Source organism: Mytilus californianus, unplaced genomic scaffold (assembly GCF_021869535.1).
Source record: "Mytilus californianus isolate M0D057914Y unplaced genomic scaffold, xbMytCali1.0.p SCAF_7, whole genome shotgun sequence".
Lineage (NCBI taxonomy): Eukaryota > Metazoa > Mollusca > Bivalvia > Mytilida > Mytilidae > Mytilus > Mytilus californianus.
In genome coordinates this window covers 95,489,730-95,561,818 of record NW_026262723.1, presented here as the reverse complement: position 1 = coordinate 95,561,818, position 72,089 = coordinate 95,489,730, and the positions used below count along the sequence as shown (strand labels likewise).

The window sequence follows — 72,089 nt, the reverse complement described above, 5'->3', positions numbered from 1 at the left end:
TCCCCATCTTATGGTGTTTATATATCCCAACTTGTTCGATTCGCTCGTGTATGTAACAATGTATTTGATTTTAACGAAAGAAATCTCTGTATTACTGAAAAAATATTACACAAGGGTTTTCGATATCACAATCTAGTCAAAACATTTACTAAATTTTATCATCGGTACAAGGACATAATTCGTAAATATAAATCAACATGCAGACATCTTATACGTTCAGGTATTTCACATCCAATCTTTTATGGTAATATACTATACAAAGCACAAAAATGTAGTCATTCAACTCAAAAGCTAACCAAACCTTTAAATAGACTTAATCAGAAGGGATACTAGTTACGATACTGTTGTCATGTCTTTGAAGATGGCATATTATGGAATTAATATTGATATCGTCTTTGCATCGGAAATAAACACATTAATTTTAAAACCAGTTGTTGGCATGATACGGTTTATGTTCTTCTCATATATTTTATGATGTATGATATTAAACCCCTAACGGGAGGTATTGTGCTTGATTTTCATATGATGAAGACATAATCTTTCAATCAGTTTAATTGAGGTCTGGAGCAGGCATGTCAGTAACTGCTAGTAGTCCTTTGTTAATTTATGTATCATTGTCATTTTGCTAAGTTTCTTCTGTTACCTATTCTGACATCGGACTCGGACCTCTTTTAAATTGAGTTTTACTGTGCGTATTTCTGTATGTTTGTTTATTCTACATTGGCTAGAGATATAGGGGGAGGGTTGAGATCTCACAAAACATGTTTAACCCCGCCGCATTTTTGCGCCTGTCCCAAGTTAGGAGCCTCTGGCCTTTGTTAGTCTTGTATATGTTTTTTTAATTTTAGTTCAGTTATGTGTTTCGGAGTTTAGTGTGACGTCCATTTTCACTGAACTAGTACACATTTTTGTTTAGGGGCCAGCTGAAGCCCGCCTCCGGGTGCGGGATTTTTCGCTGTGTTGAAGACCCATTGGTGGCCTTCGGCTGTTTTATGCTCTTTGGTCGGGTTGTTGTCTCCTTGACACATAACCCATTTCCATTCTCAATTTTATTTTATAAAAAACTACAAAAAAGTTCACAAAGCACTACATGAAAAACGAAAGACTGAACGACACGAGCCCCACCAAAAACTGAGGGTGATCTCAGATGTTCCGGTAGGGTAAAAAAATTCTGCTCCACTAGTGGCGCCAGTCATGTTTCTCGTGGTAAGTACCAATTCGGTGATGAGTCCCATTCGGTGATGTAACAATCGAGGAAAAGAGAGTGAGATTGTGGTTACAACAATTGGAACATATCCTGACTGTTATGTCAAAGTGAGACTACTATAACATGTGTTGTGCATGTGGTAACCGTTTAATACTTGACAAATTAACTTCGTCATTATCAATTATTATATAGAGTTAAGCCATATTAAAATTATTTATTGCTCACAAGATCTACCGTACAAGATTTACCTTACACGATCTACCGTATAAGATTTACCTTACACGATCTACCGTATAAGATTTACCTTACACGATCTACCGTATAAGATTTACCTTACACGATCTACCGTATAAGATTTACCTCACAAGATCTACCGTATAAGATTTACCTCACAAGATCTACCGTAGAAGATTTATCTTAGAGTATTTGTGTTCTTCTATGTACCCTTTGTTGCGAAACCGATTGAAATGAAACCGGGAGGGTCAAGTGTTCGGGAAAAGTTTGCGTGTTGATGTGTTTATCATAAAGAACAGCCTTGTCAGTGGTGGTTGTTCGTTGTATTTTGGCGGTTTTGTCTTTAAAGAATTTGATGTCGATGACGGCTTTTTTACCATCAGCGGTACTCACCCAGTGGTCATGAAAAAACCGTATGATACCGATTCATGACATATATAATTAACTTCATCAAATAAGCTCGGAGACCAAAATTTTCAACATTCAAACATATAAAACGTTTGAAGGCATAAAACCCAAAAGGGCCTAAACAGAACAGCCAAATCCATAGAAGGCTAACTTTAACTTTGTCTGAAGAAGATATATAAACAACCTTATTCATAGTACAACTACATGATACAAGAGCTGGAAATTACACAACAAATATGTAACATTTCAATCATTCGATACTGAAGTACATTCTACTGGTTGGTTGGCTTCTACAAGAACTGCTCCAAGTCTAACCAAAAAGCGATACCAGCCTAGTGGTAGCAAACAACGTATAGTGAACACCTACCTGAAAATGAAAATGAAACTAGCAAGTTTGGAGTTAATTTTATAAATTTTGTTATATTTAGAAAGAAAATGACTTTGATAGACGCAGATTGCGACTTGACAGAAAAAAGTGTTTTAAAGTTAAAAGTTCATATTATCATTGTTTCATCACTTAGAAAATGAAATTGAAAGAAATGAATTATTGCTGACCAGAAAAAAGTGTTGTGATAATTTTATTTAATAATTTTTGTTCATTTATAAAATGAAAATAAAATTAAAAAAATATAGCTTATTTATTTGCCCAAAGTTAAGCTTGAATTTGTACTTTTAAGTTTAATTTCAAATATGAAAGAACTTTGTCAAAGTACAGTGATGATTTTGTATAGATCTTGTAAGTACAAGCAAATTAGTTCTATTCAAATTATCATTAGCGGATCTCGTGTGCTCGAAATGTCGTGTTTAATTACTATAACATGGTTTTCATCTTAAGCAATGACAACTTAAAAAAAAACTTCAATTTCTATAATGTATGAACAATTACAAATTATTGCGTGTTTTGTTTGAAATTACTAATTTTTCTGTAAATAACGTAATGAAAGTTGTAAACAATAACATAAGTTCTGCGCAACAACTCTTGGATACAAATTTTAAAAGCCTCATTAAAGCTTTTTGAATGATTAAGAACGAATTGTTGCTGGGTTTCATCAATTTCTGTCGTTTTAGCTGGTCCTCATGAATTCTGAATAGACCAATGTTCGGTTGGTTTAATAGTTAAATGCATTTGAATGCGAGTAATTCTAATGCAGACCATGCTTTAGCAAGTACATTAAACCTTGAAAACATAAATGCAGATACCTCCTGCATGTTTTTATTAAGGCAATGAGTTCATGTTCTCCTATTCTATTTACCTGATCTATTAACGTCATATGTTTTGTATCTGTTTTGTTCAACAGTTTAGAAACTTTTCAACCTATAAGGAACTATGTTACTACTAAATTAAAACTTTCAATGCATATCAGTCCTGTCACATCTTTGTTTTCAACAGAAGAAATCTTTATACAATTATTGCCTAAAGTGCTGTGAATTTAGCAATAGAGAAGAACAAATTAAAAGACGATTCTACCTAATTGGAAAATTATTGATGATTTGACAAGTAGCATTGGTGGAAATCAACACGAGAAACAATTCAGTTATATTAAATAGAAATGTAAGAATGACATTCATTCTATAATCAATAAACAAACAGACTCAGATTTGTATTGGAATGAGGAAGACTAAAGTTTTCAGTCAGTGGCTGTCTTTGGCCGCTACTGTCCAAGGTAAGAAAAACTTTATTAATCTTAAAACTTATTCAAATTACCGTTTTTTTAAAACTTTGTCGTTCTTTAAATTTTACAGTTTACCTAAATTTTCTTTGTCCTGTCTGTAGTGGAGAAATGTAAATAATTTTGTTTGTTTTTATTTTTTTCCACACAGTGGTTAATTTTTTGTCTGTTTAATATTTAAGATACAATGCGATGCTATATTTGTGAGTACTTTAAGTTACAGTTTGACTAGCAGTGTGGCTATTCTTCTTAGGGCTATCGTGATAAAAAATTAGAACTGTTCGTGTTGGAGTGTCTTGCATGATAGAATATCTTTATTAACTATAATAAAGACAATCTATGTCGATTTTATTTGTGCTTCACGTTTGAAAGGAATCTAATATCGTTCTCGTATCGAATAGATGTTATTTGTTGCATTGTTGCGCATTTTCAAGCTTTTGGGTATTGTACCAATTGTTAAACCACTACTAGCAATGTACTCTCTGTATTCAACGTTGGCATACATTCAGAAATGTAAAAGTATTAGTTTTAGGCAAACATCTCAAGCACGGCAAGATCTACAAATAAACCAACGTGGCAGATACCGCCCGTCTACTCCTTAAAGGAATTTCTTTTTTAAATGTCGATTTTTAATCTTTTTTTCTTTTTTGCTATAATCTTGAAAAGAGGGACGAAAGATACCAGAGGGACAGTAAAACTCATAGATCGAAAACAAACTGACTACGCCATGGCCAAAAATAAAAAGACAAACAGACAAATAATAGTACAGATGACACAACATAGAAAACTAAAGACTAAGCAACACGAACCCCACTAAAAACTGCGGGTGATCTCAGGTGCTCCGGAAGGGTAAGCAGATCCTGCTCCACATGTGGCACCCGTCGTGTTGCTTATGTTATTACAAATCCGGTAAATAGTCTAATTCGGTAGGTCACATTCGTGAAAAGGGAAGGGCATTGTAGTTACGACATAAGGAACATATCCGATATCATCTGTGAAACGGTTATTCCATAACGGTCAACCAACTCGTGATGGCGTCCGTAAAATTTACGAAGGGATGATTTCAACTTCACTTTTTGGAACTCTTGGTTTAATAGCTTCCTTGTGAGCAGCAATCCCCTATCAAGGAAATCATGATAGGAAATACAAGCCCGGAAATATCGTATCAATTGGGAGATATATACTCCGTATGCAGGCGCTGCTGGAATGTTGCTACATAGAAATGGAAAGTCCACAATTGGGAAGCTGAAATCATCTCTTTTGTCGTAAAGTTTTGTTTTCAACCGACCATCATTGTCAATTTCTAGATGTAAGTCAAGATATAAGGCAGAATTAACTGTATCTGTAGTATTCTTTATCTCTAGTTCGATGGGATAGATTCGTTCAACATAGTCACCAAATTTTGTATTATTTAGTGAGAGAACATCATCTATATAGCGGAATGTGACTTGGTACAAACATGTTGGGTAATACATAGTTTTTAGCTCACCTGGCCCAAAGGGCCAAGTGAGCTTTCCACATCACTTGGCGTCCGTCGTCCGTCGTCGTCCGTCGTCCGTCGTCCGTTAACTTTTACAAAAATCTTCTCCTCTGAAACTACTTGGCCAAATTTAACCAAACTTGGCCACAATCATCATTGGGGTATCTAGTTTAAAATAATGTGTCCGGTGACCCGGCCAACCAACGAAGATGGCCGCCATGGCTAAAAATAGAACATAGGGGTAAAATGTAGATTTTGGCTTATATCTCTGAAATCAAAGCATTTAGAGCAAATCTGACATGGGATAAAATTGTTTATCAGGTCAAGATCTATCTGCCCTGAAATTTTCAGATGAATCGGACAATCCGTTGTTGGGTTGCTGCCCCTGAATTGGTAATTTTAAGGAAATTTTGCCGTTTTTGGTTATTATCTTGAATATTATTATAGATAGAGATAAACTGTAAACAGCAATAATGTTCAGCAAAGTAAGATCTACAAATAAGTCAACTTGACCAAAATAGTCAGTTGACCCCTTAAGGAGTTATTGCCCTTTATAGTAATTTTTTAACCATTTTTCGTAAATTTTTGTAATGTTTTACAAAAATCTTCTCCTCTGAAACTACCAAGACAAATTTAACCAAACTTGTCCACAATCATCATTAGGGTATCTGGTTTTAAAAATGTGTCCGATGACCCCGCCCGCGAACCAAGATGGCCGACATGGCTAAAAAATAGTACATAGGGTGAAATGCAGTTTTTGGCTCATATCTCTGAAATCAAAGCATTTAGAGCAAATCTGACGACAATAAAATTGTTCATTAGGTCAAGATCTATCTGCCCTGAAATTTTCAGACCAATCAGGCAACACGTTGTTGGGTTGCTGCCCCTGAATTGGTAATTTTAAGAAAATTTTGCAGCTTTTGGTTATTATCTTGAATATTATTATAGATAGAGATAAACTGTAAACAGCAATAATGTACAGCAAAGTAAGATCTACAAATAAGTCAACATGACCAAAATTGTCAATTGACCCCTTAAGGAGTTATTGCCCTTTATAGTCATTTTTTTACAATTTTCATAAATTTTGTAAATTTTTGTAAATTTTTACAAAATATTTTCCACTGTAACTACTGGGCCAAGTTCATTATAGATAGAGATAATTGTAAGCAGCAAGAATGTTCAGTAAAGTAAGATCTACAAACACATCACCATCACCAAAACACAATTTTGTCATGAATCCATCTGTGTCCTTTGTTTAATATGCACATAGACCAAGGTGAGCGACACAGGCTCTTTAGAGCCTCTAGTTTTAGCTAGCTAAACTTCCAACTTGTATGACATTTGTTTATATTTACGTTATATTGACAAAATTGGGCGAGCAACCATAACAGGCATAATAGGTTAACGCGACAATAATTGGGATCCAGCAGCTAAAACTGTTTATACGTACATCACAGACATACAACACAACTGACCAAAAATTCCAACAGACATACTTATAAATTAACAAAGACGCCATCAAAAAAGTTGTTGTAGTTGATAGTAAATTGGAAAAAGACGACAACAGAAAAGTTTTTGTAGTTGATAGTAAATTGACAAAGACGCCGATAAAAAGTTTTAGTTGTTGATAGTACATACCGTACATAGTTTACACTTTATCGACAAAGTACAAAATGGAAATAACACTGAATTTTTAACCGCAACTCTTTAATTTGTCTGTATGACATTTTTTTATGAATCATTTACGTTTTAATATCTGACATACTATATACCCTTTCTTTCAAAATAATAGAATATAAATGGTTTTTTTTAACTTGAAATTGCTTATCAGTTGAAGAAGTATTCTTATTAAATAAACTTTATGGTGTTTATCTTGCTGAAAATATCAAAAATCATAGGTAATTTCACTTCATGTATATGATATCAAAAGGGAGGATCAATCACTACTGTATTTGGTTCCCTCACAGGGTCAAATTATTAAGGTACTCAAATCCTAAGGTACTTAAGGTACACAATTCCTAAGGTACTTGAGGTACACACATCTGCTATTTTTGTATTTCTGTATTTAAAACAGAAAATTGGTTTTGGCTTACGATGTTCTTCTGAAGGTGGCTCGGGTGTCTTCCTCCATCTTGGATTCTGAAGTAGCAGATAACGTTGGTCTAGATCTTTGATTAAATGTGCAAATTTTGAGAGTAGTATGCAATTTATGTGTAAGAATTTTGATATAATTGTAGAAAATTGTATGTTTTATCATAATTATTGCTGTAATTTCTCAAAAGCACCTTATTTTTGTTTGATTAATTTTTATTCAACTTTGCCAAATAAGGGGAGATAACTCCGATAAAGTCATTTTTATAATAGAAAGTGTTGTGAATTTACCTATTTTAATCTGTAGCAAGAAAACAAGTTCGGTGACCCCATTTTTTCTTTTTCTTATCTGAAAGCATGTTACAAGAGCTATCTTCTCACATTATATCTTATAATTCTATCAGGTAGTTTTCTTTTTATCACACAAAATTTGATTTTCCATGCATTATCCATACAAAATCTGACAATTTTGCACTACCTGTAGCATGAAAAAAAGTCCGGTGACCCATACTTTTTATTATATTTTTGAAAAAAGCATGATAAATACTTCATTTTGACAAATTATTAAAAAATTCTATCAATTTTAATTAAGACGCCCTAGCCACCTTTTTAAATATTTTTGGGGATAAGTAATTAAAATTTTCGAAATCTGTCAAAATTGCGGTTTTCTGTTATCTTCTGGTGTTTATGTGTAGGTTATCTGTTTAGAAATAAGCCATGATATTGATAAAATCTTACGGAACACAAATTTAGCTGTGAAACTGTGAATTTAAGGAAATATTGAAAGGTTTTTTTTAAAATGACCCTGGTGTGAAATAAATTCAGGGACAATTTGCTCTTCCTGTTTTTTTTTAATATAAATAGTGTTCACATCCTGCTGAAGGAACTGCAAGTATATTGACATGACCATGAAACCTTGTAAAACATGTCTTGTGTCCCAGAAAACGACACATTCAACAGTTGCATCAAATAAACTTATGATCAACAAGCAACATCTTTCATGTCCCAGTTTTCATTGCTTAATAAGCCTAAATAATCAATTTTGAAATTCTATAAAGATAAGTAACATAAAATTCCACGTAACAAATTAAATAATTCCTTCACCTAAAATGTTCTGAAATTAAATTAGGGTCCAATTTTTTTTCTACAAATAATTGTAAATATGATTATGGAATAAATTCAGTAAAGCTATCCATAATTTGGCTTATTCAAAGAAAGAAACGAATTGCTGATCTTTCTCTGATTTACTTTATATAAGTCCTAGTTTATAATACACTAATCATATGCTCAAACAAGCAAGGTCTGATTTGGGTATAAATACAGAACAAAAAGTGGAAGAAATACAATAGCAATAATAATAAAGAGCTGTGCCATGAGCGCGTGATACGACCGTCGCTTTTTCAACTAATAAAGGTCCATAACTCCTCAATGTCATATCAGAAATTTATAAAAAAAACTAAGCTTATTTTAAAAGATATAAACTAGTCACCAAAGTTTTGTGAAAACTGATCAAAAAGATATAAGAAGATGTGGTAAGAGTGCCAATGAGACAACTCTCCATCCAAGTCAAAATTTGTAATAATAAATCAATAAGCATCTTTGAGTTATTGTCAGAAAACTGGAAAATCCTTCCTTTTTATGAATAAAGTCCCAATACTCGGAAACGTAAAATTTGAAATTTAATAAAATCGAAAGGGAGCTTATGTCAATAGATATATACAATTCACCAAAGTTTCATGAAAATTGATTAAAGCGTTTTTGAGTTATTGTCTGACATGTTGACAACGGACGGACGGACGGACAGTGGTATACTATGATACGTCCCGTAAAGGGCATATAAAAAGTCAATTAAGACTGCCTTATAATTCTACTTTCACTTCTAAAACTATCCAATGATTTGACATTAAACGGAATTCAGTATACATTGTAATGTAAAAAAAATCAGCATGCGCTTTTAATTTGTGATTTTGTTAACTAACTGTTGGTACACGTTTTATAGCACGCAACATAAGCTACAGAATAAAGAGAGATATATAAACATGATAGTTTTTAATTTTGATAGAATGCTATAAACTCCAAGTTTACCGAAATGAGAAACCTACCAGTTCTGGTTCTCGTTAAGATCATGCCGAGATCCAGGGTTTTCAATCATATTTTGAATTATAAATTGCCCAAAATTGCACTATTATTTACGAACTTGTACTGGTTTTACATAATGTGTTATGATATTAAATTGTGTAAAACGTAACTATATTTACGTCGATTTCGTGAAGGATTAAGCGTTTTGTTTTACCGATAATGTTATCATGCACGAATACAAATTGAAAATGACAACCCTCACAAGTTAGTTTTTCAATTTTTAATGCGACTTCAGTAATACAAGATATTAAAATGACAAAGAGAAGACATTTCAAACTTATTCTGTTGTCATTTTAATAGCTATTTTCGTAAACTATATACAAATTATTAAACTGATAAAAAATGGTTTTCAGTTTAAACCCACTCTATTGTTTTTAAATTATTTTTTTTATATACTAAATCAAGACATACGGCAAAACTGTAATAATGAGTCAAGAAAATGATTCTTTCAAAAAAAAAATCAAAACTCTTATGTAAATGATCTTTAATTAATCGACTGTAGAACATAAATGTTACACCGATGCACATTTTGCTTGTCGAAATACCAATATTATGCCTGTATAATTATGCAAGTGTAATGTTATATCATTAGATAAGACATTTTTTAAAAGATGTTTCGTTTCTTGATAAAAGACTAAAACGTGTTTTCTTGACGACGCCATGATTTGTGTCAATAATCCAAATCGTAGTTCATACCAAAATTTTCTGACGAATGGGAAGATTCTTCTTTCTTATCGTCAACTTTCCTTTCCTCGATAATGAAATTCCGTTGAATCCTTTTAGTGGAGTGCATTTTATGGTGATTCGATATGATAGTGTTTGCAGAAATGTCTCAGATTTACATATAAGTAAAAATTTCATTATTAAAAAAAATTTCAACAGGGATACTGTATAGCCTGTAAGATATAATAAATTGGTCAAACATTTTACTAAGTTTTGTCACGAATACAGGGACTTTCTTTGGAAAGTACCACTCCGATTGCATGAATTTTAATAAAAAAAGTGGTAATTCACACCAAACTTTTTACAGTCATATCATTCATATAACCAACAAGTAAAGGAATTGTCCTTACAATTATATTTCTTTTCGGTTTAATAGACTTATTGATGAAGGTTATAATTACACAATTGTTGATCAAGCTGGTAATTTTTTGGATTAACATGCATTCGCGTATCAATAGATTTAAACAAGACAAAACATTTCCTTATTTGTGTGTGATCGTGTGTTTCTGTACTGTTTGTGATGTTACTGTATGGAATCTATTCGGAAGTACAACTGCCAATATCACAGTGTAAAATGGCATGATTATATGTCAACAGTGTAAGTACTGTAATTGAGATTGCATTCCGTAACTGCGATAATTCTGTAATGGAGTAACTTTTTTTACATTATTGTTTTACTTTGAGTGTTTTATTGTCTATTATTCCAGTAATGTAGAGTTGCATGCATTTTCTATGTACCTTTCTTTATTCTACTGATCGAGATTAAAAGGGGAAGGTTCTAGATCTGAACAAAAAATGCGGCTTCCCCGGCCACATGTTCAAGTTTTCTATCGTATTATCTTTAAAATTTGTTGAGTCTGTTAGATTTATTCACAACTTGAGACGATTTAAAAGATTGCCACATTGTGGAGACATTTGTCTATTGTTGAACGCCATATGTTGAATTCAGATGTCTTTTGGTTAGTAGTGTCGTTGGGTTGCTGTGACCCGGTGTATCGCTAATATAATAACATATTATTTTGTAGAAGGCACACATCTTTGTACACTACTTCCTGATATTCTTATACTTTTACCATATTCAAATTGCAGCTTTTCAAACAACTATAGAAATTAAGAAAGGCAAATTAGACATTTTGCTTTGATTCTGCGTTTCAAACAACTATTCCCCGCACGACACATACACATAATCAGTTTAGTTTTTCTTTCATGAAAAGTAATGGCCAACATAAATAAAAACATCTCTTGTTTTAGTAAAGTTGTTAAAACCACTCAGACTGATTTTAACAAAACGTTTTAAGTCATCAAAAGTGTTTGATTTTTTCGTGTCAACATAATTGCTCTTTTTGTTGATTTCAGTAGTCTTCTTAGGGGAAACCCATTTGTGCCATACCTAGATTTATGAGATTTGAACATCGGTAATTTATTGCTGCCTTTATTCATACCTAAATTTACACATACATTAACGACTAAAAGCAATGACTTCACTTTTCCTATAATGAACATTCCTATTGTGAAGCAACATTCCTCGTTTCTTATTTTTTTTTAAATGTGTATGGACTCTAAATCTCTAAGCTGATACTCTATTAAAGAGATCATTTCCCTTCTGTATTTCCGTGATAGAATGTTGCTGTGTTCAATAAATAAGGAAGTAATGAACCAAGTGTTTTAATGGCAGAATCTCTTCTAAAGTTGAACGGACGCCATCATGACTTGGTTAACCTTCACGTAATATTTGTTTCAGAGACGAAGGGGTCTCGGTGGTCTAATTAGTTTAATTACTCTATCCTTAGTTGGAACCCTGCACGTGGAAGACGCGTTCAACTTCAATCTTAATAGACTAGGATTGTCAGTTTTCTTGCCGAAGGTCGGTGGTTCTCTAAGGGCACTCTGGCTTCCTCCACGCATAATAATTGGCAGCCACGAATACCATTGTGTTGAAAATGGAGTTAAACACCAAAAATCAATCAAACTTAGATACCTTTTATTTTTTGCCGTCTTTATGTGTAACCTACTTAGTCATTGTTAACTTTTTTATTCAGTCACAATAGCGAACTTCGATAAATGAATGAAAAATAAGATAACTGTTGATTATTTTAAATACATGCATAACTGGTCGAGAAATGATTTATCGACTATGAAATAGAGAAATGAAAAAGTACAAAAGTACTAGTATTCAAACTTCCTGTATAATAAGACATTACAAATTGTACATGTACATGTATCATTGGAGTTTCACCATCATGCCCCCCCCCCCCCCCCCCCCCCCGATAAGTGCAAGATTAAAAAGATACGAATGTCCAGAAGTGAAGATTATGCAAAATAACATCCTCGTATACAATATTTGTGTATTTTGTGTTGAAACTACATATGATAATCAAACGTAGCTTTCTTTCGATAAAGATGTATAAGGCACATTATTCTATATAAATATGAAATATTGCTATGTTTCAATCAAGAAAAAAGAGCCTTTCAATTAATATCATATATCCATATTTTATGAACAGTTTATTATTGGAAATACTAGTAAAGATTCCGTTGATGTTGACAGCTTGAATTAAAAAGGGAATCAATTATCCACTTAATGAAAACTAACACTTAAGCAACCTGGTAAGAATTACTGTACAGAAGGTGTAAAAATTACTAGATATAATATACTAGTATTCATAGGAGCATATAAAGGCATCAACAAGAGAAAATATCAGACAATTTGTTTTTTGTCAGGACTTTATCCGGATTAGATGAATTTTCCAAATTTACTGGGGTCCATTGTAATACATAATTGCATTTCAAATAAATACTTATACCCAAACCCCAAGACTATATTTTTTTTCAAATTCCCTGTGTACATTTTCTTAGACGACATAATGCCACTTACAGTTTCTATACCCATTGCAAAGATGCATTTCATAGTTTGACTTGGTGAGTCCGTCATAGTTACATGAAAGCTAGGTCTTTCTGTTCTGTCCTATGAGATTGAACTTCCATATCATTTCAATTGATATGGTTATCTTAATTCTACATATGTATTAATATAAATCAAGACTTCTATGCGAACCTAATTTTTACATTACACAGGACGTAATTTTGCACAATCTTTACTTTATACATTCGTATCTTAATAAATTTGCACTTGTTTTTTGGTGAAAAGCCTGATAACGAGATTTCAATATATTGCATGTATGTATACTTTCTACTGTCTTATTCATTCCAGAAATTTGATATTTTATTTCCATTTTCTTATTATATTCTTGATGCTTAAACCAGATATTGTCTTAATGGCATTTAAAAGTTCATCCACTCCTACACAAAGAATCAAATGAAAAATGTACTGTACACGAGACATCGATAAACATAAAAGCAAACTAGTTTCCTGTCATGAAATAACATTGTTCCAGTGAACAATCCAGCAATTTTCAAATTCAAATTCAAATTCAAAAAGACGAAATAGAAAGAGATAGCCTTCAAGTTACTAATGACAGACTTTGAAATGCAATTGGTATTTTGTACTGCTTGCAAGCCAGTGAATTGTCTTTGGCAAAGCTTAATTTAGAAGGAAAACAGCAATTCTAAAAACATAATTGAAAAATGAAAATGATAGAAATTGTCAGTTTTCATTTTTATCAATATTTTCTATGGCTATAGTGATAATGTCAATAAGAACGTTATTATATTTGCTATGACCTTTACCATTATGGCATTCAGTATTTCCAATGACCTTTACCCTTATCGCATACAGTAAAGCGGAAAAACGATGCTGAGAAAGTTTCATTTCACAAAAAAGACAGGAAATTAAGTAAATGAAACTAATTGGATAGAAACAACGATGTAAATAGGGAAACATGAAATCCTGAACATTAAATGTTGCCATGAACGAATTATTGTGGTATGTTGATCTGTGGTTAATTCTAATTAAGAATTTTTAATTCCTCCCTGGTATTCTACTGATAACGACGAATAGTCGGGAACAGTGTTGTCAGATGGATGTTTCTGTCCAAATGCGATTTTGCACCACAGGATTAAACCTAGTGCAATGATTAGGTGAAAAACACCGTGTATATAAAATAAGAAAATTCAAAGTTAATTGATACTTTAAAAACGACCCTTTCGCATTTGAATAAAAATCATCGAATTGTCGGTACCTTACTTCAAAACACAACCCAGCAGATAAACTGTGTTAGACTATCTTGTTTAAGGAATTTTTGTCATCAAATGAATAATCTCTACTGATACGGAACCCTAAGTAACAATGAATTTGTTTTACAGATGTTTTGTTGGTGCAATCTACTAATTTAAAGCCCCAAACAACATCGTTTTTGTGTGTAAATATCATTACATAAACTGCTTGATAAATGAATTAGGTATTGACAATTCACTTGGAAACTCAACATATACCCGCACGACACTTACCAAAGAGGAAATCCTAGATAATCATAGGTCTGTTCTATGTTCCTACGGAATTTCAACCAAAGACGAAGTACTAGATCTTCCATCACTGTATTGGATACCTAAACTACATAAGTGTCCTTACAAACAACGGTATATTGCTGGGTCTTCCAAGTGTTCCACGAAACCTCTTTCTAAATTATTAACATCTATTTTATCAGCAATCAAAGCCGGACTCCAAAGTTATTGTGAAACTGCCTATTCTAGAGGTGGCGTGAATCAGATGTGGATACTAAAAAATTCCAAAGATCTTTTAGAGTACATACAATCTAAGACTCTCTCATCTTGCAATAGTATTAAAACATTTGACTTTTCTACACTTTACACAAGTATTCCCCATTCCAAACTAAAAGACATATTGAAAGAGTTGGTATTACTTTGTTTCATTAAAAAGAATGGCGAACGTAGATACAAGTATCTTGTCTTGGGGAGGGATAAATCCTACTTTGTAAAGAATCACTCTGATTCAAACAAAAAATTCTCTGAAACTGACATAATCAAGATGCTTGATTTCTTGATTGACAACATATTTGTTACGTTTGGAGGACGTGTTTTTCAACAGACTGTCGGAATTCCAATGGGAACCAATTGTGCCCCTCTTCTTGCCGACTTGTTTCTTTATTATTATGAGGTTGACTTCATACAGGAGCTTCTTAGGAAGAGAGATAAGAAGTTAGCAATATCCTTTAACTCTACGTTCCGCTATATAGATGATGTTCTCTCACTAAATAATACAAAATTTGGTGACTATGTTGAACGAATCTATCCCATCGAACTAGAGATAAAGGATACTACAGATACAGTTAAGTCTGCCTCATATCTTGACTTACATCTAGAAATTGACAATGAGGGTCGGTTGAAAACAAAACTTTACGACAAAAGAGATGATTTCAGCTTCCCAATTGTGAACTTTCCATTTCTATGTAGCAACATTCCAGCAGCGCCTGCATACGGAGTATATATCTCCCAATTGATACGATATTCCCGGGCTTGTGTTTCCTATCATGATTTCCTTGATATAGGATTGCTGCTCACAAGGAAGCTATTAAACCAAGAGTTCCAAATGGTGAAGTTGAAGTCATCCCTTCGTAAATTTTACGGACGCCATCACGAGTTGGTTGACCGTTATGGAATAACCGTTTCACAGATGATATCGGATATGTTCCTTATGTCGTAACTACAATACCCTTCCCTTTTCACGAATGTGACTTAACGAATTAGACTATTTACCGGATTTGTAATAACATAAGCAACACGACGGGTGTCACATGTGGAGCAGGATCTGCTTACCCTTCCGGAGCACCTGAGATCACCCCCAGTTTTTGGTGGGGTTCGTGTTGCTTAGTCTTTAGTTTTCTATGTTGTGTCATCTGTACTATTATTTGTCTGTTTGTCTTTTTATTTTTGGCCATGACGTTGTCAGTTTGTTTTCGATCTATGAGTTTGACTGTTCCTCTGGTATCTTTCGTCCCTCTTTTAAGAGCTTGACATATTGTACAGCTACCGGTCTATTGTTGAAGGCCGTATTGATCTCTAAGCACCGGATCTCTATTTGTCACATGTTTTTGTTTGTGCGATACTTATCAAAGTTCGTTTGTTGAAATCAATATGTTTCTTCTGAATTTTATTGTTGGGTTGTTGTCTAATTGAAGCATATTTCACATTTATTGTAATTTACTTACATTTAGTTTGATATACATAAAAAATATAATGAAAATGTTGCAACATACATTTGTCACTGAATTGAAAAAATAAGTACCATCCGCATAGTAGCAAGTGATTCGGTTTAGGAACTACTTAACATGAAAATAATACATTTGGTAAATTTCCAGTTCATAAAAGAGGGACGAAAGATACCAGAGGGACAGTCAAACTCATAGATCGAAAACAAACTGACAACGCCATGGCCAAAAATAAAAAGACAAACAGACAAATAATAGTACAGATGACACAACATAGAAAACTAAAGACTAAGCAACACGAACCCAACTAAAAACTGGGGGTTATCTCAGGTGCTCCGGAAGGGTAAACAGATCCTGCTCCACATGTGGCACCCGTCGTGTTGCTTATGCTATTACAAATCCGGTAAATAGTCTAATTCGGTAGGTCACATTCGTGAAAAGGGAAGGGTATTGTATTTACGATACAAGGAACATATCCGATATCATCTGTGAAACGGTTATTCCATAACGGTCAACAACTTGTGATGGCGTCCGTAAAATTTACGAAGGGATGACTTCAACTTCACCATTTGGAACTCTTGGTTTAATAGCTTCCTTGTGAGCAGCAATCCTATATCAAGGAAATCATGATAGGAAACACAAGCCCGGGAATATCGTATCAATTGGGAGATATATACTCCGTATGCAGGCGCTGCTGGAATGTTGCTACATAGAAATGGAAAGTTCACAATTGGGAAGCTGAAATCATCTCTTTTGTCGTAAAGTTTTGTTTTCAACCGACCCTCATTGTCAGTTTCTAGATGTAAGTCAAGATATGAGGCAGACTTAACTATATCTATAGTATCCTTTATCTCTAGTTCGATGGGATAGATTCGTTCAACATAGTCACCAAATTTTGTATTATTTAGTGAGAGAACATCATCTATATAGCGGAACGTAAAGTTAAAGGATATTGCTAACTTCTTATCTTTCTTCCTAATAGGTAAACAAAATTACGTATCTTTCATAAAAGTAAGATTGCATAGCAACTCCATGAGGCAAAGAATGCGTTTTTTTCTGTTTAACATTTTTAATTTTAAGCTTTCAATCGTTTAATATTTTCTGCCTTTCCAAAGAGTATCTGTTTAAGGTTATTCCTAGACCCGTGTAATGTGGACGGAAAGCATATCATATATATTTTTCTATTATAGTTCGATATGAAATATACGTGTTTTCGCACGAACTTTTATTGTCATTAAAATCATATGATACTTCAAATCTAAAAAAAAGGTCAAAACAAGTGTACATGGACTTTATTGTCAAAGAAAATCATTTATCTTATCAAAATTTAAAGAAAAGTGTAGCTATTGATTATTATCTTCCCGTAATTCGCCGATAGCGTTTCCGTATGAAATGATCTTAACCATGAGACCTTTCGTTAGAACTTCGGCAACCGCACGGCGCAAGCGCGAGGGAAAACCGTGATGAAAGAATAGGTAAACAAACGTGCACTGGAAGGTAGATAGTGTTAATTGATTCCGAAAGGAATTTATTAATACGCCAAATTATTTAACAGCTGTTATGACTAAGTTAAAACAACAAATGTTAACGCATAGAATGAAATGACCATCGCTCTATCAATTCACTTCATGTGCTCCATGATTCTGTGTTGATGGTTTATCAAGTACACGATCGGTAAACTTCGGCAACCAAACCCGAAAGTTTATTAGCTGCTAAAGTTTTCGATCAAAAATTATCACTGATTGAAATATGTCTTGTCGATCAATACGTTATGGATTCTCCATAAATGTAAAATAAAAAAACATGACTTAGTTTAATTATATGCATGTATTGGTTCAATAATTTCCTTAACATTATAATAACAAGAAACTCGTTCCATATGACTTTAATGTGTAAAGAGAATAAATATCCATGCACAGGATGACCTTAATTAATCAGTTCAAAGATCAGTTTTAGGTAGTTACAGGTAAAATAGTATGTCCATACTTATAATTAAGACATGCTATCATGGTTGTATAAACGATTTCGTACAGCACATTTTTCGGTGAGATGCTTTGACCATCGGATACTGAAACATTTTATTTATTATCATACTAGATTTATTTTGATGTATTTTCATCAACAACTGGAAATGCTAAACATTTAGTTGACAATCTAATCGAAAAGATATGTCGAAATCCCAACAGTACTATGACAACTAAACATAAGTGATATCAAGTTTAGGCTCGACATCTGTCAACAATAAACGGACAAAATTCAATTGAACTTATAATCATCGTTTGTTACAATGGAAACAAATCAAGAAGGATTAATGATTAATTTTATATTACAAACCAGTTGACAAAAATGGAAAGGAAATTATTTGTGTTTTTAATGGTCGTTATGTTTAACTATAAATTCATAAAATGCAAATCTGCGATACCTTACATAAACCGTGTTCAAAAGACTTAACACATGTTTATGAGAAAAAGTAATAATTTCTTGTCAAAAACTTAGGAGCAAAATAACAGCATGGCTCAAACTTGCATTCTTGAAATTATAGTAATTCAATTGAATAACTATCATATGCTATCACTTTCATTATTTTTCTTTATGTTCAGACCTCATTGGTTGACTTGGGTAATCTCGAGATAGACCTCTTCCATCCAGAAATAAAACTTTTGCTCAAGAAGGGCGTCTGTTTGGCTGTGCGGGACGTCCGGTCAGACATTGAATCCAATGCTCTATGTATGGCGAGTGTCACGTTTTCTGTACAGAGAACCCTTGCAACAATAACTCTCTGGTCTGCAAAATGTTTGCCCCTATTCAACATACCCTCATTTTCCAGTGGTAGCCATAACTTTCGTCCCTTCATCCGGTTCGATCTGTCTTGCATGACGTTTGTATGGTATAAATTGTTAATTTGCCTAAGTTCTGAATATGCACGAAATAATTGGCACTTCGCTTTTAAGCAAATAACAATCAGTTAATCTTAATGTTCATATAATACGGGCAAATACGTGTACATAGAACAATCCTTGTAGATTGTTATAGAAGAAAGAATATGTTCAAAGAAATCATAAACATTGCGCGTTAAATTCATTATATTTCATCAAGTGAAAAAAAGATGTATTCCTAAGGATTTGTACGTCTTACAGTAATTATTCATCAGATTAAATCAACACAATTGGTGACTTGGTTAAACAAATATATTCCCTCCAGTCCGAAACTAAAAAACACTTGTTATAATCGGGCGTCATGTTTGCTTCGCGGAATGTATAAATACGCAGCCACGTTCGGTCGGAATGTGGACGTTGAGTCCGATGTCTCGTGTAGGATGGATGGCACGCTCTATGTTTGTTAAAGAACAACTCAATGAAGGGTCCGTTGGTTACCTGCTTCACGATAAAATTTCTGCCATTATCCAACATACTCCAATTTTAAAATGACAGAAGCTTTTGATCGCCAATAGACGAAAGAGTCTGAAGAGCGACAATGGTAGCGTCATGAACTTTGTGTCTTGAATTGCTTCCATTAAAATCCTATGGGAGAAAATTTGTGATAGGATTCATTACAGTTACAATGTAATTGAGATCAACACCTTCCCAACACTTGAGTAAGGTTTTATAGATTCCAAACAGGTGTCCTCTTGGTTCAGAAGTCGGTCTATTATTCATCTAGATCTAAATGTTTCAAAATTCATAATTGAAATTTTAATATCGATATTTTTATGTAATGGCATTTATTGGTTTTTGTATAAAGTTAACCATTAGTTTACTATAACATGCATTTGGAAAGAACCAAAATTACTGCGCTTTGACTGAAGAATATATATATATTTCGATGCTGTTATTCGTTCATTATCAGTCTGTAATTATTGTAAATGTCGATTTCGCTCTACATTCGTGAACATCTTTCACTCAATACGTCATCAATCTTGTGACGACAATCTCCAACAGACAGATTTTAATTGGACCATAACCCACTGTGAATGTAAATTAGAAGAGTTATTTATTGACACGGTAACACAAATAAGATTGAAACATGAACATTGTGGATAGTATCGGAAACAAACCAATTATTACCTGACGATTTCTTGTTTTGTTTTGTGTCCGAGGTTTAAAATTCACTGTAATTATTACGATATTGCATATATGGCAAGTAAGATTTCTAATATCTGAAATTTTTAATATTGAAAATGGAGAGTTTTATTATAACTCGCGGACAATGTTTCTCTTAGGATTTATCTGACCTTTTAAACCAGCCAATTCCTGCTAATGGCTAGTGCGTGAAGTACAGATGTATATTGAATCTAGCTAGGATACGTACCGTGCATCTTCTTATTTTGACAATTTCTTCACCGAGTTTATTTATACCTCCATATTTTTCATAAACTATGTGTGTTTCTTGTTCTCAGATTCGAGTAGATTGAAATTCGATTGTATTATCAAATTTCTTTACTGTTCTCCGAATTTGAAAAATAATAAAGGTAAAAAGAGACGATCTTACCATATTGTGACTTAAAAAAATAATTGCATCTCCAGAAAAATAAATCGATACAATTTCAAAAGAAACTAACTAGATAAACAGCTTCTGCCATCATAATGGATAGGACATTTATCTTCTCGCGATAGTTTAAATAACAAATAATACCAGGATGAAGATATTATACGTTCCATCACCTGCTTCCAAATCTTATTGCTTTCCACAATATATAATCACCTTACTAGGTACCCAAATTACATAAGTGATCTTTACAAACAACGTTATATAAAGTTGGATCTGCCAAAAGGCCTAACGAAACTTCCTTTTCTAATTTCTAACATATATTCTATCAGCTGTAAAAAATCGAGCTTCAGAGTTACTGTAAACCTCCTACTCTAGTTATATCGCAACATCAATCTAAACCTCTCTTCTTGTGCAATAGTTTTGCCTCATTTCTATTAAGGTAATACGATACAAATACATTGTTTTATGAAGGAACAAGGCATACAGTTTGTTCATATGTTGTACTGTTACACCATTGTCCAGGTTAGGGGAGGGTTGATCGCTTACAAACATGTGTAATACCGTCACATTCTATATGTGTCTGTCCCAAGTCAGTAGCCTGTTTGTCGTTGGTTACTGTCTGATATGTTTGTTTTTCGTTATAGTTTAGAAATTGACAGTGAATAAACTGAACTTTTTAAACGACAAAAGAGATTACTTCAATTTTCTTTATGTCACATTTCTGTTCTTATGTAGCATAATTTCAGCTGCACCTGCAAATGAAGTATATTTTCCCAGTTGTTACGATTTTCCAGACTTGTGTTTCCTTCCATTATGTTATTGATAACGGTTTGCTGTTTACAATGAAGCTACTTAACCATAGGTTCTTATGGTAAAGTTGGAGTCATCTCTTTGAAAATTTTTAAAGACACCATCATGAATTGGTTAGCCGTTATCTTAAACTGTGTAATTTTTTCGTAGCCAGTTTTTCATCTATGACATCATTGAATACATGCTGCTCATTTGTATTTGCCATGTTCCACTAGTGGCACGAGAACTACTTACCCTTCTGGAGCACCTGGTGTCATCACTGGTTTTTGTAAGCGTCCATAATTCTAAATGTTTAGTTTCCTGTGTGGAGTTTTGTGAACATGTTCTTTTTCTTTTCGTCTTTTTTGTTTAGAAAATCATTTTTATTCGGACAATCTTTTTTATTTGAACAATTTGTCTTTCTTTTTTCGACTTACGGATTTTAATACTAGTAATGAGGGGTATCAGAAGTCCATTACTAGTAATGGACTTCTGGGGGTATAGATTAATTAGACATCAACCCACATAATGTAATGCATTTTAATATGGTAATTTGAAAATTTTGTATGGCATAAATGTCAATATGTAGTGACATGACACATATATTTACTATAAACGTTTTATTGAACTGGCATCAAGTATAAGTTAAGAATGTATTGTTCAAGCCATTGAAATTTCTTTTCGAGGTCCTCTCTCGTATCAAACCAATTACGCGTCAATTCCACTTTACATTGACAGAATTGACAGTGTTTGTAGCCAATCTTCAGCAACGGCCTAGTGTCTGCCCAAAGATTGACACTTCAAATATCACGCCTTGATTCAAGGCAGAAACTATTTTTAGAAGATTTGGGTATTAAGGCGAAACACAACCTGTTATTCCTATCTGGTTGGCGTATATCTAATAATCAATCTTTTAGTTTTGACGGGAAAATGATATTCTTTTGAGTTATTATATATTTTTGGGCTAAACTTGTCTATAACTACCAGTAAGAAATTGTTTTAAAAAGACTACAAGGCAATATACAATGCTCTGATGAAGAGGAGGACAATCATTTATGGAAGTAAGAATGAATCTGGAACGTGCAAGACCAAGTAAGGTTTAGGAAGACAAATATATAAAACTCTTGTAAACATCAACCCAACAAAATAACTAAAACTTTTTAAAAGTCAAATTTTGCCTGAAAGATTTGACGTTGCTCACTTTGTTTGTTTCTTTGATTTGTCTCTTAACCTATTTACCATATTGAACAGCGGTAAACTACTGTCGCCTTAATTAATCGAAGTGTTACACATTGATTGTTGACATTCTGTCAATTTTGCTAAGGAGCAACAATTGGTTCCAAGAGAAAATCTTATTGTCTCATGGTTTTTTTTCCGTCACAACAAATCTGTCTTGCGTCTGTCAATTATATTGACTTAGATAAGTGACATGTACAAGGCTCTTATAGAAAGAATTTCTTAATTTAATTAGTCTTCTGTCCGGAAATAAATACATATCAACATAAAAAAAAAGAAGATAAAGAAAGTGACGTTCATATTTACGACTGACTTCGTACGGTGGCCTATAATTGCTTACATCCACTTCATTTGAAATCTGGTGGAGAATTGTCTCACTAGCAATCATATCACATCTCCTTTTTTTTTATATTGATCTCAGTTATATTTAATATTGATATGAATGATCTCATTGATTATCGTCAGTGCTCTAAATGTGGTATTGGAGTATTAATAAAATTGTATTTTTTTATAAGTTGCACCTACATCGTTCATGAAAGGGGAGATTCTTAAAAACTACAAATCCGTTTTTTTCTCCTTCGTTAATAAGATAAAAAATAATGTAAAAAATTGAAAAAAAAACTGTTTATATTTGATTAATCAGAATTCCAATAGACTGATATATAAGTTAGCTATATTGATGAGCTCACTATCATTTTGTCCCAATAACTGACTGTGCTGGTTGCACTTACCTACAGGAGAAAAGTCATTCCAATGTCATTTTAAATAACATTTTTCCGAGTTCTAGACCAGACAATTTTATTCAGTAATCTATGGCATGACATTCTCCTATTTAACAAAACAATCAAAGATTGACAATAAATTGATGTAAAATCGACCTACCATTTTATACCAGAAAATCTCAACAGGACGCTCCAGTAAAATTTTTCTCGCTTAACCATTTGGTTGAGATTTTATGGTTTACCAGGCGTGTTGTTTATTTTTAAATATCATTTGGTGTTCACATCTAAAAAAGGTTGCACGTCCAGCGGAAAACTAAGTGCATATTCAGGACAAGAACATGTTAATATAATGTGAATATTTACCCTGCTTTGTACTAGACCAACACACTGAGCCAGATTTTTAACGTGCTAGTTAAGGTAACCACAGGAAGACATGTTACGTTACCTGGACACATTCTGACTCCGATCCGAGCAGTCCGAGTTTGCTCTTACTCCTTAATGCTGCGTGCTTAGCAGAGAAGCAGCAAATATACCAATGTCAAAGTCTTTGGTTTAGCCTGGCCTCGAGGCGAACACGCTCCCATGAAAATACCTAGGCGGCAAGACAGCGTTGAGAACATATGTTAAAATTTTCGTTTGGAACTAAAAATTAGAAAAAAAACTTTATAAGTCAGTATACTTTGTATTTCACTTTTTCAGCGTGTAGTAATCGAGTTGCCACAAAAAGTGACCCAAGACAGTTAAACGAACATTTGTCAGCAGAAGCTGAAACTTTACAGAAAGAGTACAAAAGACTAAAACAGATCGTAGAACATTTAGCAAATGAATATGAACATTCTAAGGAGTTGGATCCATTCCGACGATACAGAGAACTTAAGGGCTTGGTAAAAAGATGTGTTCTTCATCTTCACATTAAAGTAGATGAATCAAGTGATGACCTCCAAAACAGCAAAGAGTTTTCTTACAACTTAGAGGTAGCCAAAAATAGAGAAGGAAAATATTCAGGTATATTTTTAAAATTCGCATTGTCATTAACGAGGATCTGTTATTGCTATTATATTTTAACCATGTCTCAGCTATTCAAAAAATAAGTACCATCGCTAAATTTTTTATTGTATATCTAGTAAATATATTTAAGCTGTGTTAAATAGTAAAGTGTTAGGAGGTATGGTAAAACCTGCTGAATAAACTGGTTTAAAAGTCTCCTTTAATTGGTCGTTTCAATATCTAGAAGTTACTAATTGTTTATTCTAATGAACAGGTCCAAACCTCAAGATGTAATTTTTGCCTTTGTGATATTGAGATTGCTGTGTCGTTCAGGGGTTGATCGAGGGTTCAAGAAAAGTGGGGCGTAATTGTCTGTAATTGTATCAATTGCACCGAGCGTAGAAATGCTTTTTTGTAAGAATTTTATGCAAAAAACGGAAATTTATTTTCAATCCAAGGGCCATCTACGCACCATCTGAATTCGCCATTTGCCATCACACGCGATCATCGTGTTCCCCTGTTCATATCGTTACTGTTGAGGAAAAATAATAATTTTTAGCTTGATTGCTTTCTATGTTAATTCCACAATTCCAAGATGTCAGAGACTTATAATGTCTAAAGTTCAAATAAAGAGACAGTCTTTTGTCATTTCATGTAGTAACAACACGTGACTAGTGTCAAAAAAAAAATCACTTTTAAGTGCATTTAAGATCGCACTAGTTCTGAGAAGTTCGAAACCACAAAAACAGGAAATTTCCCGTTTCACCTGTTTTTGTGGTTTCGAACTTCTCAGAACCAGTGCGATCTTTTTCAGTGCTTTTTCAGTGCTTTGTTGGTTTTTTTTTATGTCGGGTTTAATGAGTTACGCGTTACTTGTATTTGATTTTTATTGTACATTCTTCTGTATGTAACTATTGTTATTACATTATATTACTACTAATTCATGGCCTTGTCAGGAAGTACATATTTGACATAGAATATTTCCTTCCCATAGCTGTAACAAAGCACTGAAAAAGTTTAAAAAAACAACAATGCTAAATAAATTACTGAAAGCAAGTTAATGTACCTAACTCGATGATATACTATAGAAATCAAGCTAGCCTTGACTTTTATTTTTCACTTTTATTTGCTGAACTGAAAAGTAAGCTGAAAGTATCTGACTTGGTAAGATAACCAACACTCTTTGAAGACGATTGTTAATAAAGTTGAAGAATTTAAAGTTTTTGGCGGTTTCATGGGTCAGATACAGGTCCTGGTCATCGTCCTCCTTTTTCGTGTGTTTTACTTCGTCTTATTCGTTACATACATACATATTTCTTATTATCAGGAGTGCAATTGGAAAACTATGATTATAGTAAAAGGGCGTAACTTGGATAGTAGAGATCAAGGATAGTCAGGGAAAAAAATAAAGAATATAGCATTGATATTGCCAGGTTTTATAATCAATTGGAACACATTAAACCGAACAATTTCTATTTCAACATGTGTAAATTAGTTATTGTCAATTTGACGAAGTAATATTGTAGGTTGCCCTGATCTGTTAATAGCTTAAGTCTGCTTTATATCTTTCCATGATGCAAATTTTACTTCAAATAAAATTCTCATTTCAACTGCAAATCGTCCATCTAAAAGGCTATCAACTGAGTGGGCTATAACGACATTCTGTATTGATTGATGTGTTACAAAATGTGATTTCTGCTTGATTGCTTTGCTTAAATCATTGTCTTCATCTGAATTGACAAATTACATCCATGGCAAAATGTAAATTTCTGTCAACGTATATTTATGTTATCAGATATAAGACATGATTATTAAATCCATTTCACTCTCTATCGTACATAAATGTCAAAAACACGTGTTTGTTGGGATCATTATTTTGACTTAGGCAAGTTATTATAGACCTTAAAGACGGTTTCGGGGCAAAACCAGTATTTAACAATTTCACAGAAAAATAAATAAAAAGTCCATTAAAATTTACCTACTGGAAAATATTGCGTTTGACAGATAATTGTCGATAATGGCTATCGTTTTTTTTTAATTAAAAGTTCTATCTCTTATACATACCCCTCCCTGTTGTACATTATTGATTTCGTTTGTCGGATAGCAAAATCCAGAAGAAATCAGGCAGTTGGCATTTAAAAATTATGTCAAGAAAAAAAAAATAAGTTCAATATAGACGATAACTTTTTAAATTTTTGATAGGGAACTTTTAGTTGTCCAGTTCGCTCAGCTCTTCCTAACGTACACAGCACCATCTGATTTGATTACGTCACGCAATGATTATCTCAATAGGTGTAGAAAAAGCTCATCGAACTTTAAAATATAATTAAACATAGTAATGACAAAACATTGAATATTTTCACAACAGTGAATTTAATTGAATGTTTAAAAACTACCTTTGCGACGGATTCCCAAAATGATTAGCAATCAATATGAAGGGGACAGAATACTGTATAAAGTCGGAACTATTTGGAATATCAATCAATAACTGAAACTTGATATCGGAGGCCTGTTATAAGACATTAAGTGATCAGTTTTGCATTGCTATATCTGATGAGATTGACAGACGTCGGATTGGGCAAAATATATCATTAATTTTGATATTTTACTCTTCTATTTGCTATGGATTGTCCGCTAATTTCCTCATACAACAGATTTGTACCTGTGGTGTTTGCATATATATTTAGTATCATTTGATGTTCATACTACCACTGGTTCGATACCACTATTGTTAGCCCATGAGGTTTCACCAGTACCACTTATTATCTTACCTCCTATACATTTCTAGTAATATGATTGGTTAAATGCAGCCGCAATTATAGGATTGTTACCAAGACAATACATAAACATACAAACAAAATCTGACCACATTATAAACATTATATATATATATCTGTATATATTAGGTTAGTAGGCGGGGCTTATTTCAATACACGGTTAGTAGTGGTGTTACGTCCCTTTATAAAAACAACACGGTGTTGAAGAAAAATCTTAAAGGTTGCATCAGACGAAGTAATTGATGATGAACGACTGAAATAAATTCATAAAACACATTTAAAGCTAACAAATTGTTATTGTTGGCATTTGTTTTTGAATAGACCAATGGAAGTAGGTTCTTAATACTAACGGTATTGAAGACTTGATCACTTTGATAGGCCACTAGTCTTAACACCACATGTTAAGATAATCGGTAAGATAAATTCGTTACATAGTGTGCTAGTGACCTAATACGATATATATGGGGTCAGTAAATTCGATGTGGGGATTCGAGCTTCGCTCTCACCCCATATGGAATTTACTGACCCCATAATATCGTATTAGGTCACTAGCACACTATGTAACTAATAATGTTCATGTACCACTGGTTCAATATCTAATTATTAGCCCTAAAGATTGTCACCAGTACAATCTAATGTGCATACTACCACTGGTTAGATATCTCTATTATTTACCCCAAAAGAGTACCACCAGTACCATTTAATGTTTACACTACCACTGGTTCGATATCTCTATTATTAACCCCAAAGAGTACCGCCATTACCATTTAATGTTTACACTACCACTGGTTCGATATCTCTATTATTAACCCCAAAAGAGTACCACTAGTACCATTTAATGTTTACACTACCACTGGTTAGATATCTCTATTATTAACCCCAAAGAGTACCGCCATTACCATTTAATGTTTACACTACCACTGGTTAGATATCTATATTATTAACCCCAAAGAGTACCACCAGTACCATTTAATGTTTACACTACCACTGGTTCGATATCTCTATTGTAAACCACAAAGAGTATCACCAGTTCCATGTAATGTTCTACTACCATTAGTTCGACATCTCTGTTGTAATCCCCAAAAAGTACCACCAATACCTTTCAATGTTCTTGCTACCAATGGTTCGATATTTTTATTATAAGCCCCAAAGAGTACCACCCCACTAGTACCATTTAATGTTCATACTACCACTGGTTCGATATCTCTATTGTTAGCCCGAAAGGGTACCACCAGTACCATTTAATGTTTTTTATTACAACTGGTTTAATATCTCTTTTGTTAGCCCCAAAGAGAATCACCAGTACTGTTTAATGTTCTTACTACCTCTATTGTTAGCATATAAATGGCTTAAAGTTTTAATTTTGATACATATTTGAACATTTTGGGTACTTAAGCAAAAGAAGAAATTCCAAACCAAACACAAAATTCTATCAAATGTTTATTTTATTTATTTATTCTCCCTCTGATAAATGATGGTTAATTCTGAACTGGATGACCTTGATGCATAGTTTTAGAAAAGTATTTAAAATTTGCAATATCTTATAAAAAGTGAATTCAGCACTAATGTATGATAGTACAATGTAAGAAGGTTTTGATTGAATATTTACAACAAAATTATTTGAATGGAAAGTGATGAATTGTATACTTAAATTATACAACATTGTAGCAACATCATAGAAGCTAAAACATTTCGATTTCAATATACTATTTTTCAACAAAATATTATTTTGGATTTAGAGTTTACTTAGCGTCTATTGATAAAAATCCATTCATATCCAATACCATTCAATAAAAGACATATGTATTTACCATAAGTCAAACTCTTAATCTCTACATATCAATAAAAGTTGAGATTAAAATACTAGATATTAAAAAATATATCGTCATCGAATTTCTTGACATCTTTATTTAAGAAAAAAATACAAGCAAAACAATACAATCAGGTTGAAGCTCGCTAAAGATACCTCCACTATAAGTTTTTTTTTGTAAACAGGAATGATGAGTGATGAGTGACAGATAAAAAACGCATTTCACTTTTGTACGAAGACCGAATTTTGAGTGAAAAGTTATCTGATGTACTTAAAAAGGGGTCTTCTCCTTTCAATACCCTTCATTTTCAAGGTCTTTACGCATGGTTCTTAAATGAATATCATGTTAGGTCGGACATTAGTATTAACAAAACCAAAGATGAAGTTAAAAACAAATGTAGAGTCTGTAAGCATCTAAGTGAAAATAATATACAATGATCTTGAGCAAAGATATAAAAAAGTATATGACAATTAAATATCATCACTTGATCAAAATAGTAAACTTCTATTAAACAAACATATAAAAACTGAATATAAACAAGAATATTATTTGACATACCTTAATCTGGATACAAGAAATAGTATATGTTAATTTAGAATTAGTGATCATTCCATCGCTATTGAGACTAGAAGATATAATAAGTGCAAAGTTCTGGAAGATGAAGCCCCATTTCTTTTTATTTAATAAAATAAATAATGATTTAAGACATGTCTTTTTTAATGTTCCAAAACCCCAATATACAGATTTTCTGACAATAAAATGATATATATTCTAAATCCAACTATTAGCCAGCAAGTGCAGTCTATAGGCTCCTTTATTAACCAGTCTATGGAACAGAAGACATAGGGCACTTGCAGTCATTTGTCGTGTTGTATGGTTAATACTTTATTTTATGCAAATGTAAGGATGATGCTGTTGTTTTAAAAATTGTAATTCGTATGTTATTATGCCTCTTATTGGTGTAATTTGACTTTAATAAAGTTATTATAAAATGCTCTTATTTGGTAGTGATCACTTGATATCTTACAGTATCGGTAATACAATAGTAGGGTCCATCTTGTACTTTCTATAAAGCGTTTCCTTGTATTTCATATTAAAAGACAATCAAAGGTTTTAGTAACTGCTTATATGAAGAACAGGAATAGAAACACTGTTTCTTTAATATGAAGATAATTTCTTGGTATATTAATATATTCCTTGTAATATGTGGAACCACCCGTATCCATACTTTTCAAACGGAGCAGACACTTTGTAATTGAAAACGGTCCTGTATTTTCTGTACATTAATCTTTTGTATGTTTTTTTGTAACACTTGTATTTTTTTATTTTCCAGCAATGACAAAAGAAGAAATTACAAACGAAAATCGAGTCTTACGTGGCCAAATTCGAGACTTGAAACGAGACTGTGCAATCGTTCGAGATTGCATCCTTCAACTAGAAAGGAATTATAATTCATCGAAACAGTTGTCTCCTATTCACAGATATAGAATTATGAAACTAATGGTGAAAAAAGTAATCCATGATCGATTATTATAATATTTTAAATGTGTAAGAAATTTTAAAGGGGCATTAGCTGCGAGATATAAACAAAAATAAAATCTGATTTTGTTTTGGTTCAATCATTAATGAAAGTGAAATCGTGAAATAACAATTCGCTTTTAGCAGGCAGTTTGATTCAATTTTGTCGAAATAAGCTAAGAAACATCGCTGATGTATTATTCACTTGCAAGTGATTAATTCGTATTCATGTGACTTTCAATTTAATCCCTTAGCTAAAGATGGGTTACGCATAAACTAGGCGTGTTCAGCTATTAAAAGGAATAGAATGTCAACATTGAAAGTGAAACAAGGGTAAACCATTTGGTTGACTGATTAGATCCACAAAAACTCATTCTTATACAGGTAAAAACGATCATTAACATATTTTTTAACCTATAATATGAAATCAAACCGACCTAGAAAAATCCAATTGCACGTGTTCGCTATCTATTTATATCTATATTTATGTTTATATCGGGTTATATGACCGTTGGTAGTCTTCGGCGGTCACATCGATGGTTAATTAGATGGCGTCTAAAATACACACGAAATGCTGATAAATATTATCGAGTCCATTTATCGTAATTTTTTTCATTTTATACTTTTTATAATTTGGATATACGTTTTATTATGTTATAAATGAAATATGAGAATTTGAGTCAAATCGGTGAACATGAATTTGACAGCTACTGCCCCTTTAAGAAAAAAAGCTGGAATGAAAATATTTTATATTTTTCTTCGAAACTACAAATCAGAGCATTCTGAAATTTGATATGAGTAAAACTATAGCAGCAGTAGTATTACAAATTTAAATGCAAATATTTCTGTACATAATATAAATATACATGGTCCGTGTTTTGCATGTATAATTACATATCATTACATGTACACTACATACTGATTTATCATTTACATTGAGCTTTAACTAATTTATTATATACTAAGTCTTAAGTTTTATGACTCCAATTTAAAAGCACATTACGATTTCAATGAAAGCAATTTGTCTTGGGTATGTGTTTTTTTAAAATGGTATTGCTGTTTTGTTCGGTCCCTTGCTGACTTGTTTGGTTTTTTATACTGACATTATACTGCTTTCTCAAAACTTTTTCGTAAGATTTGCTGGATCAGAAATGCTTAAACGCAAATATTTGAAAGCCAAGGATGTATAAATACTGAATACTTGAAGAGATATATGTTCAAAAGGAAGCTAAAATTAACAATCAAACATGTGCTTGACAAAATTTGATATTTCCATCCGATTGGTCTATTGTTGATATACTTCATCTGATGTTTATTTGTCATCATGGTAACAATTCCAAGTTATTATCTCATTTTCTTTTTTGAATTTAAAAAAATGAAATAAAAAATAACTTAATTTCCTCAATTTTAATAAGTCTTGTGCCATTTGACGTCCACACCACTATGTATCAACCAACAAACACACAATTGACAGCGGTGACGACTTTTTCATATACTCATTTTCATTTTTCATTTTAGAAAGTCCACTGAATGTATTTCACTCGAGGGGCATTTTCAAAATTTTTTTAATCGAATTCTACGATTCCCAGATCTGTTTGGCTACGAGGTTCTGAAAATAAAATGCCGTATTTTTTACCATGTATTACATTTCCTATTGTTTACCATTTGCATATATTTTCAATTTACAACATAGGAAACATAACTCCGTAGCCAATTTACCGTACCCTAACCATTACCCAAAACTCATATTCTGAATATCAATAGATTTTGCAAATAATAAGTTTGGCATTAACCAATAAAAAAAAATTCTATCAAAAGTAAATCCGCATTGTCGTTCAGATACAAATTGAGCTATTTTTGACAAGTGATCTCAGATGATTTTTTTTAAATAAAATATAAAATTAGCAAAATCGTATCAAAAGTTTCAACGTAAAATTATTGCACTGATTTTGTTGTTGATTTTTTTGGATAAATATATTTTATTTTAATAAGTAAGTATTTTATTTAGACTCTCTAGTAAACGATACCCCAGGGACATTAAAACTCACAAGTCGAAAACAAACTGACAACGTCATGACAAAAAGAAACAAAAAACGACCAAAAGACAAACAACAGTATACAAAAAAACAACATAGAAAACTAAAGACTGAGCAACACGAACCCAACCAAAATCTAGTGTGGTTTTAGGTTCTCCGGAAGGGAAAGCAGATCCTGCTCCACATGTGGTATCAGTCGTAATGCTCATGTAAGTACAAACCTGGTTATAAGTTTAAGTCCGTAGGTCACATTCGATAAAAGAGTACGGGATTGTGGCTACGACAAATGGAACATATCCGTCGTCATCTGCGAAACAGATATTCCAACTTTGCCACTTGAATTTCTTGGTTTAATAGCTTCCTTGACATTTGTGAGAAGCAACCCTCTATCAAGAAGTCCACATACCATTGTAAATCTTGATGGACGTCAAGATGTGAGGCAGACTTACAAATTATATTAGTTTGTTCTCATCCTTCATTGTACATTCTAGATGCAAGTAAATATATGAGGCAGACTTATAAATTTCCATAGTTTTTATTTTATTTTAAACGACTTTTTAGAAATCTAAGTTAAGAGAACCATAAAATAAGAATAAAACCACTTAAGCATATACATTTTGAAAGTTCGTCATAATCGACACGTGAACTAAGTTTCAAATTGATGTGACCGTAACTTCATGGCTTACTTCCATAAACCATAACTTTAACCTTCCATACAACAAAACTTAAATCCAATCTATGAACCGAGAAATCTGGATCAAAACCCTAATTTGTTTAAAAAGTTCACGTCCTAATGAACATTTGTTCCAAGTTTCCAGTTAAAATGTTTACAACTTCATTGTAAACTACTTATAACCAAAACTTTAACCCGATATGGGGCATACAGACGGACTGACACAGACCGGAAAACATAACGCACTTCTACAATCGAATACACAATTAACAATAAATCTAAAAGGTTCATGTCAGCTCTGCACAAGTGCATTGATCGGGATGAAAAGCGAGTATTTTAACTGGCTTTGGAAAGTATGTTATGTTTGTTAGGGACAGGTATTATGCCCTTCAACATGCCACTGAAGAATTGTTGCAAGGGCATTTGAATATTCGAACAGATTGGTCTTTTCCCTAATGACTTTCAGCACACCTTAAATATGTACATTGTTTTATGTTTCATCCGTCTTGTGTACAAATAGTACTTTAATCGTTGCTTGTGAACTGCACATCTTTAGTCTTTGACTAAGAGCTTGTGTCGAAGAACTGACAAGGGTTTGAAAGATACTGTTCATCACACATTTTATTGATTGTTTTTATTGTTCTGTTTAGGGTTTGAAAGATACTGGTCATCACACATTTTATTGATTGTTTTTATTGTTCTATTTAGGGAGCTACAATTTGATTTTTAGGGGGCTAGGATGAAATTTGAAAAAAGGCAGGACAGAAGTTTTGAGTAAAAAAAAAGGCAGGATGAGCAACCTGGCAAAAAAAGGCAGGATGACAAATTATGTATAAAAAGTCAGGATAAACTAATAAAAAAAGGCAGGACCGATTAAAGTGAAAAATAATAAGGCAGGGCCGAGATTACAACTAAAAAATAGGCAGGACACAATTTTTTATCCTAGACCCGCCCCCCCCCCCCCTAAAAATCAAATGGTAGCTCCCTTAGGGTTTGAAAGATACTGGTCATCACACATTTTTTGATTGTTTTTATTGTTCTGTTTAGGTTTTGAAAGATACTGGTCATCATACATTTTATTGATTGTTTTAATTGTACTGTTTAAGACCTTTTTGGATTCTATTGTTTCCAATGTTTTTGTGTATAAAATTGAGAATGGAAATGGGGAATGTGTCAAAGAGACAACAACCCGACCAATGGGTCTTCAATGCAGCGAGAAACTCCCGCACCCGGAGGCGTCCTTCAGCTGGCCCCTAAACAAATATGTATACTAGTTCAGTGATAATGGACGTCATACTAAACTCCAAATTATACACGAGAAACTAAAATTAAAAATGATACAAGACTAACAAAGGCTCCTGACTTGGGACAGGCGCAAAAATGCGGCGGGGTTAAACATGTTTTTTGAGATCTCAACCCTCCCCTATACCTCTAGCCACTGTAGAAAAAACAAACGTACAACAGTACGCACAGTAAAACTCAGTTTAAGAGAAGTCCGAGTCCGATGTCAGAATAGGAAACAAAAGAAAATAAACAAAATGACAATAATACATAAATAACAACAGACTACTAGCAGTTACTGACATGCCAGCTCCAGACCTCTATTAAACTGATTGAAAGATTATCATGTCTTCATCATATGAATATCAGGCACAATCCCTCCTGTTAGGGGTTTAGTATTATACCGTCATAAAATATATGAGAAGAACATAACCCGTGTCATGCCAACAGCTGGTTTTAGAATAAATATGTTTAATTCCGATGCAAAGACCCTATAAGTGAATCAATATTAAAGCCAAAATATGCAATCTTTAATGACCTGACAACAGTATCGTAACTATATCCCTTCTTAATAAGTCTGTTTAAAGGTTTTGTTAGCTTTTGAGGTGAATACTGACATTTTTCTGCTTTGTAAAGAATATTACCATAAAAGATTGGATGTGAAATACCCGAACGTATAAGATGTCTGCATGTTGAGTTATATTTACGAATGATGTCCTTATGCCGATGATAAAATTTAGTAAATGTTTTGACTAGTTTATGATATCGAAAACCCTGGTGTAATAATTTTTCAGTAATATATAAATTTCTCTCGCTAAAATCTAATACGTTGTTACATACACGAGCGAATCGTACAAGTTGGGATATATAAACACCATAAGATGGTAACAAGGGAACATCACCATCTAAAAAATCGACAATTAACGATAAGAAATGAAAAATCATCTCTTTTATCATAAATTTTTGTATTAAGCTTCCCGTTAATGATATAGATATCAAGATCGAGGAAAGGACAGTGGTCATTGTTAGTATTAGCTTTATTTAAAGTAAGTTCAACAGGATAAAATTTCTTTAGTATACATACTGAAGTTGTCATTATTGAGAGCCAATATATCATCCAAATATCTAAAAGTATTGTCAAATTTTTATATCAGATGTTGTTTCGATGGGTCTTTGCTGATTTTAGTCATAAATTGTAACTCATAACAATACAAAAACAGGTCCGCAATAAGTGGTGCACAGTTAGTCCCCATTGGAATTCCGATAACTTGACGATATACGGAATCTCCAAAGCGAACAAAAATGTTATCAAGTAAAAATTCAAGGGCAGACATAGTATATCAAAGCATGTCCAATTGACATAGCTCTTTTGTTTGTTGACCTAAAAGAGTTTGAACATAATATGTATTCGCATTCCGACTTTTTAAATGCCCATTTAATTAGGTGTGTGAATTTTTTCTTAATAAGAATATGAGGCAAAGTGGTATATAGGGTAGAAAAATCAAAACTTTGAACAGATTCGAAATCACCAATATATGCATGCAATTTATCAAGTACTTCCAACGAGTTTTTGACACTCCAAAAGTAGTTAATTCCACTATTTTCAAAGGCCTTATTTGAACAATTTATTATCAGGTTTTTGATTGTACCAAGTGTACTAGTAAGTAGAATAGACAATTTAGTAGTGGAACAATGACTTGAAGACGAAATAAATCTATATTTGTAAGGTGATTTGTGTAGCTTCGGAAGCCAGTACATAGTTGGGACTTTCATTGTATTTGGTTCTGCTTGTAAAGAAGTAGCTAATAGTTTGTTTGTTACAGATATCGTTTTCTGAAAATGAAGTCAGTTGGAATGTTGGTGAATTCGTGATTTCCTTTTGCAGAACCTCAATGTAAAATTTACGTCAAACTATATTGATATTATTAGCAGCTTTATCAGCCGGGACAAAAACAAATTCCTTGGCTAGTTCTTTTAGTTTATGTTTGATACGAGAGATAGGATTTTTATGGTTGTTGTTAAGAGTAAAATGTTCTTTAAAATGTTGTATACGTATATCAACTATCTTCATTACCGAATTAAAAAAAGAGTCCAAAGATTTTTTGTCAGCTTTTTCCCGTTTTATCCATTTCAAACAGTAAGCACGAAGTGAGTCGTGGATGATATTACGACAGTAATTCCAATTAATAATTGACGGGGGACGATATTTAGGTCCTTTACTGAGGAATGATTTTAACTCTCGGTCGCGAACGATGTTAAGGTCTCCTGTTATAACATGGGAAATGGGGCCATAGGTGTATTCGGAATTACTACAATTACATGACGGAGGTGTATTTTCACTGATATTTACATCTTTACAGACTTGGCTATAATTAAACACAAATTTTCGGGTAGATTTCTTGTAAATATAACAAATAAGAGGGAGTTCAGTATGATCAAAATATCCAGGAATTTGTTCTTTAACAGAATGGTCGTTAAAAATACCGGCAATATTTACAAAATCAAAATCTTTATTGACATACTTTATTTTAATAAAATGTTTTTTATATATATGGATTTCAAAATTTTTTATATATGGATTTCAAAATTTTGGTATATAATAGTGCACTTATGCAAGAATTGAACACTTTGTAGACACCAACATTTTTAAAGATACAATCAAATGATTTCTTTTTTAAATCAACCAATAAATTGTCATAAATGATTTAATGCACAAATATAAAAAAAAAAAACACAGCGATATTTGCAACATAAAATGTATATATAGAAAATAAGAGAGGCCACAGCTTGCTCTAGGCAGAGATCAATCCAAGTCGTCCATCAAGAAATCTTCTCATCATAAATACATCGGTATAGATGCCTGGGCTTCCTGCTTGAGCACAACCTTGTCCCCAGCTTGTTACTCCTACAATTTATACAACCTTTTTATAAAACGAAAATAGAACCATAAATACCTAAATGTTCGTAAATTGCTTAATTAACATCTACTGGGTCACTACATGATACATGATATTTTGATAACACATACGCTTCATGTACTATATGATATTTTGATAACACCTACGTGTCACTATGATGTTATGATAACATCTACGTGTTATTCAGTCGTGGCATCATCTTTTGATAACATATTTTCACGTATCTGTGCTGTGTTGTTTCTCTGCGACTCGTAGTAATATTTAAGGTCCATAGAACTTACAATGTATATTATTCAGGTCTCAGACAGGGTATATAATGTGACATTCCCGGCTTAGAGTTTATTTCCCTGAGCCGAAGTCGAAGGGGATATAAACCCTAAGCAGGGAATGTCACATTATATATCCTGTCTGTAACCTGAATTTCACATATATTACGGATTACCCCTGCCTTAATGTTTTTTCCAGTACCAGATAATTGTTTAACATTCACCATGCAGTAACGTTATATATATTTTCCGCATACGCAAAGGATTTTTTTATTTTGCTGTGAAAAATAATTCTATCGTGTATGAAACAGTTTATATTAACACTTTAAGACATTAATTAAGTATTTGATTTGTAAATCGTGTGATTTTAAATTAAAAACGTATTATTGACGGATGCAAGTCTTTATTTTCCCTCTGTGATCCTCTGACGTTCTTTAAGTGTTTTGTATAGATATATGAAGATGTGGTATGAGTGCCAATGAGACAACTCTCCATCCAAGTCACAATTTATAAAAGTAAACCATTATAGGTCAAAGCACGGTCTTCAACACGGAGCCTTTGCTCACACCGCACAGCAAGTTATAAAGGGCCCCAAAAATTACTAGTGTAAAACCATTCAAACGGGAAAACCAACGGTCTAATCTATATAAAATACGAGAAACGAGAAACACTTATGAATCACATCAACAAACGACAATTACTGAACATCAGATTCATGACTTAGGACAGGTGCAAACAATTGCAGCGGGTTTAAACTTTTTAATGGTACCAAACCTTCACCCTTATCTGAAACATTAGTGTAACATCACAACATAGAAAGACGCACTATAAAATATCAATTGAAATGGCTTAACTCAATCAAACGACATATTAACACAAGTGAACATACACTGAACGAATAAATTTGATCTATGATACAATGTAAATACAAAATCAATAAAATAAGGGATGAATAATTAAAGTAACAGTATTATACCGCTGTGAAATGTTAAACAATTTCAGAAAAACAACAATAACCTTAAACAAAAATCCGCCATTTACAATAATATTATAAACAGGTAAATGAAAATAATTTTGTTGTTAGGTATAGTTTAAAAGGAGAAAGGAAATATTTTTACAAACTAAATAATTTTGATGTTCATAGTTCGAAGAAGTGAAAATTTATAGTAGTACCAAACACTTATCAAAGCTGGTATATAGACAGATATAACCCTGAATAAGTAAACATTAAATAACAAAAAAGCATTACAAATAGTATCAACAGGTCAAATTAACAAGAAAGTACGATTTGAGAGTACTCGCAGTTATTGACAGCTAGTTAAAAACCAAAAACAATTAATAATGAAAAATCATGCATCAGACTAAAATCAACTAAAACACATCCAAGGGATTTAGTATTTTAACGTCATGGACAGTCAAAGAAGACACGACTTATGCAATGCCAAAAATAAATGTATCGACAGGCAGTAGGATAGTTAGGAGTTAACCTCTTAATAGATAAAAATGAACGTGGGTGTGTCTATATACATCCCGTTTGAAAAGAATACAAAACAGTTTTAATTTGCTGATGATAAAATCGATTTAAGTGCCAATGTAAACTACATGTATATTCAAAGATCTATTTACAACATTGGTAAGATAACCTTTACTAATAAGTTTGTTTAAAAGTTCGATGAGTGTACACGGATCACAGTGATTTCCGCGTTTTTAGTACAATATTACCGTAAAAGTTAGGATGTGAAATACCGTTTTTGATAAGTTTTCTACAGGTACAGCCAATTTTACTAATCAAATCTTTGTATCTATGAAAGAATTTAGTAAAAGTTTTAAGTAATTTATGGTAACGAAATCCCTGACTTAATAATTTACCAGTGATGCATTGATTACGTTCGTTAAAATCTATGACATCACTACACACACGGGCATAACGAACGAGTTGGGATATATATAAACACCGTATGATGGAGCCAAAGGAACATCGCCGTTTTAAAAAAGGAAAATTGACAATAGGGAATGAAAAATCGTCTCTTTTGTCGTAAATTTCAGTATGGAGTTTCCCTTAAGAAATTGAAATGTCTAAATCTAGAAAAGGACAACTACTGCTGTTTATGTTAGATTTACTTAAAATAGGTTCTTTTGTGTAAATTTCGGTAGTATATTTAGAGAACTCTGGATAATTTAACGAAAAAATATCATCAAGATAATGGTAGGTATTGTTGAATGTATCAACCAAATGTAACAATGTCGTGTCTTTACTGAGTTTGGTCATAAACTGAGATTCATAGCAATACAGGAATAAATCTGCTATTAAAGGGGCGCAGTTAGTGCCCATAGGAATACCTACTACTTGTCGATACACTTTATCGCCGAAACGTACATATATGTTGTCCAGGAGAAAATTTAAAGCTTCAATCATATCTTCACATTTCCAGTAAGTGTATCTAGCATACTTGCCTTTTTCGTTACAGAAAAAGGCTTTAAACGAGTTACAGCAAATAAATTTGCAACGAGATTTCTCAAAAGACCATTCAATTAGATATGAAAACTTTTTCTTGATAAGATTGTGTGGAAGTGTAGTGTAGAGTAGAGAGTAGAAAAATCATAACTGTCAACAGAATTAAAAGGACTATCAAAAGCACGTATCTTATCCAAAACCTCTAAAGAATTTTTAACATTCCAAAAATAATTAATACCATTATTTTCATAAGCTTTATTACAAAAGTTAATTACAAGTTCTTTGATAGTAGTAAGGGAGGTGTATAGCTTTAGACTACGTCACATATTTCGTTCGTTATGATGATGTTGTTGAAGTTCCAATTGGGGTAAAATACGTCGTATATACCCCGGCAGTTTCCTGAATATATATTGACATCTCCGTGTTGTTATCCAATCACAAAACTCGACACATTTGTAATGCGTAATATACATATCCTTAACCATTTCTCAACAATTATTTTTAGACTAAAATTAAGAACGTTATAATTGTGCAATCATAATAAAGTTTTTATTAGAAATAGTAGAGTCATATAAAAAAGAAGATGTGGTATGATTGCAAATGAGACAACTCTTCACAAGAGACCAAATGACACAGAAATTAACAACTATAGGTCACCGTACGGCCTTCAACAATGAGCAAAGCCCATACCGCATAGTCAGCTATAAAAGGCCCCGAAAAGACAAATGTAAAAAAATTCTAAAAAAACTAACGGCCTAATTAATGTACAAAAAAAATGAAGGAAAAAACAAATATGTAAGAGAGCTACCGTTTGATTATTATGGGGGGCTAGGATGAAATATTTTGTCCTGCATTTTTTTGTTGTTGTAATCTCTGTCCTGCCTTTTTATTTTTCACTCGAGTCGGTCCTGCCTTCTTTTTATTAGTTTATCCTGACTCTTTTGACATAAATAGTCATCGTGGCTTTTTTGTTTGCCAAGTTGCTCATCCTGCCTTTTTTTTTAACTCAAAACTCCTGTTCTGCCTTTTTTTCAAATTTCATCCTAGCCCCCCCCCCCCCCCCCCCCCCCCCCATAAAAATCAAATGGTAGCTCCCTAACACAACAACAAACGGCAAGCACTGAATTGGGACAGGCACATACATACAGAATGTGGCGTGGTTAAACATGTTAGCGGGATCCTAACCCTCCCCCAACCTGGGACAGTGGTGTAACAGTACAACATAAGAACGAACTATAAAATACAGTTGAAAAAAGGCTTAACTCATCAGATGGATACAAATAGAAATACATCTAACAAAAACACAGAGTGGACGTGGCCGGGTACTTGTACATCCCAACAACAAAAAGACACTAAGTACAGATCTGAGAGTACTCGCAGTTACTGACAGCTAGTTCAAAGCCAATAACATATAATAAACAAGAGTGCACACGCTGAAATGTCTCGCCTTCTTTACTAACCATTGATATTATGTTGATAGTCCTAAATGAAAGCTTTACTACAACTAGTACATAAACTTAACATGATCCAAGAAAAAGAAGTCAAGGTCATATAAACCAAACGAGAAATACATGTACACCTTACAATCATTCAATACACTAAATATAGTTGACCTATTACTTATAGTTTCTAAGAAACAGACTTAACCAAGAAAACTAAACATTGACCAATGAATCCTGAAAATGAGGTCAAGGTCAGATGAACCATGCCAGGCAGACATGAACAGCTTACAATCCTTCCATACAACAAGTATAGCTGACCTATAGCTTATAGTTTAAGAAAAACAGACTGAAACACATAAACTTAACACTGAGCAATGAACCGTGAAAATGAGGTCAAGGTCAAATAAAACCTGCGAGACTGACATGTACATCATAGAATATTTCCATACACCAAATACAGTTGACTTATTGCATATAGTATAAGAAAAAAGACCGAAACTAAAAATCTTAACTTTGACCACTGAACCATGAAAATGAGGTCAAAGTCAGATGACACCTGCCAGTTGGACATGTACACCTTACAATCATTCCATACACCAAATATAGTAGACCTATTGTATAAAGTATAAGAAAAAAGGACCACAACACAAAAACTTAACTATAACCATTGAACCATGAAAATGAGGTCAAGGTCAGATGACACCTGCCAGCTAGACATGTACACCTTACAATCATTCCATACACCAAATATAGTAGACCTATTGCATACAGTATGAGAAAAACAGACCTAAACACAAAAACTTAACTATAACCACTGAACCATGAAAATGAGGTCAAGGTCAGATGACTTCTGCCAGTTGGACATGTACACCTTACAGTCCTTCCATACACCGAATATACTAGACCTATTGCTTATAGTATCTGAGATATGGACTTGAACACCAAAACTTAACCTTGTTCACTGATCCATGAAATGAGGTCGAGGTCAAGTGAAAACTGTCTGACAAGCATGAAGACCTTGCAAGGTACGCACATACCAAATATAGTTATCTTATTACTTATAATAAGAGAGAATTTAACATTACAAAAAATCTTAACTTTTTTTTCAAGTAGTCACTGAACCATGAAAATGAGGTCAAGGACAATGGACATGTGACTGACGGAAACTTCGTAACATGAGGTATCCATATACAAAGTATGAAGCATCCAGGTCTTCCACCTTCTAAAATATAAAGCTTTTAAGAAGTTAGCTAACGCCGCCGCCGCCGGATCACTATCCCTATGTCGAGCTTTCTGCGACAAAAGTCGCAGGCTTGACAAAAATCATGCATCTAAGACTAAATTATCAATCAGTATACATCCAACATCCAATGGATTTAGTGTAAAGACGTCATAAACAGAGAAAATCATGACCTTGTGCAATGCCAATATACAGGTATCGACAGATTGTAGATACATGAAAGTGCATATGTATATAACAATAATATTTAGTTTGCTTTTAATTTACTGATAACAAAATCAATATTAAAGCCAATAAAAACAATATTCTAAGATCTAATTACAGTGTTGAATTGGTAACCTTTTAGAATAAGTTTATTTAAAGGATCGATAAGTTTACCAGGATCGTTTCTAAATTTCCGGGCACGGTAAACAAAATCTCCGTAAAAATGAGGATGTGCTATCTCGAATGAAATAAGTTTTCTACAGGTACAACAAAACTTCAAAACAAAATCTTTATATCTATGGAAGAATTTAGTAAAGGTTTTAAGTATTTTGTGGTAACGAAATGCCTAACTTAATAATTTACCAGTAATACATAGATAACGTTCATTACAATCTAAAACGTCACAACAGACACGGGCATAGCGAAAGAGTTGTGAAATATAAACACCGTAAGATGGTGCCAAAGGAACATCACCATCCAAATTAACAATAGGGAATGAATAGGCGTCCCTTTTGTCGTAAATTTTTGTGTGGAGTTTCCCGTGTAAAACTGAAATATCTAAATTAAGGAAAGGACAGTTATTACCGTTTACATTTGATTTATTTAAAGTAATGTCCTTTGGGTATAATTCGGCAGTCTATTTAGAAAATTCTTGATTATTTAACGAAAAAAATATCATCAAGATAATGGTAAGTGTTGTTGAATTCATCAACTAAATGCAATTTAAACGGGTCTTTACTGAGTTTGGTCATAAACTGTGATTCATAACAGTACAAAAACAAGTTTGCTATTAAAGGGGCGTAATTGGTGCCCATAGGAATACCTACAACCAGTCGATAAACTTTGTTGCCGAAACGTACTATTATCAAAGAGAAAACTAACAGCTTCAATCATCTCATCACACCTCCAGTAAGTATATCTAGCATATTTACCTTTCTCATTAGAGAAGAAGGCTTTTAATCAGTTGCAGTAAATATATTTGCATTCAGATTTACCAAACGACCATTTAATTAAATAGGAAAACTTTTGTTTGATAAGATTGTGTGGAAGTGTAGTGTAAAGAGTTTAAAGTCAAAACTGTCAACAGAATCAAAAGGACCGTCAAAAGCACGCAATTTATCTAAAACATCCAAAGAAATTCCAATATTTTCATATATTTTATTACAAAAGTTTATGATAAGTTCTTTGATAGTAGTTAAGGAACTAGTTAAAAGCACTGAAAGATTAGTTGTAGAACACTTACTAGAGGACGAGATGAAACGATATTTTACTGATTTTTGTGTAGTTTAGGTAACCAATACATAGAAGGGACCTTCAAATGTTCAGAAGAGGCCTCTAGTTGTGATGTGGCTATGACATGTTTGTTTACTATGACGTTGCGCACGATGTTGGTACTACTTAGCGTTTCACGAAGTTCCTCAAAATAAGGCGATTTCGACGATTTCAAAGAAAGTTTCAGACGTTCAAGCATATTATTGATGATGTCAATTTACTGTTGTGAATTTGGTAACCGATTTCGGTTTGTCTGAAAAAATGCATAAATTTACAAATAAAACTCAAAGTGGTCGTATAGATATTTTTTTAATGAAATTCATTTACAGGAGTTGTCAGTCTTTCCAGGCCATAATTGATAATTTTCCTTTCGGCAGCAGTTCGCATTAATGAATCCGATACAATAATGTCCAAATTTACACAGATTTATTTTTAATATAAATTAGATTTTGAATTCATATTCTCCTATTTTTTGCATATTTATTCCTTTTGTTGCATTTCTTCCCGTTTCCGTTTCCTTTCTATATTGTATCATTTCCCGATGCTTTCTTTGTCGCAAAATATTTAGGAAGTTAAACATTCGGGACTCATGTTTTAAATTTTCTCATTTCCGTATTTTTGTGGCATATCCTTTGTTTGTTATAATTGCCAGCAATGGGTTTTCTCTATTTTATTTTATTAACAAAAAAATATACATGTTACTTTTGACGATTTAAAACTTGCAGATAGACAATGTTCCTTATATAAAACAAATATGCTATAAAAAAAAGCCCTAAGATCCCGATATTTTTTTTATATCGATCTCATTTGGTCAACATTTGAATTTAAACTTAAACTATTCCTTTCTCATACATTGGTTGTTTTGTAATTTATACATGTATTTTTATTTTCATTCGAATTAAACTGGAAACAAATAATTACGATATAGAATTAAAAACCAGAGCATGACATCAATTACGTTTTGCGAACGTTGGGACAAAACGGCTATACTTTTTGAAACGATCTAAAAACCTTGTTGCCTAACGAAAAAATATTAAACACTATATTGTTTAAGAAGAAAAACAGAAAAACCTTTACCGCCAAGTTTTATTTTTTATGATCTAACTATGCTTATTTGATAGACAGCTGGTTAAAACCTCAATTTTAAAGAAAATACAGCGTTTTTTCGTTGGGACAAGATGGCTATACTTTTTGAAGTCATTGCAATAGAAACTATACGCATGGTTTCCGGCAAAAAAATATCATGAACCAGGAGAAAAGTAAAAAAACTTTCAAAATATAATAAATATTTTTTCTCTCAGCTTTTTCAATTTCACGGTATAAATGCGCAAACCCGAAATATACTTACTTTGCATACGGTTGGACATTTTTCAGACCGTTTACAAAAATAACATTTTCCGGATTACGGTTTCAGTGATATTGATTTTGCTTTAACACGCGAATAATTATAAGAATAGCAATATTATTGTGAAGTTTTACGATGATCAGAGAAAAAATACCGTAGGAGAGAAACGGAACTCTGATCTTTTGCACACAAAATGAAACGTTGGACATTACGTTTTTGCGTAAAAATGGGATAATTAAGTGTTATAATTCCTGGTATTTTAAATTTCGGTTCCTTTTTTTCTTTAATTTCAAGTCTAATGGGATGAATTAAATCAAAAATCACTATATTTTTATCGAACTGACCAGTCTACGTATTTATTTTTATGCTAATCTATAGCAAAATGGAATTGGTACCAACATCGTGCGCAACGTCTATATGACTCTCTGTGGAGCGCACGGACTTGAGTGTAGATGAATTTAAAATTTCATTCTTAAGAACGTCCGTGTAGCATTTACGGCATACCACCACCACATTGTTGGCTGCTTTGTCGGCCGGTACAAACACAAACCGCTTTGAAAGTTCTTGACGTTTATTTCGTATTCTGGAAATAGACGTATTATGTACTCTTATTTATTTCTGAATTTTTTTCAGAATGTGATATTCGAATATCCACAACATTCATACATTTATTTGAATAAGAATCAAGAGATTTTTTATCAGATTTTTCCCGTTTATATCAATTTTTACAAAACGAGGAAAGAGCGTCTTTTGTGACCTGACGACACTATTTTCAATCTATTTTAGATGGACGATATTTTGGTCCTTTTTTCAAAAAGCTTTTAACCTCTCTGTCTTGGACGATATTGAGGTCCCCCGTAATAACATGGCCATAGGGATCATATCTAAACTCCGACGATTCACAGTTTCAAGTTAAAGGAGTATTATTTTCTACATTGACTTCTGATGTTGATTTCGATTGATACGTTTGCCATGAAACCTATTATTACGTTGTCTTTTATCAACAATTTCGTGTCTGTTTATAATGTTTAAAAATAGGCAAACAAGCTGCGTTTCAACAATAACTTTTGATAACATAAGAACGTTAGTACTCACCGCTTAATACCAGTTTTCCATTTTCTTTACAGGCAAATGGTCCACCAGAATCTCCCTAGAACATCGGAAAACAAGGTTACTGAAACTGCCCATAAACGTTATTTTCAAATTGAAACAGCAATTGTATATAATAAATAGGACTAACACGATAATTCATATATATATCTTGATGGGTACCCTCGTCAAATTTTCTCATTTAAATCCTTATCTGAATTTATTTGGTAGTTGTAGTTAATGGGCAACTACTACATTATTTACATAATCCATCTGTATTAGTCCGTGATTCAACATCAACCTCCATTTTAATGAGTCATTTGGTCTCCGGCGGAGAGCGGTCTCATTGCCGGGCAATCATACCACATCTTCTTATTTTCATATATATATCTGCTTAAACCTAATAGATGGGATCAATTTCATGCATTGAGAGTCAGATTTCTGCTAAGAAAAAAAAAAACAAATACAAAATAAACTTTTATACTATATCTCAGGTGATTTCTAAAATTTTCCCCAAAAAATTTGCGTTTACTTAAAATAAGTTTATAGATAAGCACTTTTCATAAACAGTTACAAGTTTTAAAAGATGGTCAATGAATATCCATCTCCAGATGGACATGATAGATTGATTGATTTTTGTTGCTTAACTCTATTTTCAGCATTATTGGTTATACTGTAGCAGTCAGTTTTTATTGACAGAGGAAGCCGCGTGACATTCCATATCGAGTTTTGATTAAGAGATACAGTACGACAAGCAACAACAAAAAAAAAAAACACAAAAAAAACCACAACTATTGAATTGAAATAGTTATAAACGAATAAATTCAATGATAATAACGGCAATTAGAGCACCTTACGGTCTCCTGTATTTCCTTTAGTCAATTTCATGAATATATCATTGAATGGTTGTATTTTTCTAACATTGCACACAAAATATTATTTTATCATTAAAAACCTTGTCTATGATATGCATCATTACAAATCTCCCCTATATGTAAAAATCTATTTCCATCAATTGTCATACTTTACACAAGTTAAAAAAGTTTTCGTAAATCGAATATCTTTTTCATATCATATTGTCAAGAGCACAAGAGCATTAACTGGTAATGATTTCAATGTGCGATAGAAGTTTACAGATAAATGGACTTATTCAGAAATCCGACTTCATGTATCGATTAAGACAGGTGTGCATCACCCCCTTCCCCTCCACCACAAACAAAATCAAAGAAAAAAATCAAAGGTGAAATAACAACCAATTTGTGTCAGAATAAGGACCTCTAATTCGTAATTATCAGGAGCGCGCCCCCCCTCCCCAAATATAAAATTTTGGATCAGCGCCTGGATTTCCGTAATCAATTTACGTTAAACAGTCTCTCAAACATGACTTCTTAATTAACATATCAAACAGTAAAAAAACCCAGCGATGTAATCGTATCGGTGTTCTCGGTATGCAGTTAATAAAGCCGTCGTAGAGCAGCGAACTATAACGACTGAATTATTAGGGTAAACCGTATAGTCGGCTATAAAAAGCCCCGATATGAAAACTGTAAAACAATTTAAACGAGAAAACTAACGGCCTAATTCATGGCAAGACAATTTGAGAAAAACAAGTATGCCAGACATGAACCAACGACAACCACTGTACTACATGCTCATAACTTAGGGACAGGCTAAATCTAACTAGTCTTGATTATGATATTCACCTGGCATGAATCAATACCACCAGAACGTTTTCCACCACAAAGCATCGTTTTCTTTTCATAGCTACTTCCGTAATCTTTTGTGCATTTAACATCAGGGAAGAAATCGACTGAGGCATGCTGAAGTATATTTGGACCACTATCGCCTGAAAATATTAAGAATGAAATGCAGCTTGACTACTGAAAAAAAGTTTTGACATACTAGTACATGCAAAAAAAAAAACAACTCTTGAGATACTAAATAGAACAACAGTATGACACTTCGCCCATCTTTCCTTTTTTCACGAGTTCCTTCCCAGAGTTAACTATCAATCACTAATGAATGAAACAACAATTCTGGCAACAGATTACACCACTGCTTCTCTCAATCTTGTAATCATTCTAAGTTAACTGTGTGATTTGTTGATTTTTTGCCTTTGTTTCATACATATATAATTATCGTTTTTTTATGGAAATTTGTTAATTTTGTATTTATAAGAACAAGGAGATGTAGTATGGTTGCCAATGAGACAGCTATCCACCTGAGTTCAAATAACGAAGATTTAAACAACTATGGGTCACATTGGTCTGCTCATATTAAGTAACGGGGTTTATGGATATGTGCTCAAAAAGTAGATTGATTATTTGTGAAATATCCTGCGACTTAAAACAAAAAATGGTTTACCTTCAATCAGTGCACCCCATCCAGTGATAATGCATTCCTGATTAAAAAAGTTAACTGTTGGTTTATCTGTCAGCTCTATTGGTTGAACTCCAGGATTGGTTTCCACAGTGCCATCCAGGTACATGATTGCACCATCATTGTTAAATGTATCGTCATCGTATTCAGGATGCAGGATTATTTTCTTAACTTTATATTCCTTTGTATACTGATTTCCTGTGCTGCCATCAATGGTATGTCTACCGACAACAACTTGAACGTCAGAAGCCGATTCACTGCAAAATTAAGATGGATAAAAAACTTCAGAACATACATGCACAAATGACCGAGACTGAAAATTTCTAAAGGATAAATCAAAATACTTAAATACATGGACTGGAAGTATAATTCTAGGTAAAAGCTGATAAATCTAAAAACAAAATTGAAATATACCAATGGACTAACAACGGGGAGGTTCCTCACTAGTAAACGAACATATAAGCAGCTGTGTCGTGAGCGCATACTAGACATGTCCCCCTTATTTCGATCCCCGACATTTCATAATTCTAGCACAAAAAAATCTGAACATAGCGATAAGCACACCAAAAATTGGCAATAGTTTCACAAATACAAAGTGGAAAACCCCAATACAACAAATACATGATCTCTGTCGCTTGTATTAAGTTCCATGAAACGGTGCGTGAATTGGAAATGTGTATATGATGGACGATTATCTGAGAAAACGGTCGAGAGATTGTTTTTTTTTTGTAATTTGAACCAGAAAATAAATAAATTATATGGAGTGAAATGTAGAATAAACTGTCAGAGATATATCTCTCGATTTGTAATTTTGATAGTATAATGCAAATGTTAAAATTTGAAAGGCAATATCTAAACATGTGAACTATGTGAATCATTCAAGTTCATGAACCATGACTTAAGGTGCAGGGCCAAATACCCTCTATGGAAATGAGAAATGCCAATGCTTTTCAAACTCTACCAAACAAATACCATTGAATCATCATAATTGGTTCCCTTTAAACTAACAGAATTAAAAAAAACAAAACAAACTTGTAAACTATGAAAAAGTTTCAAAGTCAATAACCCATGACTAAAGATTGTTTTTTTTTGGGAAAGGGGGGATAATCTCCATGAAACTGAGATGTGCCAATGCTAATACAACTAGATACCGAATATAATTGGCCAACTACTAATGGTTCCCTTTAAACTGACCTAATCACAAATTAATACATGTAAGCTAAGCAAAATGTCACAGTCAAAAGACCATGACTGAGGGTCGGGCCAAATAAGCGATGTTAACAACTTCGTGCAATTATGATATGGATCATCTAGTAAGATTTTTTTAAATAGAATATGACATAACACTTACCCAGATAAGCAATGCGCAGCTGTCACTACTACTATTTCACCGCTTCCAGTTCGAACAAGAGACCCTCCACAGAAATGGTCAGAGGAAGCTGATTTCATTGAAATCTAAATTAAATATAAAAATAATTATAATGATAATTAAAATGTCTATGAAACTTATGAGCCATAGTTGTTCCCATACATATTATATTTGTTAAGTTTCCCTGATGCAATCAATTGATATACTTTTGTAAGGATTTTATGTTCACTTTTTGTATCAATTTTACGCATGTGTAAATATCAAGTTGCATATATTGAAATTAAAAAGTAATTTCACTTAGTGAATATTTATGTTGCATTAGGGGCGACCATTTAATTTTCGGAGGGGGAAGGGGCCCAGAAGGATTTTGAAAATGAATATCCTAGCCTGGTAAGTGCTGAAAATATAGATTTTGTCTAACAGGATAATAATGAATAATCAGCAACACAAATATCTGGAATAAATTGTGTACACAAGGGAAAAAAACCCATATGATATCAACCTAACAAAAAACACATACTAGAACATACACAGAAGAACAAGTCAATGTCGCTGGAGGCCATCGACAATCATCAAAATAACATTCGTACATCATGTAATACTGAAGGAATGATAGGTATGAAGCAGTTAAATAGTATATAAAACTTATCCAAAATGGGGGAGAGATGAGAAACGCTTTAGCAATGACTTTAAACTACCATAAGAAAAGCAATACTAAAAAATGAATTAAGTTGGTAATCTAGGTATGGCGTACCCATATGACTTCTATGAAAGGACCATGACACTCATCAAACACCAATAACGGCAATGCTTTCGATATTTTAACTTGTCAAATCATTTTGTCTCGACAATATGAGATACGAAAAATGTATGAAATTTTACATTGTACAAAATATAATTACTTTTGTTTTTACCAGAATTTCTTGCATTAACATAACAAATTACATATTCGATTTTATGTTTAAACGTTTAAAATTAGTCTTTGAAAAAAGAAGATGTGGTATGATTGCCAATGAGACAACTCTCCACAAGAGAACAAATGATATAGAAATTAACAACTTTAGGTCACCGTACGGCCTTCAACAATGAGTAAACCCTTACCGCATAGTCAGCTATAAAAGGCCCCGAAATGACAAATGTAAAACAATTCAAACGAGAAAACTAACGGCCTGATTTATGTACAAAATAATGAACGAAAAACAAATATGATATACAGCAACAAACAACAACAACTTTGCTGACACTGAAGGTGACAATAGGTAGACACACGGTTGGATTTTAGGATTACTTTCTCCTTGAATATCATACCTGATAAGGATATTGATTAGGTGAAGCATTTGTTCCACCAACTATACTCATAGGACCTCCATAATTACTGGAAGCTGAAATACAATTATAAAATCATTTTATTTAGTTGAATATGAATAGTATATCCCTAGAACTGGCCCTGAACGTACTTTAATATCAAAACTATATTTGTAAAGCTCTATATCCTTAGATGCATACAGATTCAATAGAACATGTAAGCTAAGGTTATTTTAATGAAAGCATTCGGTTCAAACTATCTGCTTTATGTTTGGAAATGCATATCAATATAAGGAATTGGGATGATTATTGATGGGAATTTTCAAACTGTTATACAATTTCATGTAGACCAAAAGTTTGATTGACTTGCTTGTCAACTTTGGCAGGATGTGTGCTCAAGTTAATACATTTGAAGTCGAATACGAAAATTATTTTTCTTACTTATAGGCTGGATCAAACAAAGTTTTGATGATGAAAAATTTTCATTTCTAATTGTGCTTGAAACAAAATGCTTAAGAAATTTATTATTCGAATGCATTTCCACCAAAAGGTCAAGAACATATTACTGAGCATTGTTTGGTATAAAAGAGAGGTGAAGATACCAAAGGTCGCTCAAATTCACAAATCGAAAATAAACTGACAACGCCATGACAAAACAAGAAAAAGACCAAAAGACAAACAACAGTATACAAAACACAACATAGAAAACCAAAGACTGAGCAACACGAACCCCACAAAAAACCAGGGGTGATCTCATGTGCTCCTTTTATATAATGTATTTAGTTTTTTTTTCTTCATATGTGCTTAGTTTTGGTTTTTCTATTTGTTATTTTTGCTTCACATTTTTAAGAAGCATTCAGTCATTACTGAATTATTAATAAAAATGGAAAAACTATAATTGAATATTACTTCCAATGGAAGAAAGAGGCTGTTTTCACCAAATGTTCAGAAATATCGTGCTTCGATTTTTATTTTAGGTTAATCGTTGTTTGTAATTCATATATGAAAAAATGTAATTTGTTTAAATGAAACTTTATTAAATTTAAATTAAATCTTTATTTTCTTAATGAAAACTCCACAAGCAGAATAAAAGTCAGACTATAAAAAGTATTATGGTTCAATGCAATGAGATTAATTCAAATACAAAACATCAAGACAAGGTGAGGTTATCCGTGGTAAAATTATATAATTAAATGTAATTGTTTCCTTTCATTTGACAAGTGAATGAACTGTTTTAACGTGAGGTACAACTACGAATACCAGTATTTCAAGATTTTGGCTAAGTGAGCAAGAGTTATTTGAAAATTTGATGGAGAAATTAAAAAAAATCAGGAAATTCAAACACTTTCTAAATCATATGATAAACTTTCCCTATATTCACAATTAAACGTGTACATAACAAGTGAATATGTTTTTCCCAGTAACACATTATTTACTTCTATACACTTATTAGTTTTCCAGTGTAGGGAGTCAAAATATGAATTCATATCTCAAATATGAATTTTCATTTTTTGTTCATTCTTGATAATGTTACTTATTAAGATAAGGCGAAGACTTGTTAATGTATATAAAGCAAGATAATGAATTACATAATTAAAAATTCTACCTCACTAAATTGTTTGACAATAGCTAACAAAGACAGTTAAAAACACACAATGTCTTTGATTCGTTGAGTGTAATGTAGCGCACAACATATGCACATAATATATAATGAACACACCTATATGCATAGCATATGAACAGAATATAAAATGAACACACCTGCACGATTAGCATATAAACAGAATATAAAATGAACTCACCCGCAACTACACCAAAAATCAGGCAGCACACAAGATACTTCATCTTTACTATACTTAACATTTCTGAATACGGGTAAATAAAATTAGTTTATATATACTTTCTTATTCTTCCGCTAAGACCCTTCAGCAAAAAAATAGTTCGATGGGGAACGTATTTCGTGCGTGAAGAAAATCTCGTATTGTTTATCCATGACGTGAATAATGTTAAATGGCGTTCCGACTGAATTGACATCTAATTAGATATAACCAATTTTGATAAGAAAATAAAACTTCGTGACAATTCTTTTCAAGAACTAAAATTGAAAATTGGCTAAACGTACATCAACGACTAAAATATAACAGGAGATATTGGACATACGTCAATGAGACAGAAACCCAACAACACGTATAAAACCAAAAACACATCAGAGGTCATATTGTCTTCAAAAATAGACCTGTGTGTATACAATACGAAAAACTCTAAATTGTACAGACTCTAAAACGCAACAGAGACTACAAAAGATCCATAACCTACCCCACATTTCCATACATACGACCCCCCCCCCCCCAAAAAAAAAAAAAAAAAAAAAATTTAACAATAAAAAACACTAAGTAAGATGTGACAAAAAAATAATAACGAGGACACTTTATGTGGCTCTTTGTACAGGCGCAATCGCATGTGGTGGGGATAACCCTGTTTTCTGAAATCAACAACTCAGATGCAGTATCTGCTCTCTTTGAGCATACATTAGAATTATAAATGGCAGAATGAGTAGAACTTATCTTGGTGTATAAACATATGAAATCTTTAGGTTATTCATAAAAATTCATGCTACTTGTTAAATCAGTGGATATGGAATAGTACAAGATACATCTACAGATTATTCCTTGGTTGCACACTGTATATAATCTTGTGCTTAAGAAAGAGCGTTTTGTTTACTGCATGTTGTTGGTCTTTTGGTCGTTTTTCGTTTTTTGCCATGGCATTGTTAGTTTGTTTTCGACTTATGAGTTTGAATATCCCTTTGGTATCTTTCACCTCTCGTTTAGTATTCTTTAGTTCAAGACCAGTCAACCCTCCCAATCTGATATTTATCAGAAAAGTAACATAAAAATCGATACAAAAAACGCTTTACTAACGGTATAGGAATTACGTGTATGAGTACTTATAACAAGTATACAAACATGTTTAACCCCGCCACATTCTCTGTTTGCCTGTCCAAAGTCAGAAGCCTGTCGTTCAGTGGTTTTAGTTGGTTCATGTTTATCTTATTCATATTTTGTAAATTGTTTTGTTGTCATTTAGGGCAGCTAGTTTTCTCGTTTGAATTGTTTCTCATTTTTCATATATATTTATAGCCGACTATACGATATGGGTTTTTTCATTGATGAAGGCCGTACGGTTGCCTATAATTACTTACATTCACTTCCTTTGAACTCTGGTGGATCGTTGTCTCATTGACAATCATACCACATCTCCTTATTTTTATACATATGATTAAACGGATTTTTTTTTGTATATTCTTCATGTATTTGTTTAGCTGAATAAAACAATTCAACTCTTTCGTAAGAACATGTACTCAAATGAAATCTGCATTAAGATTAATGATCCTAACTCTTAAAAGAATATTTATTGCAAAACTTTGCATGTACATATTTTTTGGTGCAAACACGGTGTGAATTATGACAGTGAATGCTTCCATATATATCGACGTTGGAAAGATAAGAACTTATCAATATCTACACTATCAGCTTTTGCACCTGTGTCCTGTCTGTTTGCCTGTCCGTCCGTCACTGCACACAAAATCTCCTTCAATTTAGATTAGGGAGGACGAAAAACTTAAAGCCATGTGTAGTTTTATGTGACATATTTGATTTAAGATTCAATTTCGAATGACGAGATCTGGCATGATAGCAGAATGCCGACGTAATTGATTTAATTGACAAGTCTGTGCACCTTTGGTGACAAAGGATGCTCAAGTTCCTCCAGGTTAAATACTAAAGAGAACGAGGGCCATGGTCCCCAAATACGTCGGCTCATATTCGCATCACCCCCTGGTTGTCAGGGGAGTGAAGATTAACAATTTCTAGATCACAAAACAGTTAAGCTCGAACTGGTACCAATTCAGAACCGGCCACTCATGGTATACATGAGATGGTTTCAACAGAACTTCTTGCGGTAACGCAGGAAAGTAAAAAAACTAATATGATCCGCCGTACAATACAGGAAAGGATCATAACCCCTTAATCTTGCCACGTGAGTGGGTCTATACACACTCATTAAAAAGCCCCCCCCCCCCCCTTTCCTCCGTAAAAATCCCAAAGAAATTCCTTTCCCAATTATACTTCGGGGAAACAGCGAATTTTGTACGATGATAGGAAAGTTTCAATTCCCCCTTGAATGTTGTTTAATATATATAATACCCTATGTCGGATAAGTGAGTTCCGTCAAACCTATACAAGTTCATTTCTCGAGCTCGGATATAAGGATGATGAATATTACAGTGTCCGACCTCCAAGACATAACTTTTTATAGCGGAGTTAACTCGTTTTCGAGATCTTTCGATAGTTTTTCCATCTTTTGCACCATGCCAATACCTTCGCAATAACATTTCGCTCCACACGATGCGAGTGTCAGGTAATAGTAGCTGCAGACGTAGAATATCCCTTTCAATATTTTGAATTAGTTCAATGGTTTTAACTTTTGTCCGATCGTTGGAACCAAGTTGAATAATTATCATGACGGGAGGAGAAAAATTGTCAACTGTATGCGAGACTGTGGCATTAAGTTCATTCCACAACATACCCCTTTTTCCAAACCAGCGTATGTACGCCCCTCTGCTTTGAAGACCAATGTTTGGGCCCCCGTATCTTGTTTTTGCATTTTTCTGTGCCCAATATAGATTTGAAGATCCGACGAACCAACTTGCGAATGAACCTAAAAGGAGGAAATGTGTATTATAATGTAAAAGAAACTGTATATGTGAGCTATAATGAAAGTTAATGACTTAAATACGAATATAGCATAAATATGCAATGGGAGACCATCGGCCGCACTGCTTGATAATATCGTCTTTAAAATATCACTTTTTTATGGAAAGCCATACTATGGAAAGCCACATGGGACCCCCCGACTCCGTACAAGTTTTATATAGTACTTTCACGACCGTGTAAGATTTCAGAATCCGTGCATGTTTTTACCGATTCCGCGAATGTTTTGTACCGACTCCGTGAAAGTTTTGGAGCGATTCCGTGTAAGTTGCTAACCGACTCCGCGAATGATGTAGACCGACTTAATTAACAAACTCTTCCGTGCAAGATGAGATAGATGCCGACTTTGATAACTTTATTTAATTACATAGCACATTCGCGGCCGTGTAAGATTGATGCCGACTTTATTAGGTCTTTCCACTTTTCCGTGGAAAGACCTATTGCTTTTGTTCTGATTATTATTATTATTTTTTTTTTTTTTCTTCCGCCTAATTTTTTTCTTGCGTAGTACTGTTGTTTTATAAAGTTGTCGCTTAGATATTCGATATATGATATCGAACAGTTTATACGCTTTTGAAACTGACAACCGCTTAACCGAATACTTTACGTTGTAAGAGTTATCTCCCCAAACACTGTTTTTCTAGTGGCCACTACTCCTTCGCAACCGCAAAAGATTACGACAAATTTATTTTACCAAATTGCTCGCTATAACTTCAGGATGTTGAGTTTGGTTTTCACCGAAGCGTTCCGGAGACTCCATATGAGAGTTATTTCCCCTTATGCATTTGATATAAGTGATATGCATTTCTAACTGGTAAACCATAAGTGATAGAGACCTAGGGTCTTTTGATTTGAGGTCCTTGGTCCAAAAAAAAGAAAATTTGGTCAAGGTCAAAGGTCAAGGTCATATTCTAAATTTTGATTTTGGCTTATTTTCACTTCTTTTCAAAAATCGTATAGGTTATCGACAACATATTATTACTAAATTGTTAGTTGCGACATGTCGTTACACATACATTTTGGTTTAAAGGGTGCGCTAACATTAAATTAGAGTTTTCTCCCCTCTTGTATTTAAAAATACACGTATGGTGATATAACTCATTAACCATATACAACTAAGACCAGGGTCTTTTGATTTGAGGTCCTTGGTTTATGACCTTGAAATTGAGCTCAAGGTCATAGGTAAATTTGACGTTCTAGATTTTGACCTTTGCTTTTTCCTCATATGTATACATGATAAAGCCATGGGACTATTTGCATTAGGTTGCAAGCCATTTGACCTTGAAAAATCCAACCGGAAGTGACATTGTTTAAACCGGAAGTAGCTATTTTTTGTACTTATTTAATATAAAAGTATATAGAACCATATATTTTTCGAATCAGTGTCACGTAAACATTCAAGATTTACCGGAAGTAACATTTTTCAAACCGGAAGTAACAAATTAGCTCCCTTTTAAAAAAAAATGTATAGAAACCATATATTTTTGGAATCAGTGTACAATATCATTTGACGCTGGAAATGACATTTTAAACCGAATTTTAATATTTTTATATCAAAATAGATCTTTCTGGGTGGAAAGACCTTCAATTGTTCTCTGAACAATTGGTTTTTAATTGTAATTAATTTGATTAACACATTAGTCAGTGATTGTCGCGGTCGTGTTATGCAATTATTGCCAACTGTGGTTATTTCATATATATACCATTAGCGATCTCAGTGGAATGATTAAAATTATTATTTATTAAATATACAATGTATAATTATTTTGTATTATGCAGGTTTTTTTCCTAACCAATTCGGAACTTGTCAGCATAATTTCTACCAAAATGTTTGAGCTATAAATAAATATAGGGAAAACGCAAGCTATGTAATATGAATATTTTTATTTATTTCAATCGCCTTTCTCCTTCTCCTTTTTTATGAATTTGACCATTTTATTCTTACCTCTTATAGTTTTTTAGTATTTAATTAATCTAAAATAATTTAGAAGGGACTTATTTATTATTTTTTTTTTTTTTTTTTTTTTTTTTTTTTTTGGGGGGGGGGGGGGGGGGGTCCTTGTTTATGCAACCGATATAAAACGCGAATATATGTCGATTTTGTTAAGGTAAATTGACAGTACCGCCCCTAATTTTGATAACATGCTCCACATGCATATAATATATCTGATGTTCTTTTTTTTTAGTGCGGAGTTTTTTTTTTTCTTTTTGCTGTTTTATAATGCATTCAGTTAGTAGCAGAACCAGCCGACAAGTTTAGCAATTGTTATATTTTTCACGAAAAGAACTGTCAATCGTTGTTTCTTTTGAGGATACAAATTAATTTCACTGATCTTTTCAGTCGGAAGCATTTAAGGTTTACATGCTTATGACAGACAAAGTCACATGACTGGCTTTGAAAAAATACGTATGCGTATCAATGATAGTGACTGCACTTAATCTGATTGACATCTGTGCAATTATCTGAGAAAATAATAAATTTTAGAACGAGACTCAAAAGAAATATTTGTAAACACAGTACTGCGGTCTGGATCAAACGTCAAAGAAGGTAAGCGTTCAAAATATCTAAGATGGGAACTATTACACACAGGCGCTTGGGTATATGATACAGAATTTGTTTTTTAATATTTTTTGTTGTTGATTTAAATATTCAATTTTCTATATTTATACTACATATCTATCACTACTGCGCATGTCTCACCTAGTTTCGAGTGATTTTACTAACTCTGAGACAAACCCCCATTTTACTATCCACACTAAGAATTTTACTCTGAGACAAACCCCCGTTTTACTATCCACACTAAGAAACCTTAGTGTGGATAGTAAAATGGGGGTTTGTCTCAGAGCATGGAAGTAATATTGAATATTACTTCCATGCTCAGAGTTAGTAAAATCACTCGAAACTAGGTGAGACATGCGCAGTAGTGATAGATATGTAGTATAAATATAGAAAATTGAATATTTTAATCAACAAAAAAAAATATTAAAAAAAAATTTCTGTATCATATACCCAAGCGCCTGTGCTATTACAGGGTGAATTTTAACTATTGCTGAATATTTTCCAGATTAAATGTATAATGGATCATTTATGGATGGATATTCCGATGATTATTCCTACTAGAAAATATAACTATGTCAAATGTTTTATTCAGTAGATAATAAAACCAATAATAATTGATATTTAAATATGAAGTATATTATTTCATTGTTCAGAGCTTAATAGAGCTAGAATTATCTATTTTATGTTATTCTTGACACAAAGATTCAGCTACGAGAAAGTGCATAATAAATTTGGTAAATCGGTTCTATTAAATTAGAAAACATTATGTAACATTACTATTTAAGTATGAGTTATGACAATTTCCGCTAGATTTGTTTATAATAAGTTAATTAATTTAAAAAAAAAAGTCAGGAACCTGTAATTCAATAGTTGTCATTTGTTGCTTTGTTAATTACTTTGTACATAAATTATGCCGTTGTTTTCTCGTTTGAATTGTTTAACATTTGTCATTTCGGAGCCTTTTATAGCTGACTATGAGGTATGAATGGGCTTATATTTATAAACTTGACATGCTTTATAAACTTGAGTCCCTCATGTAAAGTTGTAATTCATGTACCTGTACATTTTATTTTTTTATGTTTTCACATACTGAATTTTCTGGGTTCACATTTGCAAGAAAGTAATAGGTTTCTTATTACACGCTATCAACTGCAATTGGTATTCCACGATTAATCATAAATTTTTATATTTGATGTCTCAATTTGCAAGTGACGTAAACACTACTGCAATACCATGGAATAATGTGCAAGTTAACAGTTTGTAACTTTGTAAATACAGCGTTATACTTCCTATCGCCAGTCGGTGGTTTTCATCGGGTACTACCAGCATCCTTAACCAATAAATACTCACTGACAGCATATATATAGATGAGATAGCTGAATTTTGCTAGAAGACCATATCAATCATGTTTGAATAATTTTAAGCGATTGTCAACTCAATTCAACTTTATTAAACTTCTTGCTTAAACATTTTTTGGTAAGATTGTCAGAAGCGGTTTTTCAATGTGTCCATAAAGATCATTTATCCCTTGGCTAGCGAAGGTAAGGCCAGACTTTATATTGTTTTAAAAACTATGTAATTGCCATCCTCAGAAAAATCAGGAGTCTGTATAAGACAATTAAGGGTTTGTTTAGAGTAGAACAGAATTGCATATTTATTCACCGAATTAGTACCCCAAGATATGTAAACAATAGCATATGCAATGCAATATAAGTAGACATGTAAATAAAACACTTCACACACCAAAATAACAATAACAACTAGATTTACCATTGTAAGCAATAGCGGATGGCACCCTTCCCACATTGCCACTAAACTGCATCCCAACAAATTTGTCTAAATTTTCGGAAAAATTGTATCATTTTTTTTATTTTTTTATTTTTGCAGTTTTCATGGCAACGGCGACCATTTTGGAAATTCCGAAGTCCAAAGTCTTATCTCCAATTGTCAGTTACCATTTATTATAAGTTTTATTTAGTTTACACCATTTTGAAATTTTTGGATATTTTTGCTGTTTCCATGGTTACGTTGTCCATTTCGAAAATTCCAACAACAGTTGCAACATTGACTTATGCCATGTTATACTTTTCATGATGTTTCTTTGAGTTTAATCTTATATTCCTTTAGAAAATGCTGGTTTGATGTTTTTTCCCATAGGGTCAATGTTATACTTTTCTCAAGTTTCCATGGCAATGGCAGCCATTTTGCAGAAGCTAAGTACTGTTGGTACCTCGGGGCACCACTGCCAACATTTACATAAAGTTTCATCAGGTTGGCTCTTATATTTCGATTTTTTTTCACATTTTTGCAGTTTCCATTGTAACGGCGGCCATTTTGTAACATTCCATTGTCTCTTGCACAACTTCACATGGCGGTCCATATTATGGTAACATATTATGTTTCAATTAATATTATGTTAACATCGACTGAAGTGCACCAGGTATAAGTGTATTTTGACTGTTAAATAAACAGTTACTGAAGCTTGTGCTTTCTGGAGAAATCTGTATAAAAAAACAGTACAGAAAACACACACACAACATAATTTAACGATGAGGTATTATAATGCAAATAACATTGAATAAAGGATAGTATGACTAGTATAAACACCATGAGTCGATGCTTAAAGGAAATCCTTACTAATCTTGTACTTAAAGCAGAAAAGTCAAATTCTTAAATGATTGATAGGCATTTTTGAATAGTTTAAGAACGTTATACTTTTTTTTCCAGATTTTAGTCATTTTAAAGTACTCCGTTAACGATTCCTGTTTTTGAGAAAGACGGGACACATTTGTGCTTTACTTTGTCATACACTATGGCACGGATCGTCACTGAAGGTAAAGAATAAATTAAATCATTTTCTACTGTGTCCTTTACTGTTTTCGTTTATGTCATACACTTCTACTTTTATGTGGCCTCATCGAAAAGCAGCTAGAAAAGTACCTGCCTCTAGTAAACGTGGTCACGAGTCTAACTCCTTGTAGGTTCAAATGGCGTTTTTACATTGAACATGAATTGTCGTTAATACCGATTGTGTTATTATTAGTTTTAATTGTCTTTGAACTTGCTATACTTTAATTTTCTATTTTGTGCCGTAACGCCGATGTCTCAGGTTATGGAGGGTTGGATACCTGCAAACATATTTGACCCCGTCTATTGTGCATTCTGATTGCGTCTGTCAGAGCCTGTAATTTAGTGGTTGTCGTTTGTTGTTTTGTACGCGAATCAGGATGTTGTTTTTCTTAATATTATTTGTTAGACATTTCACCATTACGGGGTCTTTTACAGCTTGCTATGCAATTTGGGGATTGTTCATTGTTGAAGGCCATACGGTGATCTATAGTTGTTTTGTCTCTGGTGGAAAATTGTCTCATTGGTAATCATTTAGCATCTCCTTTTTTTATAACGACTAGTTTATCTTTGTGGTTGTTGTACAAAGCCAACTTCATAGTTTTATCAAATCGACGAAGAAGAAAAAACGTCCTACATGTATATACTGACGTATAAACTTGGTGCAAGGGCTGTATAGCCAGTCAAGGTCGTTAAACACTTCCATCATCGTATACTTGGTATTTTAAAATTGGAAGTTAGACGTCCGTCTATGTATGGTTTCACCAAGTTGATGTTGTTTTTTTTTGTTTGTGTCTTTTATCTCCGACTATTTTGATTTTGGTTTAATTCAGTTCTTTCTCTGCCTAGCTGGTTTTTTTTTTTAATTTTTTAAAAATAGCTTTATTTTCAGCTTCTGTTACTTACACAGGCATATTTTGCTCACGTGATTTTTACATAAATCTCACGTCATATTCACTTCAAAAGTGTCACGTGTATGAAAATTGAAAACATGAGTTTCACGTGAAACTCGCATGAACTTATTTCACTTGAGTTTCACGTATAAGCTCGTTTGAGGTGAAATTCACACGAATTTAAAACTTCTGAAATTCATGTGAGTGAAATTTCCCTGCGTGTTAAGGATGTTCGTTACTCTGTTTAAAATAACAAGTTTATTTTCTAAAATGACAGTATATAAATAAAGGTACTAAAAAGCAGAAAAAATGAAGGGTCATTGTGCTTGTTTTCGAGATATATATGTTAGCGGCAATAAGTGAAATTAGGCATTAAGCTTAAATCCTAGGCAATAATGATGTTAGGCATTAGTCTTAAATCCTAGGATTTAAGCTTAAATCCTGAAAAAATGTGTACAGGCATTAAGCTTAATGCCTAAAATATAAATGCAAGTAAATAAAAGACATTAATTCATTTAAATGAAAATACATTTGTTACATAATAACATGATGAGAACTGAAGTTTAAAATGACATCTACTAAAAATAAAATCACTAATAAAATATCAAAACTCACCAAGTAAAAAATAAGCAAATTTGCTAGAAATTTGTGTTAAAATCATAGGCTTCCAATAACAAGTTTTGACCACATTAATTTTAACTCGGATATGACCAAAGCTGTGAATTCCCGACCATTGCCACTTTGCAGTAATTGGGGTCACAAAAGGTGTATGAAAATATCAATTAAATTTAAATAAACTCATCATAGATACCAGGATTGAAATTTTATATTTAAGCCAGACGCGCGTTTCGTCTACAAAAGACTCATCAGTGACGCTCGAATAAAAGAATATTAAAAAGGCCAAATAAAGTACGAAGTTGAAGAGCATTGAGGACCAAAAATTCCTAAAAGTTTTGCCAAATATAGCTAAGGTAATCTATTCCTGAGGTAGAAAAGCCTTAGTATTTCAAAAATTCAAAGTTTTGTTAACAGTTAATTTATAATTATGAATATATCAATGATAGCTCAAGTCAACACAGAAGTGCTGACTACTGGGCTGGTGATACCCTCGGGGAAATAAATCTCCACCAGCAGTGGCATCGACCCAGTGGTTGTAAATAAACTCACCATAGATACCAGGATTGAAATTTTATATTTACGCCAGATGCTCGTTTCGTCTACAAAAGACTCATCAGTGACGCTCGAATCAAAAAATATTAAAAAGGCCAAATAAAGTACGAAGTTGAAGAGCATTGAGGACCAAAAATTCCTAAAAGTTTTGCCAAATACAGCTAAGGTAACCTATTCCTGAGGCCATCTCTGAGGCACATTTTGACGTAAGAGCTTTAATGTTACAAAATTCTGTAAGATGATCTTGGAATACCATAAGAAATTTATAGTCTCCATCTCGGTTTGATTGAAAATCCATCAGATCAACTTGTCCTCTACTGTCTGTGAAAGCCTTTATATAAAATGGGCTTCACCACTATATACTCCCTTCCCTATAAGTTTTTTTTACATATTTCAATTTTCTCAAACTGAAAAGAAATAGTTGAATAGCATCACGGGAGATATCAGCATATCTTTTATTTAGTTGTTTAATCATGCAGTCTCTGCCGCCATGACATGTTCCTTTATGTGCCTTTTCCAAGATACCATAGAGTTCCTCTAGGAAGACATAAATTTTAAAATTTCCCTCATTCTCGTTGACTTGAGTAGTCAACCTCTCAAAGCCTCCAATGGTAAAAATGTGATACCTTTTTAAATTGTAGTAATCTTTTGTTGCCTTCTTTTCTGATGATTCCCAAAGTTTGGTCTTTGCCATAAGATCATGGTACTTTTCCTTTGGTTACATGTTCCTTTTTCCATGATTCGAATTAAGACAGTGAAGATTTAAGACATTTGTCTTCAATAGTCATGTTGTAACTTAATGCTAATAATCCAGATAAAGAAGTGAAAAAGACAAGATGACTTGTGGGTATTGAGCAAATCTTTCAAAAAGAAAATTGACTTATTCAATAAGAAAATTGGAAAAATGGTGTGAGCAAAACAATATATCTTAATTTTGGCTACTTTTGACCGTTTTGAACCAGCTAAAGTAGTAAAGTGTAAAACAATTTTAAATAATTATTATAATTATTATTTTGAATCTCACCCCCTTTTTTATTGGATACAATCAAATTTTAAAATCTTTTTTATCTTTTTGTAATTTCACAAAAAGTATTGATTTAATTCTGTTTTGAATATGAAAAATACTAAAATTTGAAGATCTTTCAAATGAATGTATATGCATATTAGGAATATATTCAAGAAACTACTTTATATCAAGAATAAATCACCAAATATACATAAATTCCACAGTTCACTTATTGCCTAAAATTATGTTCGGAAATAGGTTGAATAATCATCATCAGATTTCAGGAAATAAGCTTAATTTACTTAATGCCTAGGCGTTAGCTTATTGCCTAGTATAAACTTAATGCCTTATTTCACTTATTGCCGCTAACCTATATAAGCAATTGAAAATTTGGGGGAAGATTAGTCCCTCTAGATTTTTCATACCTTTAACATTGGCCGTTTTTTTGTTGCAATAACTATGGAAAATAACAAGAATTTCAAATATGGCTTTTTAAACTATATGTAACGAAATTAAGAAAAGAAAAGTAGGGGTTAGCGGACAAATTATTTTGATGGCAAAATTATGATAAAATCACAGGATTCTGAAAAGCTGGTAAAAATTCAAAAACAAGAGGCGGAAACATCCTTAATTGGATAACTTGGCATAGAAGACCATGTAACGCACATAGATCATAAAAATAGTTTGTCATTAAATTACAGTTACACTAAATCACATATATATATCTGGGATAATGATTACTACATTTCGAAATATATGTCGTGCTAGCATACGTCATGTCATATCTTTTTTTTAAATTTTTATTTTAGATATTGAAGCAGTTATTCGACATTACCATAGAATCGGATATACACACACAATAATTTGTCATCTTTTAAACCAGCGACATGCTGTTCCTATGAAGTAGGTAACATCATTATTTCTTAGAAGCTACAATCTTGCAATCTGATTGGTTAGGCATCCGTATGTAAATAACACCCTGACGCAAATAAACCATTAATATCCGGGGATCAAAAACATTATTCAACTATGCGAAGCAATATGAAATTATTAGTATATTTCCATGATAGAAAATAATAATATGTGTAGTATAGTCGGTTTTATATTAAAAAAAAAAGTTAACAAAATAGTGTTTTTTCTTCAATGCACTGTTTTTTGCTTTTTTCCAGCAAAATGATAGTAACTTTTGTTTTTGTTTTTCTTTTAAGTTGTCGAAGAGATATGCTTGCTAAAACACATGCTTTATACGAAATAATACTAATTATCTTAATCTGTGTAACCAAGGTGTGTGGAACAACAGTTTGTTGTTTCCAAGATGACAATATTATATACTAAATCTTTGTTTCCCCTAGACTATTTATTTTATGTTGATATTTATACTGCATCTTACCAATACTGTTCTTTCAATGTCATCTTTCAGAGTAAGTTACGAGTACGATCGATCCTAATGCATTCATCAATTAGATGATACATGTTGTTGTTTTACAAAGAGTCTAACCTAAATACAAAAGAAACGCCGGAGAAACACTCTGAACAGTAATTGAAACTTTTCTCCCAAAAAGAATATATAGATCTCGTTTCTATTTTATTAATAAGTATGAACCTGAATTTTTCGATTTTTTTTCCCAATGTTTTGCACATGTTTTTAAACCGTTTCAATAGCACAAATGATAAATTCTAATATTCCGACCTGGGTTACGGACTTGATTGCTTTTGCAAAGACACTTATAAGTGAAAGAAAGAAAAAAAAACTGAAATGCGTTATAAAAGAAAGCATTTCAGTTTTTTTCTTTCTTTTTATAAAGTTTGTTTTTTACTTATTGATTATGTAAGGCTTTCTTTATTTTCAAGATATGAATATCTGAAAAGAAAGGTCTTACCAAGACTAGGACTAAACAATAGAAGAGGAGTATCAAAGTTGACAGATTTTGATATTGTATTATCTACTATTGAGGTATGCTTGTAATATTTTGTTTTAACTTAGAGTTGCAGTATTATGATTCCGCAATCGACATTTTAACTTGTTGGGTCAATCTTAAATACTGTTTTCTACGGAAGCCGGTTAGTGTCAGGTTGGAGTTTTATTTTTAAGTCGTTATAACGACTTAGCTAACTTGTTATAACGACTTAGTATATTTATCTTGTTATAACAACTTAGCTTAGTTGTTTTAACGACTTAGCTAACTTGTTTAAACAACTTAGCTAAGTCGTTTAAACAACTTAGCTAAGTCGTTTAAACAACTTAGCTAACTCGTTTAAACGACTTAGCTAACTTGATTAAACAACTTAGCTATCTTGTTATAACGACTTAACTGATCTAACTCGTTATAACAACTTAGCTAACTCGTTATAAAAACTTAGCTAACTCGTTTAAACAACTTAGCTATCTCGTTTAAACAACTTAGCTAAGTTGTTTAAACGACTTAGCTTACTTGTTTAAACGACTTAACTAGCTTGTTTAAACGACTTATCTTACTTGTTATAACGACTTAGCTGATCTAACTCGTTATAGCAAGTTAGCTAAGTTGTTTAAACGAATTAGCTAAGTTGTTTAAACGAGTTAGCTAAGTCGTTTAAATATCTTAGCTAAGTCGTTTAAACAACTTAGCTAACTTGATTAAACAATTTAGCTATCTTGTTATAACGACTTAACTGATCTAACTCGTTATAACAACTTAGCTAGTTCGTTATAACAACTTAGCTAACTGTTTAAACAACTTAGCTATCTCGTTTAAACAACTTAGCTAAGTTGTTTAAACGAGATAGCTAAGTTGTTTAAACGAGTTAGCTAAGTCGTTATAACGAGTTAGCTAAGTCGTAATAACGATTTACCTAAGTTGTTATAACGAGTTCGATTAGCTAAGTCGTTTTAACAAGATAGCTAAGTTGTTTAAACGACTTAGCTAAGTTGTTTAAACAAGTTAGCTAAGTCGTTATAACGACTTAAAAATAAAACTCCAACCTGACACTAACCGGTAGTTTTCCCATTTGACCAATTCAGTACACATGTCTAAAAATGTTATGCAAATTAAAAAAACAGCCGTATCTAAACTGCTAGGAAGTTTTCACTTTGTTGGCTGTTTGCACATATACTGAAGGTGTGCATGTCGTCAGAGTTTTGATTATATTAATATTTGCTCTTTTGGGAGATAGTTGAACTTTGTCTTTTTGGGGGTATAAGCGGTTAAATGTAAGAGTTATTTTAAAATAGCACTTTGCATCTGCGGGGCATCAATTGTGTCTCTCAGACAAAGAAAGTCTTAAATTGACTTTGTTATAATATAGTTCCGTCAGAGTGTAGTGCGGGGCATTATTTTGTATAGTTTGATATTAAAATTTAGCTCACACACGTATTATCTTACTGGTATTTAATTATGTTGTTATTTGTTTAAATTGCAGAGGGAAATGGGTTTGAAAGAGGACATCAGTATTGCAGACATGCATCATCGTTTGAAAGTCAATTATGGCTTTGTTGTCAGACGGTATGCTACTTCGTTCACTATAAATCTATTTGAGTGTTTATGACTGAATGATTCGTATATTCGTAGTTTGTTCTTTTAGCCATCATCGCACGTCATGGACAATACATTGATATTTAACATGAGACGCACAAGACGGTTGTGTAGTTTGCACATTTTGCTTTTGTTGACTTGCGAGAAATCTCTCATTTGACTAAATTTGAGGTTATGATTTACTTTTCTCGTTACTTTAGGAATAGAATAAGTTATGTTTTTCATAACCAAAAAGAAAGCGAAATTCAAAGGGAAAAACAAGTTTCACGTTTTAGCAATCATGAAAACAAACGTAAAGCACTATTATTTAAGCGTGCGGGATATGTTTTGCTTGGCTAAGCATATCAGGTGCTCTGTTAGATTATACATTTTCTAATGCATAAGCGACAAACTTATTGAATGAGTCATATGAATGTGAGAAGTAGGGAGGAACATTTTATCAAAAAATTTCACCTTTCAAACAGACATTGCCATTTCACATTACACCATGCATCTGGGAGGAACTCACTCATATATGAAATATATTAACAAAACGTAGAGTTCAAAAAAAAAAATCTATATATTTATAGTTATCTTATTAGTTCACATTAAGCATATCAAGTCGAAACGATTCACGATAAGTTGCATTACATTCTATGTAAAGTCTTGCTTGTCCGTTTAGAATGATGATTCTTTTTTTTCTTCATCAAATACATATGTATAGGAGCCTTGTCAGAAGTATTGTAAGAATCTTAGATCCCATTGGCACTGCAAACAGGAAGGGTAACAAGTTAAAGCGACGCTGTTATATAAGCAAAGGTAATTGATACAGTCTCATATTCTGCATAATCATTGTGAATTTTAATTTAGGTTGGAAAGTGGGGTCTAAATTAAAAACGTTGAAAATTTTATAAAAAAAAATTGTTGAGCAGCTATTTAAATGATACAGGTTTTGTAAAAGTATCCGAAATTTGTCTGATAAATTTTGTGTTTTGGTCTTTTTTTAAGCAGAATGTCACTGTGTATGGACAATTCGGTGCTTGTAAGGTGTACATGTCGATCTAGCCGGTATAATTTGACCTAGACCTCATTTTCATGGTTTTATGTGTTTGTGTTTTTGGTCTGTTTTTTAATTACTTTAAGCAATAGGTCAACTATATTTGGTGTACGGTATGGAATAATTGTAAGGTCTACATGTTTGTCTGGCAAGATTTATCTCACATTGACCTCATGGTCGTGGATCTTTAAAACGTTAGGTTTATATGTGATACTTTTAGTAAAACTGTTTTTCTTTAAGACTTTTAACATAAAATCATGTTCAGTTAATGAGGCAAGACATTTCAGCGTGTGCACTCTTGTTTATAAACTACGTTATATATATGAGAATATCTGAAAAAGTCTAATTTCCATGTTCCATCTTTCACCAGCAATTATATTTTATTCAGGCATCTTTTTGGAAAATTTTAAGTTTCAGTATTAACTAGAGTATATTATGCACCAACTATTGCCAATTAAACACTCTTTCTTATATTTCTTCTAATAAAATATTATAATTTAAATGTTCAACCCCCCAAAAAATCATGTTGTCCGGTGTTGTTTTCTGACAACTAAATCATTCAAAGAATATCAAAATTAAGTAAACAGGCTTCCGATTTTCACAAATATGATAGATTATATAGAAAACTTGTCCCTTAATGGTCTGATTTTGTTATAACTAAAGCATGTGATAAAATTTTGCATTTTTAAGGGTCTTTTAAATTTTATCCCAAAGGGGTAATTTCCCTCCTGTTACCACTGGGTTTTTTTCACCTGTGGAAACGTTTGAAAGACCAAGATTTTATTTCTTGTAATGCAACGAGAAGAGCATCATTTCCTGAATGTAAGACTCCATATGTATAGGTGAATGGCAGCCAGTTTGAAAAATCCGAACTCTCCAAAGATCAGAATTTAGAGAAAAATAATTTTGTTGTTCTCTCCTGTTACAGCCTTTTTGTGTACCTTCTGAGAATATTTCATTGTCAGCACTATAACAGTAAATGTGTTTTTATAGTATCTTATTAAATTGATATGTAGATGGAAGTTAACTTCTACACAATTCGAATAAAAGGACAAAAAGTACTGTGTAATTCCTTTCTGTTACATTCTGTCATGTTACCTGATAAAAAGTAACAGCATAACCATAATCAGTAACAGGAAGGATGTTAAAGACAATTTCACTGATGAATCAAAAAGTTAATCTACTATATGTCAAACATTTCATTTAATATAAGTTATGATCATCATATTAAATAAATCTCAACATAATATACAGTATATTGAATGAAAAGACAGGTTTTTTTACTTTTGATAACAGCAGAGAACATTGTGCAATTCTAGTATAGTAGATGGTAACAGAAAGGAATTTATTTTAGAATTTTTCATTACCTAGGCAAATTTTTCATCTTGCAAATACAGTTTCAAAAGATAATTGACATTGTTTGCTGTTATCTTCCAATTGTGACCAATCTGAAATGATGTATTTTTCTTAAACTATGAAATAAAGCAATTGTTTTGAAAAAAAAAATCCTTCCTGTTACCAACTCTGTCCTGTTACTTGTCCTGTTACTCAAGATTCTTTCATGTTACCGACATATCGGACTATATTTTAGTATATTTCTTAACCTTTTGTATTGCAAATGCTAAAATAAATAATTGGCATTTGATAAAATATTGCAGGATATACTAGTAAATCACAAATAGTATCTTAAACTTATTCCTTATTCCCATTAGAAACTTTTTTAAATTGATTCACTTTGGTAACAGGAAAGAACTGGATTTTTTTGTACCATTTTTAAAATTGCCATTGTTACCACATTTAACAATTGTTTGAATTACAGACAACAGTTCCTAGATCCTCAATGTGTGTTCTTCGATTTGTGCTATTAAAATACCGGTTCTAAAGACATTTTTTTTCCTATTGCCAAAAATTAGACTTTTTCAGATATTGTCTCATATATATATATATAGAAATAAAAACTGCGATATATTATTGTAATGAAATATGATTTTTTTATGTGCTTTCAGAAATAGAAAGACCGCAAGGATTTGCTGAATAAATTAAAATTACTCATTGTATAAGATTAAATAATCGAGGGCCGTTTGTAGTAAAAACTATGTCTGTATTCTTCTGACAGGTAGCAGACAAACGATCCTATTGACAGAATTTTAAAAACTGACAAAAAATATTTACTAAATCGATCATTTTTCGATGAAATAAGAAAAAAAATACAGTTGATTCTGAAATATTTGCTCTTACATGCATGTAAGTTACATGTATGTCTGAAGCTATAATTACGAGATTTCTCATGATCATAGAATTCGATTTGATAAAGAAATAATTTTGAATATACATTTTTTCTCTCAAAATTTATAATAACTATTCATAGTTTTTTTTTATGAATTCTCTTTTTTTACCTGCTGTTCTTGTAAAATTGCGCAAATGTAATCAAAGCTGTGAGCAAATGTAATCAAAGCTGTGCGCAAACGTAAAAAGAAAAAAATTAATCCCCATATGCGCGAAAATATAATGCGTCAGGTTGGTATGTGAGCTTGCTCAATAAAGGGTCATTCGTTTTACATGCATTGGCGGTGTTGAAAATCCCATTTATCTACAGATACATTAAAAAGACGCA

General features: G+C 32.7%; 2 protein-coding genes across 2 annotated transcripts; one reads left to right on the top strand and one right to left on the bottom strand.

Annotated features, from left to right (window-relative positions):
* Nucleotides 1-22,421: 22,421 nt before the first annotated feature.
* LOC127709571 (uncharacterized) lies at nt 22,422-30,449 on the top strand. The gene is made up of 3 exons (XM_052215175.1): nt 22,422-22,446; nt 24,012-24,317; nt 30,221-30,449. Exons 1-3 carry the CDS (start codon nt 22,422-22,424, stop codon nt 30,421-30,423), a joined length of 534 nt encoding a protein of 177 aa, XP_052071135.1. The 3' UTR covers nt 30,424-30,449.
* A 6,453-nt stretch (nt 30,450-36,902) lies between these two features.
* LOC127708865 (trypsin-1-like) lies at nt 36,903-53,595 on the bottom strand. Its single transcript, XM_052214034.1, has 7 exons — nt 53,482-53,595; nt 51,683-51,756; nt 50,357-50,460; nt 48,991-49,262; nt 48,330-48,472; nt 46,633-46,687; nt 36,903-37,300 (listed from the first exon to the last, which is right to left on the bottom strand). Exons 1-7 carry the CDS (start codon nt 53,540-53,542, stop codon nt 37,188-37,190), a joined length of 822 nt encoding a protein of 273 aa, XP_052069994.1. The 5' UTR covers nt 53,543-53,595; the 3' UTR covers nt 36,903-37,187.
* Nucleotides 53,596-72,089: the final 18,494 nt, after the last annotated feature.

Excerpts from the sequence above, each read along its gene's own strand:
- LOC127708865 (XM_052214034.1), bottom strand. The coding sequence starts at position 53,542 with ATGTTAAGTATAGTAAAGATGAAGTATCTTGTGTGCTGCCTGATTTTT. Across the intron at positions 51,757-53,481 it reads GATTTTTGGTGTAGTTGCGG|CTTCCAGTAATTATGGAGGT; the intron begins GTGAGTTCATTT and ends ATTGTATTTCAG. Across the intron at positions 48,473-48,990 it reads ATGGGGTGCACTGATTGAAG|GCGATAGTGGTCCAAATATA; the intron begins GTAAACCATTTT and ends TAATATTTTCAG.
- LOC127709571 (XM_052215175.1), top strand. The coding sequence starts at position 22,422 with ATGAATCTGGAACGTGCAAGACCAA. Across the intron at positions 22,447-24,011 it reads TCTGGAACGTGCAAGACCAA|CGTGTAGTAATCGAGTTGCC; the intron begins GTAAGGTTTAGG and ends TCACTTTTTCAG. Across the intron at positions 24,318-30,220 it reads TAGAGAAGGAAAATATTCAG|CAATGACAAAAGAAGAAATT; the intron begins GTATATTTTTAA and ends TTTATTTTCCAG.